This window comes from Macaca fascicularis, chromosome 1, assembly GCF_037993035.2.
Source record: "Macaca fascicularis isolate 582-1 chromosome 1, T2T-MFA8v1.1".
Taxonomy (NCBI): domain Eukaryota; kingdom Metazoa; phylum Chordata; class Mammalia; order Primates; family Cercopithecidae; genus Macaca; species Macaca fascicularis.
Genome location: NC_088375.1, coordinates 21,507,940 through 21,580,028, shown reverse-complemented (window position 1 = coordinate 21,580,028; position 72,089 = coordinate 21,507,940). Strand labels below are relative to the sequence as shown.

The window sequence follows — 72,089 nt, the reverse complement described above, 5'->3', positions numbered from 1 at the left end:
CCCCCAAGAATTTGGCAAACTTAGGCCAATTCTAGCAAAGTAGCTGTTGTGATTCTTTGCAGCTCCATGGTTGGGACCCAAGGCCCTGGTGGCATGGGCTCACAAGTAGGATATTCCAATGGGTTGCACAGTTTCGTGGAAAAGGCATGGTTTCCCAGTCTGGGTGGTATGCTCACTTACCACCTCCCTTGGCTGGGGGTGGGGCTCCCCTGCCACCTGATAGCTACATGTGGCACTGCTCTTCCTTCCTCTCCATGGGTAATGCCAGCTGTCTAGTCAGTCCTAATGACAGTACCTGGACACCTCCGTTGCCAGTGCAGAGTTCACATGCTGTTTTGGATCTTTTTGATGGGAGCTTCCAATCACCACTGCTTCTAGTTGGCCATCTTGGCGCATAGGAGACCAAATATTCTTAAACTTTGATCACCATAAACTTATCTGCCTCTACTTTGATATCCTGGTTAGATTCTTTCACCAGAAGGGAACTCCCAAAGAAAATAACCAATCCAGTTACCCCAGTACATCCATTAATGGTCATAGAGATTTTTACCTTTAAATATGTAAATATCAAAATAATGGAAGCTAAGTTTCTCACTACAAGAGAAGGGAGCTACAATTATGGAAAGGAAGAAAACTGGAATTAATTCCCATAGTACCAAATTAGAATTGGAGGTAAATTCTTGAGGAGCATGCATAGAGATAGATAGATGATAGATAGATAGATAGATAGATAGATAGATAGATAGACAGACAGATAGATAGATAGGGTATCATATATATTACAAATAAATATAGATATAATTGTGGCTATAAATATATACATACACAAACATATAGATACATATTGTGTTATTTTCCTAGGGCTGCTGTACAAATTACCCATATTTGGTGGTTTATAACAACAGAAATGTATTCTCTCACTGTTTGAAGTCCAGAAACCCAAAATTAAGACGTTGGCAGGGTTGATTCCTTCCCTGAGGGAGAAGATCCCATGCCACTCAAGCCTCTAGTGGTAGATAGCACTCCTTTACCCTCTTTGGTGATCTTTGGTTTGTAGCTGCATCGCTTCCATCTTTGCCTCTATCATCACATGGCCTTCTTCTCAATGAGTGTCTGTGGCTCTGTGTCTCCATGTCTTCTTCTGTTTTCCCTTATCAAGATGCCAGTCATTGGATGTGGGGCCCACTCTAATCAAATATGACCTCATCTTCATTGGTTATGTTTGCAAAGGCTCTCTTTCCAAGTAAAGGCACATTCTGCATTATGGGTAGATATTAAGCTTTGTGGCTACACTATTCAACCCATTACATATATATTTCCTAACATCACCCACTAACAGGGCTTGACTGTAGTGACACACCAAAAACAATGAGCATATCTAGCACCAAGTGCTTGGTTTCTAAATACTACGTTTAAAAGAACTAGAGATTTTCTTTTATGTGTGTGAGGAGTGGGAATGACTAATTTCAGGACTGGGTCCAGAAAAGAATTAGGTGAGAATTGAATATCGTGTGTGAAAAAGCAAGATAGTGATCAAAGAATGATTGGGGAAAAGTGAAAACGACCCAAAGTCAGTATGAAAGAAAGTCTAGTAGCCAAATTTGGAACAATGAGCATGAAAATAAATAATAACTCAGATTATAACCTCATAATGAAAACCATCAGTCAATACTTTATATATCTAGATTCGTACATAATATACATACTAATTGAAAATAGAGATTTTTTCATTCTTTTTCCAGCAAATATTATTCATCATATGGATATATGGTAGTTCATATAATTGTTTTATTATGAATTCAAATTGTTTCCCATTCTTAGCTATTTTAATAGTATTGTAATGAATATTTTTATAGTCTCCTGTTTTTAAAGGAGCACTAACAAGCTGGAACACAGTTTGTACACTAGGTGATCTGTGCAGCCAATCACCGTGGCACATATTTAACTATGTAACAAACCTGCACATCCTGCACATTTACCCCTGAGTTTAAAAGTTGGAAATTTAGAAAAAAAAAAGTAGCAGGAGGTGTAGAAACCACACTATATTGTTAAAGAGCTGAGGTTATTTAACCTAGGGAAAAGATGATTGGGCGGTAAGTTGCCAAATGGAAATTTTCATCTTTAAAGGGACTCTACAGGAATTATATAGCTTATTATATCTCAGACACTATTCTCAGTGCTATATACATATATGTGTGTGTGTGATTGAGCATTTGTCACTTTCTCTGTCACTAATTATTTGTGTGAATGCGCACAGAGTAGTTAGGTTTCAAGGCTCTAATCTTTACAAAGTGATGTGTGTGTGTGTGTGTGTGTGTGTGTGTGTGTGTGTTCTTAATCCTAACCATAATCCTATAAAGTAGTTACTTTTATCATCCTAATTAGATGAAGAAACTGAGGCACAAAAGGGATATATTATTGTCCAATATTAAATGGAATAAAAATAATAATAAGTGACTAGTATTACCCACTATGTTTTGTGCAAGAAGCAATATGGTTTAATGGACATAATCCCGATTAGTCAAAAGCAAGGGTACAAATATAGACTCATCCACTTATTCACTATTGACCTATTTGACTTTGTTGTGGTCACATGACTTTCTATGCCTCAGACATTTTTAAAAGGTTTAAAGGTGATCAGTTTAGTTACTTACATAAGAAACATGTATTTATTGAATGTAGTAGGTACTGTTTCAAATTCTGGTGCTTCAGTTCTCCTGCTAGTTGCAATCTGGAAGAAGAAACAAACTGACAGATAAATAAACATGTGGATAAAATAGGTTCATGTTAGATGCAATGAAAAAAAAAGAAAAATAATCACATGAACAGTAGTTATTCTAGATAGGAGGGTCAGGGAAGGCCTTTTGGAGGAGATTTCATTTGCACAGAGTCCTGAATGAGAAGAAGCCAGCCAGAGGAAGATCTAGTAATAAGAGGATTCTAGAGCAAACCAACTCTATTGACGATCACTGAGGCAGGACATGCTAGGAGGAGTTGATGAGGAGCCAGAAAGCCAGTTTGGTTGGAGTTTCAGTATTGAATATTGGGTAGATGGAATGAGGCTGAAGAAACAGGAGTTCTCTCTGATTTTGCACAGAACAATGTGAAGAACTACAAAAATAAAGGATATTTCTAAACATCATAAACCGCATGTGCTTCTCATCTTAGTATTGGCGTCATTGCTGTTGCCAAGGCAGGGCACTGCACCTGGCCACAGGAATATTTTCAAGTAGCAGTGCCAAGTTCACCACAGGCAGCTGTTATCATCTCTCATTCTCCGTTTTCCTAGCACCAGAAAAAAATGCCTTGGATAGGCTGGGGGAAAATGTCTGAATATTCATCTCCTTTATCAAATGCATCTTCGATTGACAGAATCCATGGCTATGTTGTTAATATGCCCATATAAACAATCACCCTCATTCAAGAAATTAAGTGACCACTCCATCACTTCCTGATGTGTATACATCAGTGTCATTGTACTTAAAGCAACAGGATAGCTAAGGGCCAGTCAATTAAAATGATCATATGGGTTTATTTAAAAAGTAGGCAGATAGCAATCAGCTTGTTACGATGATGATGAAGGCATGTTTATAAAATACAAATGGAACTCTGATTTGGGTCAAGTATAGTGCAATGAAAATAATATTGTTTTTATAATCATTCTTAAAGTTGACTTTTCCAAAAGGCTAGTACTATTTTGCCTTATTTAACCATAAAGTGTTCTCAAGAGATCAAATACATCTTCCACACATGTCTACAATCTAAGCCAAAATTTTGTATCTACATCTACTTGCATGGGAAACACAGTGAGAAAAGAAGAGCTTTCTCAGGACTCTTTCTTCAATGGAACATACCTTGTTTATAGCAAAGCCTTAAGTATTAGTTTCCAGAGCCTTGCCTCTGAATAAGAGGCCAGATAAACTGGAAGCTAAGTAGTCAGGTGCCACCGACCAATGAAGAGTCCAACAAGAAGGACCCAGGTGGGAGCAGGGAGTAGAGCTTCTACTACAGTGCCAAACTTGAGCATTTGTCACCTTCTTTTTCACTAATTATTTGTGTGAATGTGTACAGAATAGTTAGGTTTCAAGGCTCTAATCTTTACAGTGTGGTTAGAGTAAAATGGCTCTTTGTAAGAATATCATAATCTCTTGAGCTCCCTTTCGGCTTTGGGTCTATGGATTTATGAAGCACATTAGAAATGGAGGTAAACACCCCGCCCTCCCCCGCAAGAATACTGTGATAGAAGAAGCTCTCAGCGCAACTGAATATTGGTAACTATTGGGTGGTCTTTGAGAAAGTCACTTCACATTTTTCTTCTTCAGTTTTTTTTTTTTAATTTTTTCATAGGAAAGGAGTATATTAAATCAATGGTCTTCTAGCTAAAAATAATCTTTATTCTCCCAAACTTTTATACCAAGTTCAAACACTTAACATTTTAAAAGTAAAGCTGGCCCGGTGAAAGTAGAGACTAAAAACTTAAACCCTTTAACTCTACTGTTCTTGATGGAGCTGTTAATGCTAAGGGATGGCCGCCTATAATTTCACCAGCATCCAACTGATTTGCATGCAGTTTTGGGCAGCCGTATTTTATTATGTAAAATGAGACACACCTGTATTCGGCTCTGGTGTCCTGAAAAACGTTTTCACAAGTCAAACCTTGATGCCCTTTCCAAACCCAACTGAGAAATTTCTAAAATGCCACATGATAAACTCTAGGACACTTCTACTTTCTACCTCGGGAATGCCTAAGGGCACTCTGAGACCTCTTCGTGACCCAGCTCTGTTCTATCTCTGGAAGAGGAAGAGAGGAATCTCCCTCTCCTGGATAAACTTTCTTTCACAGGATTTATGACCACCCACTCTTGGGCCTGCAGGTCAAGGCACAAATAAAAAAGAAGTCCCCTAAGGGAATTGCTATCAATGTAATGAGACTATCAGGGTTTTGGCCCATGAGGTTAAATGTCTTTGAAGATGCAAGGAAACATTTCAGAGGAAATGTCTCTAGCTGTGGCTATGACTATCACTCTTACAACAACCTAAATACAAATCTCCTTTTTCCTAATGAATGGCATAACAGGTCTTGGCAATCTTTTTTTTTTCCCTCTTTGGAGCCGTGGCTTTCCCACATTTGAAGGGGATTGGCTCCATACAGGTTGCCCTCAAGGATTCTAGAGATTAAGAAGATAAATGTCAGCAACATGCAAGTTCCTTAATAAAGGGCTGTTACAGGAATATCAAGTCCTATCATGATTCACAGAAGAATTTGCCACCCAAAAAGGTTCTCGGGGATTAGTTAAGGCTCAGTCGTGTATACCGAAGAAAGGGCAAAGGCTGAACCTCCTTGTTGATCTGTCTGGCTTCACTGTTACCAAGCCAGCATCGTATAGAATAAAGGTGCAGGCAGCCTTCATGGAATTAATGACTCAGTTGTTCATTCAATACTGACATAGTGAGAGTGGAATGTTAAGTGCTTTTTAACAGTCATTAAGCACATTAGAGCTTTTATATCTTGGTCCCTTTGTCTATTACCAAGTTCCTAGTAAATAAAAATGCTATCAAAGTGAGGTGAAAAGCACTATGGAACTCAAACTTTTCTTCTCCACCTAGGAGTGCTAGAACTAAACTGCAAAATAATTGATTATTTGGGAAAGAAAGATGAGTTGAAAGTGAATAGAGCCCTGTTGTATCAATTGCCTATGTGCCTGGCTTTTTCAGAGCTGCTTTGCTGGAACTGCATTCCCTAAAGGACTCACAATTCCATAGCCCCTCTGACCCAATATTATCTGTAAAAATTGATTATCAAGACAGCCCCTGGTAAGGCATATCAATCAGTTAGTGCTGAAGTCTGCATCCTTGTTAAGTAAGAAAAATTTTAGCAAGAGATAGACACCTATACCCACACTCACTAAGAACTATATGTCTTAAGATAAATAATTCATATATCATGCAAAGAAGTTTGCAGAGAAGTTCAATGTGAGCCAGACTCCTAGCGAATTTTCCCTCTTTTATATTGTCTACAGTCTTCTCACATCTTCTAGTGGGATAGAATTAATAAGATCTGATAGAAACATACCTGCATTTCCTAAACAATAGAGTTGTGGAAAGACTATTAGCCTGCACTTTATTGGCTTAGGCTCCCCTTTAACCCACATTTCTACACACTGCAGTAATAACAGATGTTCACAGCCACACATCTGTAGTATAGTGATATCTTGAAGAGTCTTCTGAATTTCTGGTTTTGAATTCACTTTTGGTTCTACATGCATTTATGGTCTATAGAGGGTGAGCAGACCATGGTTCATGATTTGGCCTGCCTTCTGTCTTTGTAAATAATGTTTCATTGAAACACATCTACACCCATTCACTTACCTATTTATTTATGACTGATTTTGCACTACAATGACAGAGCTGAATAGTTGAGACAGAAATTACGTGGCATGCAAAACCTAAGGTATTGACGATCAGGACCTTCTCAGAAACAGTTTGTCAATCTGTGGTCTATATTAATTTGGAAAATAGAATTCTGAGCATAAGCTGTGTTGTAAACAATGGCATGCCAGAGTCTGTTCAGCTCATCAGTGCTGATTGTTCACATCTCATCTTACCTACACATCTAGTGATACCATGTTGGTAGCCAGAAATGAGCCCTGGGGAGAGTATTTATATCACAGCAGTTGTGAAGCACTACCAATCTGATTTCTCTCCTGCAAGGAGCCATTTGATAAATATTTACCAGCACACCACTGGTAGTAACCCTCTATTAGTTAAAACTTCTACGTCTGCAAGATAACAGACATGCTGGCACTTGTGAAGAGGGTAGGAAAAAACAGTCTCGAATTGCTGACACCACCCCTTCCCCATACCCATGGCAGCAGCCACAAGGGGAAAAAGAGAATTGTGCACTTGAGGGAGGGAGGCCATACCAACTGGAAGACTTAGCATTGGACTCAATGCTGCCCAGTCACAGTGACAGCAAAGCTATGCTAGGCTCAGTCAGTGCCCACCCAAGGAGGGAGCATTTGGACCAGTCCTAGCCAGAAGGGAATCACTCATCCCAGTGGTTGGAATTTCTGTTTCTTAGCAAGCCTCCCCACCATGGACTAAAGTGCTCTGGGGTTCTAGGGAAACTTGAAAGGCAGTCTGGAACACAAGGACTGCAATTCTTAGGAAACTCCTACTGCTGGCCTGGGCTTAGAGCCAGTGGACAAGGGTGACATGGGACCTAGTGAAACACCAACTGAGGCAGCCAAAGGAGTGCTTGCGTGACCCTTTCCTGAACCCCAGCCAGCATAGTTCACAGCAACAAAAGTGACTCCTTCCTTCTGCTTGAGGAGAGGAGAGCAAAGAGTAAAGATAACATTTTCTTTAATCTTGGAGACCAGCCCAGCCACAAGAGGATGGGGCATTGGGCAGATTCATGAGGCCCCATTCCAGGCCCTAGCTCTCAGATGACATTTCTAGACATACCCTGGTCCGGAAGGGAAACTACTGCCTTGAAGGGGAGGGTACAGTTTTGACAGGATTAGTCACATGCTGACTAAAGAGCCTATGGGCCCTAAATAACCAACAACATTACCTAGGTAATACACTGTAAGTGCATTAAAATAACAAATAACATTACTAGGTAGCAAATAAATTACTAGGTAGCATTACCTAGGTAATACTAGCCTTGGGTGAGACTTGGAGATGTGCAGGTATCAGGTGAGACCCAGCACATTTCCAGCTATAGTGGCTACAGCGAAAGATTCCTTCTGCTTGAAAAAGGCAGAGGGGGAAAAAAGGGAGGAATTTGTCTTGCACCCTAGGTACCAGCTCAGCTACAATGGGGCAGAACACCAAGCAGGTTCCTGGGGTCACTGAGTCCAGGCTTCGACTATTGGACAGCATTTACAGACTGTCCCTGGGTGACAGAGGATCCCACCGCCCTGAAGGGTGAGTCCCAGGCCTGGCAGAATTCACTGAGCTGACTGAAGAGCCCTTGGGCTTTCAGTGAACATTAATGGTGGCCTGGCAGAAATCCCTGTGGGCTTTCTGTGAACATTAATGGTGGTTGTGGCAGCCACAGGGAGAGGCTCCTCTGCCTCTAAAAAGAGAGAAAAGTGAGAAGGATTTTGGTCTGAGGTTTGAGGGCCAGCTTAGCCACAGTAGAATACAACACACAAGGTAAATGTCTATGGTTGTTGACTCCAATACCTGGCTCCCAGACAGCATCTCCATACCTGCCCAGGGTCTGAGGGAACTCAATGTCCTGAAGGAAAGGCACGAACCTTTCTGGTTTCCCCACCAGCTGATCGTAGAGTCTTAAGCTCTTGAGTGATCATAGGCAGTAGCCAGGTTGTGGTTACAGTGGGCCCTGTGTGAGACCCAGTGCTGTGCTGGCTTCAGATCTGACTCAGCACAGTCTCAAGGGTGGTGGCTACAAGGGTGCTTGCATCACCCCAAAATCAGGCAGCTCAGCACAGAAGGAGAGACTTCATTTGTTTGGGAGAAGGTGCAGGAAAAGAACAAGGGATTTTACCTGGTAAACCTGAGAATTCTCCTATATCGAATCCAAGACCACCAAGGTGGTAACTCTATGAGTCAGCATAAACCACAGAATTATTGGACTTGGGGCATGAGTTCCTTAGAATACTTGGAAAGCTTTCCCAAAAAAGATGAGCACAGACTGCAAAGCCTACAATAAATGCCTAACTCAACAATGCCCAGACACTGATGAATGTCCACAAGCATCAAGACCATCTAGGAAAACATGACCTCACTAAACAAACCAAATAAGACACCAAGGACTAATCCTGGAGAAACAGAAATATGTGACCTTTCAGGCAGAGAATTCAAAATAGTCATGTTGAGGCCACTAAAGGAAATTCAAGATAACAGAGAGGAGGAATTCAGAATTCTATCAGATACATGTAGTAAGAGATTGAAATAAATTAAAAGAATCAAGCAGAAATTCCAGAGTTGAAAAATTCAACTGACATACTAAAGAATGCATCAGAGTCTTGTAATAGCAGAATTGATAAAGCAGAAGAAAGAATTAGGGAAGCTCAAAGAGAGATTATTTGAAAATACATAGTCAGAAGAGATAAAAGAAAAAAGAATAAAAAAGAACAAAGCATGCCTACAAGATCTAGAAAATAGCCTTAAAAGGGAAGGGGCAATTCTAATATTATTGGCCCTAAAGAGTAGATAGAGACAGAGATGGGGCAGAAACTTTATGCAAAGGGATAATATTAGAAAACTTCTTAAACCTAAAGAAATGTATCCACATTCAAGTACAAGAAGGTTATAGAATGGCAAGCATATTTAACCCAACGAAGGACTACCTCAAGGCATATAATAATCAACTCTCAAAGGTCAAGAATAAAGAAATAATGCTAACAGCAGCAAGAGAAAAGAAATAAATAACATACAATGGAGCTCCAATATGTCTGGCAGCAGATTTTCCAGTGGAAACCTTACAGGTCAGGACAGAGGGACATAACATATTTAAAGTGCTGAAGGAGAAAAACTTTTACCTCAGAATCATGTATCTGGTGAAAATATCCTTCAAACAGGAAGAGGAAATAAAGATTTGCCCAAACAAAACCTGAAGGATTTTATCAACACCAGACCTGTCATGCAAGAAATGCTAAAAAGAGTTCTTCAATCTGAAAGAAAAGGACATTAGTGAGCATTAAGAAATTATCTGAAGGGACAAAACTCATTGACCATAACAAGCACACAGAAAAACACAATATTATAACACTGTAATTGTGGTGTGTAAACTACTCTTAAGTAGAAAGGCTAAATGAACCAATCAAAAATAATAACTAAAACAACTTTTCAAGACATAGACAGTATAATAAGAAATAAAGAGTAAAAACAAAAAGTTAACAAGTGGGAGTACAAAGTTAAAGAGTAGAATTTTCATTAGTTTTCTCTTTGCTTGTTTACTCAATTAACGTTAAGTTGTCATCAGTTTAAAATAATGGGTTGTACGGTAGTATTTGCAAGCCTCATGGTAACCTCAAATTGAAAAACATACAACAGATATACAAAAAATAAAAAGCAAGAAATTAAGCCATACCACCCGAAAAAACAAGTCACGTTCACTAAGTGGAAGACAGGAAGGAAGGAAAAAGGAAGAGAAAACCACAAAACAAAATAAAATGACAGGAGTTAATCTTTACTTATCAATAATAACATTGAATGTAAATGGACTAAACTCTCCAATCAAAAGATATAGAAAGGTTGAATGGAAAACAAAAACGAAAACAAGATCTAGTGATCTCTTGCCTATAAGAAACAGACTTCAACTTTAAAGATACACATAGACTGAAAATAAGGGGATAAAAAAGATATTGTATGTGAACAGAAACCAAAAAGAGAGTAGGACAAGGTTACTTATGCCAGACAAAATAGATCTCAAGACAAAAACTGTAACAAGAGACAAAGAAGGTCATTATATAATGATAAATGGGTCAATTCAACAAGAGGATATAACAAATGTAAGTATACATGCACCCCATACTGGAGCACAAATAACATACAATGATATATAAAGCAAATATTATTAATGACAAAGAGAGAGATAGACTTCAATACAATCTAGAGACCTTAACATCCACATTCCACACTGGACAAATCTAGGCAAAAACTCAACAAGGAAACATTGGACTTAATCTGCACTACAGACCAAATGTACTTAACAGATATTTACAGAATATTTTATCCAGCTGCAGAATACCCATTCTTCTCCTTAGCACATGAGTTATTCTCAAGGATAGACAATATGCTAGGTCACAAAACAAGTCTTAAAACATTCAGAAAAATGGAAAAAGTATAAGGAATCTTCTCTGGCCAAAAATGCAATAAAAGTAGAAATTAATAATGAGGAATTTTTAAAAATATATAAACACATGGAAATTAAACAATATGTACTTGAATGGCCAGTGGATCAACAAATGAAGAAATTAAGAAGAAAAACAAAAAATGTCTTGAAACAAATGATAATGGAAAGACAACATACCAAAACCTATGTTATACAGTGGAAGCAATACCAAGAGGGAAGTTTATAGCTGTAAGTGCCTACATCAAAAAGAAGAAAAACTTCAAACAAGTAACCTAAGGATGCATCCTAAAGAACTACAGAAGGAGCAAACCAAATCCAAAGTTAGTAAAAGAAAAGAAATAATAAAGATCAGAACAGACACAAATGAAATTATAATGAAGAAAACAATAAAAAGATAAAATGAAAAGATAAATAAAATTTTAAAAACCTTTAGCACAACGAAATAAAAAGAGAGAAAACTCAAATTAATAAAATCAGAGATGGAAAAGGAGACATTACAACCCACACTGCAGAAATTCAAAGGATCATTAGGTGCTACTGTGAGCAACTACATGCCAATGAATTGAAAAACCTAGAAGAAGAAATGGATAAATTCCTAGACACATACAACCTACTAAGATAGAGCCATGAAGAAATCCAAAACCTGAACAAGTAGTGAGGTTGAAGCCATAATAAATGTGTCCCAGCAAAGGAAAGCCCAGGACCTGATGATTTCACTGCTGAATTCTACCAAACATTTCAAGAAGAACTAATACCAATCCTACTCAAACTATTCTGAAAACCAGAGGAGGAGGGAATACTTCCAAGATATGTATGAGACCAGTATTTCCCTGATACCAAAACCAGACAAAGATACATTAAAAAAAAAAAAATTCAGGCCAATACCCCTGGTTATGCAAAAATGCTAAACAATATACTGGCAAACTGAATTCAACACCACATTATAAAGATCAGTCATCATGACTAAGTGAGATTTATCCCATGGATGCAAGAATGGTATAACGTATGCAAATCAATCACTGTGATACACTGTATCAACAGAATGAAGGACAAAAATCATATAATCAATTCAATTAATGCTGAAAATGCATTTGATAAAATTCAATATCCCTTCATGATAAAAACCCTCAAAAGACTAGGTATAGAAGGAACACACCTCAACATAACAAAAGACATATCTGAAAGACCCACAGCTAGTATCATACTGAATGGAAAAAAAGTGAAAGCCCTCACTCTAAGACCCAGAGTATAACAAGAATGTCCATTTTGACCATTATTATTCAACATAGTACTGGAAGTCCTAGCAAGAGCAATTACACAAGTGAAAGAAATAAAGGGTATCCAAATTGGAAAGGAAAAAATCAGATTATCCTTGTTTGCAGATGATATAATCTTATATTTGGAAAAACCTAAAGGCTCCACCAAATAAACTATTGGAACTGATAAGCAAATTCAGTAAAGTTGCAGAATATAAGATTAACATACAAAAATCAGTAGCATTTCTATATGTAAATAGTGGACAATCTGAAAAACAGTAATTCCATCTACAATAGCCACAAATAAAATTAAATATCTAGGACTTATCCAAATAAGTGAAAATCTTTACAGTGAAAACTATAAAACACTAATTTAATAAATTGAAGATGACACACACAAAAAAATGGAAAGATATTTTATGTTCATGGATTGAAAGAATCAATATTGTTAAAATGTCCATACTGCTCACTGCAACCTACAGATCCAATGCAATTCCTGTCAAAATGCTGATGACACAGAAATAGAAAAAAGTATCTTAAAATTTATATGGAACCACAAAAGACCCAGAATAGCCTAAGGTATCCTAAGCAAAAATAACAAAACTGGAGGAATCACATTACCTGACTTCAAATTATACTACAGAGCTATAGTAACCAAAGCAGCACGATATTGGCATAAAAACAGACACATAAACCAATGGAACAGAATGGGGAACCCAGAAACAAATCTATACATCTACAGTGAACTCATTTTTGATGAAGGGACCAAGAACAGACATTGGGGGAAAGGACACTCTCTTCAATAAATGATACTAGGAAAACTGATATTCATATGCAGAAGAATAAAACTAGACCCTTATCTCTTGCCTTATATAAAAATTAAATCAAAATGGACTAAAGACTTCAATCTAAGACCCAAAACTATGAAACTACTACAAGAAAACATAGGGGAAACTCTTCAGAACATTGATCTGGGAAAAAATTTCTTGAGTAACATCCCACGAGAACGAGCAACCAAAGCAAAAATTGACATCAAGTCAAAAAGTTTCTGTACAGAAAAGGAAACAATCAATAAAATGAAGATAATACACACAGAATGGGAGAAAATAGTATCAAACTATCTATCTGACAAGGAATTAATAATCAGAATATATAAGGAGCTCAAACAATTCTATAGGAAAAAAACTGATAATCTTATTTTAAAATGGGCAAAAGATCTGAATAGGCATTTTACAAAAGAAGATATACAAATGGCAAACAGGCATATATGAAAATGTGTTGAACATAATTGATGATTAGAGAAATGCAAATTAAAACTACAATGAACTATCCTTCTACCTCAGTTAAAATGGCTATATCCAAAAGACAGGCTATAACAAATGCTGGCAAGGATGTGGAGAAAAGGGAACCCTAGTACATTGTTGGTAGGAATGTAAATTAGTACAACTGCTATGGAGAACAGTTTGGATGTTCCTTGAAAAACTGAATGTAGAGCTACTGCTGCTGGTAATAAGGTTTGGCTCTGTGTCCCCACCCATATCTCATCTCCAACTGTAATCGCCACATGTTGAGGGAGGGGCCAGGTGGGAAGTGATTGAATCATAGGGGTGGGCTTCACCCTTGTTGTTCTCTTGATAGTGAGTCAGTCCTCAAGAGATCTGGTTGTTTGAAAGTGTGTGGCACTTCCCCCTTCACTATCTAACGCACTGCCATGGTAAAGATGTGCCAGCTTCCCCTTCACCTTCTGCCATGATTGTAAGTTTTCTGAGGCTTCCCAGCCATGCTTCCTGTACAGCCTACAGAACTGTGGGTCAATTAAACCTCTCTCTCTCCCTCTTTTTTTTTTTTTTTTTAAATAAATTGCCGAGACCAGCTTGGTCAGGGAGACCCTAACCCAGTGGCGCTAGAGGAATTAAAGACACACACAGAAATATAGAGGTGTGAAGTGGGGAAATCAGGGGTCTCACAGCCTTCAGAGCTGAGAGCCCCGAACAGAGATTTACCCACATATTTATTAATAGCAAACCAGTCATTAGCATTGTTTCTATAGATACTCAATTAACTAAAAGTATCCCTTATGGGAAACGAAGGGACTGGCGGAATTAATTGCAGCAGGAACACAACCTTAAGAGGCAGATCGCTCATGCTTTTGTTTGTGGCTTAAGAATGCCTTTAAGCGGTTTTCCGCTAGGGGCGGGCCTGGTGTTCCTTGCCCTCATTCCCGTAAACCCATAGCCTTCCAGCTTGGGTGTTAGGGCCATTAAGGACATGTCATAGTGCTGCAGAGATTTTATTTATGGCCAGTTTTGGGACCAGTTTATGGCCAGATTTTGGGGGGCTTGCTCCCAACAATAAATTACCCAGTCTTAGGCAGTTCTTTACAGCAGTGTGAAAATGGACTAATACAGCTGGGTACATACCCAAAAGAAAGGAAATCAATATATTGAAGGGATATCTGCACTCCCATGTTTATTGTAGCACTGCTCATAACAGCCAAGATTTGGAAGCAACTTAAGTGTCCATCGACAGGTAAACAGACAAAGAAAATGTGGTACATACACATAATTGAGTACTATTCAGCCATAAAAAAAGAATTAGATCCTGTCATTTGCAACAACAGGGATAGAACTGAAGGTCATTATGTTAAGTGAAATAAGTCAGGCACAGAAAGACAAATTTTGCATGTTCTCACTTATTTGTGGGAGACAGAAATTAAACCAATTGAACTCTTGGAGATAGACAAGAATAGTTATCAGAGGTTGAGAATGATAGTAGGGGGTGTAGAAGGAGGAGTAGGGATGCTTAAGGAGGTCAAATGTAGTTAGAAAGAATGAATTAGGGCCAGGAGCAGTGGCTTACGCCTATAATCCCAGCACTTTGGGAGACTGAGGTGGGTGGATCACCTGAAGTCAGGAGTTCAAGAGCAGCCTGGCCGACATGGTGAAACCCCATCTCTACTAAAAATACAAAAATTAGCCAGGCATGGTGGCACATACCTGTAGTCCCAGATACTCAGGAGGCTGAGGCAGGAGCATCACTTGAACCCAGGAGATCGAGGGTGCAGTGAGCCAAGATTGCACCACTGCCCTCCAGCCTGAATGACAGAGCAAGACTCCGACTCAAAAACTAAAAAAAAAAAAAAGAATTAGACCTAGTATTTGATAGCACAATAGCATGAGTATAGTCTATAATTTTATTGTATACTTTAAAAATAACTAAAAGAGTATAACTGGATTGTTTGTAACACAAAGTATAAATGCTTAAGATGACAGATTTACATTTACCATATGATTAATATATATTGCATGCCTGTATCAAAATATCTCATGTATCCCATAAATATACATACCTACTATGTACTCTTAACATTAAAAAAATCATTCTGTATTATTAAAAATCTTGGTTGTAATGAAATCCAGAGTAAACCATCTTACACTAAAAGGGAAATATATTACAAGGAGAAAAGTGTTATCTCCAAGAAAATCCAATTTTAGAAATATAGCTAAACATCAAAGAAAATAATATAACCAGGGACTTCAACTTTCTCAAAACACATTTTCTAATCCATCAAAAATGAGGGGGTAGGTTCTAAATACAGCTGTGTGCAGACCCTAATTTCACAGGGAAAACAAACCTATAAACTCTGACAAAAATAAATAAAACAGCAATTTGGCGATCCTGGGGAGAGAAAAAAAGCAAACAGATTCTGAGGATAAAACACATTTTTGAAGAGAAACCAGTGTAGAGTGATTTTCCTGTTGTTATAGGTTTTATCATGTGGGATGGCCAAAGACAGTGCTGCAACTGGCTGCCAAAACACCTATGGACAATCACAGTCTTTCTGACCTGAAGAATCAGAGGCCAGAGTTTTGGCTAAGAACTGAGAAGTGAGGGGGCAATTCAGAAAAGAGAGAGCCAGAGGAAAAAATCCTAAATTTGGTATACAATCTCTTCCTAAATCTCTGGCTGTCCTCTGAACCATACATGCAGGCAGTTGATTCAAAGCAACTCAGATAAAAGCAAATGATCTGAACTAAGATTAGGATAGCTATCCCGAACACAAAAATTTGAATTTGAATTCAACCAATTTAATTGCCTGCTAAAGCAAAAACATCAACACTTTTTAAAGTCTATAACACAAACCAGAGTTTATACAAGAAAATATGTATAATGGTGGGAATGCAATTCAAATTGAGATGCACAGAACTAGGAAAATGTGACTCAGTCTCAAGTAAAAATACAGATGACTGGGACTAACCATTTAATGATTCATAATTTGAATTAGGAAATAGAATGTTAAAGTAGCTACTGCAACTCTCTTCTGGCCATCTGCTTCATTCTCTGTCTTCTCTTTTTCTTGACTTCTCGGACTACAGGTAAAAAATATATTACCTTTTTAATATTATCCCATAGGTCACTGAGACTGTTTTCCCCTCCAATACCATAAATCTTTTTCTTCTTAGATTAAATAATTTCTGTACTCCTTTTATTTTCACCAACTTGTTTTTATTTAATCTCCATTATGCTTATAAGTCCTTCTGGTGATTTATTTTTTTACTTTAGATATTCTTTTAATTCTGGGATTTCCATTCAGTTTTTAAAAAAATGTTTCTTTTCCTTTCTTGAGATTTTCTATCACACAATTCATTGCCAAGGTATTTTTTCTTTAAAGTGAAAAAAAAAAAAAAAAAAAAAAAACCCAAAAAACCTGTTTACTTAAGCTCTATATCTAACAAAAATACAATTTAAGAATTTATTTGAAATAAAGGCATTTTCAGATAATTAAGGAGAAAATTTGTTGTAAGCATAGCTACTTTACAAGGAAAGGAAAAAAACATTCTTCAGACTCAAGGGAAATAATAGGAACAAATTTAAAACTAATATCTATGTAAATATAAAAGACTACTTTTTCTTATAATTTTATTAAATTATTAGATATATTTTTCATAATATTTTACTAAACAGCATTGCCTTCTAAGGATTATGAAGTATATAGACTTCATACCTGTAACAAATATAGAGCTAAAAATTGAGGAATGATAAATAGGCTGCTATAGTTATAAGGTTTCTACATTTTACAGAAAATTGTACAGTATGAACTTTAATTAGACCATGAAAACTGAAATATGTATGTTATAATGCCAACAGGAACAGGAACCACTAAGAGGAAATAAAGGTTGAATATCCCTTATCCAAAATGCCTGGGACTGAAAGTGTTTTAGATTTCTTTTTTTTCTTCAGATTTTGAAATATTTGCATTATACTTACTAGTTGAGCATTCCAAGTCGATGAATCTGAAATCTGAAATGCTTCAATGACCATTTCCTTTGAGGGTCCAGTCAGTGTCCAAAAATTTTGGGTTTTGGAGCTTTTGAGATTTGGGATACTCAACCTGTGGTTAAAAATGTAAAGAGAGGATTTCTGTTTTTAGTGATGAGTAAGATACTAATGAACCCATTCATCCTCATTTAATACTATAAACTTTGGACATACATTAATACAAAAAAGAGACTATCTGAAAGCACTGAAAGTGAACAGAAATAGCTTCTGGTGGGGTGTCCATACTTAGAGGAAGGCAGTTGTGACTACTTAATATGAAGGCAGGCACAGTCAAAATGGTATAGGTGTTAGAGGTAACAATAAAAAGTAATTACAGGTTTTCTCGCTTGGGTAACCAGAGGACCAAGGCTGAAAAACTGGCTACTGAAGTGAGAGTGGGGACACAGAATCCCTTGAAGGAAAGAATAGGGAGGAGATTTCCAAATTCTGCCTGACAATCTTTGGCTTACCTCTGAATGATGCATGGATGGAGTACATACTAAGAAGCTCAGATAAGGCCAGTTGTGGTGCCTCATGCCTATAATCCCAGCACTTTGGAAGGCTGAGGCAGGTGAATTGTGTGATCCAAGGAGTTCAAGACCAGCCTGGGCTACATGATGAAACTCCATTTCTACAAAATAAATAAATAAATATAAGTAAATAAAAAGAAGCCCAGATAAAGACAGAATATTTGAATTAAAATGGAAAATATCTGGGCCAGGCGCAGTGGCCCTTGCCTGTAATCCCAGCACTTTGGGAGGCCAAGGAGTGCAGATCACTGGAGGTCAGGAGTTCAAGACTAGTCTGGCCTATAAGGCGAAACCTCGTTTCTTCTAAAAATACAAAAATTAGCATGTCTGTAATCCCAGCTACTTGTGAGGGTGAGGCTCGAGAATCATTTGAACCCAGGAGGTGGATGTTGCAGTTAGCCAAGATTGCATCACTGCACTCCAGCCTGGGTGACAGAGTGAAATTCTGTCTCAAATAAAAAGAAAAAAGAAAAAGAAAATATCACCTGAAAAACAGCAGTTTATGTCCAACCAGCTTAAGTGCTTGCTAAAATTTCAAAAAACAAAAAAAAAACCACTTTTTGTAAAAAAAAAAAAATAGAATTCCAAATTGCAGCAACTTAGTGTTCACAAAGTTCAGATGTAATTCAAAATTACCTTACATTACTTAGTCTCAAGAGAAAAGATAAATTGAGATCAATTCTAAAATTACAGAATTGTTGGAATGGGCAGGAAAGCTTTCACAAGTAGTTAATAAAATTATTTTCAATGAAATTAAATAAAATAGGGTTGCAATACATGAAAAATATAGGGAATATTGGCAGATAAATAGATAGAATAAAACAGTACTAGGTGCATTGGCTCATTTGTAATTCCAGCACTTTGGGAGGCTAAGACAAGAGGATTGCTTGAGCCCACGAGTTCAAGACCAATCCTGGCAACATAGTGAGACCTCATCTATACAAAAAAAAAAAAAAAATTTAAAAACATAGCCTGGCATGGTAGCCTGTGCCTATAGTCCCAGCTACTAGGGAGGCTAAGGTAGGAGGGTCGCTTGAACCTAGGAAGTAGAGGCTGCAGTGAGCCATGGTTGTGCCATTGCACTCTAGCCTGCGTGCTAGAGCAACACTCTGTCTCAAAAAGAAAAAAAAAAGTGAAAATTCTAGAACTGAGAAATAACATATTAGAATTTCTTTTGAAAACAGGTTAATGAAGGTGACAGTGGAAATGTTTAGTTAATGTTAGCTATTAGGTTGGTGCAAAAGTAATTGTGGTTGGTGCAAAAGTAATGGCAAAAACAGCAATTACTTTTGCACCAACCTAATATATTAATAGAAATTGCACAACTCAAACAGCATTGAGAATGAGTATATATACATAAGTATAAAATGTCAAGGACCTATTAGATAATGTCAGACCGACATACATGCAATCAGAGTCCCAAGGGAAAGGAGATATAGGAAGAAACAAGAAAAATATTCGGAAAGTAATGGCTGAACATGTCCCAAATTCGACTTAAGTCTCTAATTTGCTAATTCTAGATATGCAATGACCCTTTAGCAAAATACACATGAAAACGGTCATGCCTTGGTACGTCGGGTCAAAAATTAATAAAAAAGATGAAGAGCAAATACTGACAGCATCAAAAGAAAAACTAAAAATTACACGAAGGGGAACAACAAAACAATTAATGGCTAACTTCTGATTAGAAATTATGGCGGCCAGAGATAATAAAATACAGCTTTAAAATGCTGATATCAAAAAAACTGTCAACCCAGAATTTTATATGTAGCAAAAATATTGCTTGAGAATGAAAGAAAATGAAAATATTTTGGATAAAAGAAAGCTAAAACCTATCCTACAAGAAATAACAAAGTTATTCAGGCTGAAGAGAAGTGATGATCCAAATAACAGTATTAATTACCTTTTTGATATTCATAGAACCTTAAAAAAATCTTACAACTACAGAATGTACATTCTTTTCAAGTGCACATGATGATTCAGAAAGATAGACTTTATACTGGACCATAAAACAAATCTCTTTAATTAAAAAAATTTGAAATCATTTAGAGAATGTTTTCTAACCACAACAAAATTCAGCTGGAAATCAATAAAATAAATATATGTGTAAAATCCTTGAGCATTTGGAAATTAAACAACACACTTCCAAATAATTCATGGCCAAAGAAGTAAAACAAAGCATTGTAAACATCAACTGAATGATAATACAAATGCAATACATCAAATACACAAAATACAAAATGCGATATATGGAAGCAAGCATATTGTTCACACAAAAAAATTTTGAAAAAGAACAGTTATTTACTACCTGATTTTAATATTCCTACAAAGCCAAAATAATCATTATAGTGTGATGCTGGCATACAGTTTGGAAAATAAGTGAATGTAAAAGAGTTAACACAGAAATAGAGTTATATGACATTTGATTTTTTGATAATGCACTAGAATAATGAGGAACAAAAGTCTTTTTAACAAATGATGCTAAAATAACTCGATATCTATACGGAAGAAAATGAACTTTGCTATATACACAAAAGTTAATTTGCAATAGATTATAGACTTAAATATAAATGCCAAAACCTTGGAGCTTTTATAGGTGAAACTTGGGTTTAGACAAAGGAGTATTAGACAGATCCTCGTGACCTAATTCATAAATTAGGCTTCATAATTCAAACTTTCTCTCATCCCAAGATACCATTAAGAAAAAGAGCAGGCAACAGCAAACTTGGGGAGAATGTTCACAATACATACATCTCACAAAGAATTGTATTCAGATTATATAAACACTCACACGCACCTGAACATCTAAAATAAAAAAGAATGACAACGCCAAACGTGGACAAAGATGTAGAGCAACTGCAACTCCATAGACTGTTGGTGGGAGCATAAAATAGTTCAAATACTTTGAAAAAATTTCCGACAATTTTTCTTAAAACTAAACACAAGCCAACTGTATGATCTAGCAATTCTACTCCTAGGTACTTTTCCATAAAAAATGAAAGCATATAATGACAAAAGTCTTGTAAAAGAATGATCACCACAGTTTTATTTATAACAGTTGAACAGTGAGAAACAACTTAGATGCTTAAAAATAGGAGCATTGGTCGGGTGCAGTGGCTCATGCCTGTAATCTCAGCACTTTGGGAGGCCGAGGCGTGCAGATCACCTGAGGTCGGGAGTTCGAGACCAGCCTGGCCAACGTAGAGAAATCCCATCTCTACTAAAGATACAAAATTAACCAGGCATGGTGGCGCATGCCGGTAATCCTAGCTACTTGGGAGGCTGAAGCAGGAGAATCGTTTGAACCCGGGAGGCAGAGGTTGCGGTGAGGTGGTGAGCTGAGATCTTGCCATTGCACTCCAGGCTGGGCAACAAGAGTGAAACTCCATCTCAAAAAAAAAAAAAAAGGAGCGTTAATAAATATCTGAAATATTGATACTGCGAAATACTACTGACTAATAAAGAAATATTTGCTATACAAAATTGTATTAGATTTCTATTGATGCCATAACAAATTACTACAAATTTCACAGCTGGAAACAGTTCAAATTTATTACTATACAGTTATTTAGGTCAGAAGTCCCAAACAGGTTATTTTATCTAACTATAGGCTTGTGGTGAGGCTCAAATGAAGTAAATAATTATATAATGTGGTATTTAAACAAAATTCATCATCCTATTCCTATTCTTTATAGCTTTTTGTTTTCACATGAAGTATTTGTTGAATAAAAAGTTGATTAAGTGGATTACAAGTAAAAATTTATAATTCCAATTTTGACTTCTTCAATCTCATTCTTTTTCAATTCCCCTCAATACAATCTGTGTCTTAACCATGGTAATCTTTTAGTCTTTGAAAACCCGAACTCTCTCAACTATTAGGCAGTTCTATTCACTGTGCCTAGAATACGCTTCTTTCACTTCCTTTGCTTTCCAAATCCGGCCCTTACCTCTCTACCATTTCATTCCTACAGTTCAAAAATCCATATTTATCCTTCACATTATTGAACTTTACTTTTGAGTACACTTTCTCCAAAACTCTAAGTGACTACAAGTCTCCTTACTGTAAATGTCATATTTGTTCAATGGATACATGAGTTATTGATTTTCTCTATCCACATACTTTATTCTAAACATCCTCTCTAGTTCTTTCTTTTCCATGCTACATTCTAAAGCCTATGACAGAAGTAATGTTTTCCGTCATTTACCACTGTATATACAGTACTTATTGGGGAGCCTACCAACAGTGGGTGCCTGATTAATAGTTGTAAAATGGCTGACTGAATGAATAAATCAATGAGGACAGTTAGCATTATCAGTGTTGTGGCCTCCTGCAGCTAATGTGGTTCTTAAAAATTTTCTGATATGCTGAATCAATCTTTCCTGAGAGGTACTTAGTTTACCTTTTCTGCCTTTGACACTTCTGAAAATGTTTCCTCTGGATCAGAAACCTGTTTCGTGACTGATGCATTCATTCCTGCCTCATTTTAACCTCTTACTTGATCAATGTAAGACATCTCTCAGAACCATCTTGCATAGCCAGATTTTCTTGTTCTGGACCCTTCTAATCAGCCAAGCCAATTGCTTCACACCTCACTCTCAAATCTTCCCAGAATAACTTTTTAAAATAACAACAAGCGAAAGCAAGACTTATGCATTTATGTTTTGCCATCTAGTTATAGGATATCTTTATCAGAATTCTTATTTATTGGTAACTTTTCCCTTTGGCATTTCAACTCTCTCACATTATGTACTATTATTGTCCACTGGATAAATAAGAAAATCACAGAATTTTCCCTAATATAAACACCATGAATATGTGTTGAAGTTAGATGTAAGCTCTGGCTATGCAGCTGCAGCTCACACAGAACAACATGGAGTGGAAAGATGCCAGGAAGATCCGGTTTTAGGAAGTGACTGACAAAACCAAAAATAATCATTGCAGGGTAATCATGGATCAGGGGCTGCTCTACACAATTGTTGCTGTGGCTGTCTATGAAGATGTTATTATAGGACACAAAGTCCATGCAGCTGTCTTCACAATAAAGTGGAATTTTTTGCAGAAAACTGATGAACTACTGCCAGCTTTTAGGTCCAAGGTAAACAAGAACAGAAAGAATAGATTTATTTTCCATTTAGACTCACATGTAAGCAGACTAACCGCTTTGCTATTGCTGAGGCTAAAAAAGGGAGTAGACAGTTTGGATAGCGTTTCAGACTTCTGGTTCTCATGTGCCCTGAAACTCAAATATGCCCAATGGGGAAATGCTGTGGCTTCCATCTGGAAGTTGTGAGTGAAGAATCCCTCAGTTTTAGTGCACCTGATCTTGTCACCATACCTCACCAACTTCACCTTGGACTAGGATTACTCTGGAATCTAATATCAGTCTATGAGATTACCAAGGATATATATAAAGGGAAGGGGGAACTTGACTTGGGAAGAATAGTTACCTCATAAGTAGTCTTAAAGCCATTTAGCATTTAGACAATGGTTTGTTTTTCTTTTTTTGTTTTTTGAAGGGGGCCACAAATATTGAGGATATTCTTCCTCCAAGTGTGGTACATGGCTCAATTGCATCAGAATTGATCAATTATTCCTGAAGTGGTTATGTTCAGTTTCCTATTCTACATCCAATGTACTGTTCTTTCTGGTTGTGGAGCATGTGATTCTACATTTTCATAAGCACTCTGAAGTGCTTTAATAACACACTAAAATTGGAAAAATCTGGTTGAATAAAGTCCATGGGACCCTCAAAGCCCCTAAATTGTAGATAAAATTCAACGCAGTTGCCAAAGAGAAGTTGCATAGTTTTCACATATTCTAAATGTTCTTGTTCCCCTAAAAGGTTTTAAACCATCAGATTACACCATCTTCTGAACAGTGGTTTGGCTTTTGTTGACTCATACTCATGCTAATTATAACTTTTTTTTGAAGTATTGACAAATAACTATAAACCAATTCCCAGATAATCTAGGTCTAAAACTCTTGGTAGGTATGAAAGCCACATGGAAAAATCCTTTAGTCTTTGCCTTAATCCTGTCTTTCCCTTATATCCCTAATTTAGATTTCCTGTAGTTAAATAGGTAAATGTTTTCAGACTCAACCTCATTTGTAAGCTTGAGCCATCCTGACAAGAGTATAGAATATATAAGAAGTCCTACAATGTTATCTACCCATTTGGAATAAGTTTTGTGGCCAATAGATCTATAATCTCAGGAACTAGATTTCAGCGCTACATACTTCTGTAAAATAAAGTTACAATACTTCCTACCTGCCTTTTTCCCCTTCTTCCGGATTTCTCACAGATATCATTCTATAGCACAAAACTAGCAAGCAATACATTTTCACCTGTTTATTTTTTTTTAATTCAATCTGGGCTCTAAACTCCCAGATTCCTTGGTGGACAGAAATCTAATGTCTGCCATTACTGAATTATTTAAAATATCCATGATGATACAAAAGTCCTAAAATACCTTACCCAGAAGAATATATTAGGCAAAGGACCTTCAGTCATTAGGCCAAACTGATTACCATTGAGATATCTGTTGACCCACCCTGTATGGGTCATACTGAGTTCAGCATTGGTGTTCCTTCCATGCCTTATTTTGAAGACAGAAAATTTTTCTGGAGCTAAGAACCTTAGTGTCTTAGATCCAGCATCTTCATGTGAATCATATGAAGCCTCTGGAATAATGGGCAGGCATTCTTAGGTTCCTAAACACAAAGTTTCTCTCCTGTTACAGAATTCATGGCACATGCAGGTGACACATGGACCTCTTTGCATTGCTCTTGGGAACTAAGCATCAGGGAACCTAGCACAAATGTTGATGCTCTGGCTACTGCTATTGGTGTGAGCCTCTAATCCATGACTCAGGTGTACCATGTCTTCTGCTAACATCCTTAAAACTGTAGCAGTCTAACTTGTTAGCAAGTAGGATATTGATATGGTTTGGCTGTGTCCCCACCCAAATCTCATCTTTAATTCCCACATGTTGTGGGAGGGACCTGGTAAGAGGTGATTGAATCAAAGGGGCAGGTTTCTCCTGTGCTGCTTTCATGATAGTCAATAAGTCTCATGAGATCTGATGGCTTTATAATGTGGAGTTTCCTTGCAAAAGCTCTCTTTTTTGTTTGCTGCCATCTGTGTAAGATGTGACTTTGCTCCTTGTTGCCTTCCGCCATGATTGTAAGGCTTCTCCAGTTACGTGGAATTGTAAGTCCATTAAACCCTTTTCCCTGTATGAATGACCTAGTCTTGGGTATGTCTTTATCAACAATGTGTAAAAAGACTAATACAGGTATAATCTCAGTGCCTGTGTAATTCTTGGCACTTCTTTGTCCTGCCTGCTGGGTGGGACACCTCCCAACTCCAATAGCAAGATTTACCCCAAACAAATTTGAGTTTGCCAGATTTCTTCCACACTCTGTATGGGATCTGCCAACAGTTTCTTTAGGGGTCAAGGCCATGCTCCCATAGGTCCTTATCCCAAAGCTTTGCGGTGTCTACTCCCAAGTCCTTCCTGTCCTCTCCAGACCTTGATGCTGAGGTTCCACCATGCAATATACCTGAGCCAATCTACATTTTACAAAAACTCTCAACCGGGATGAAGTGTATAAATAGTGCTTACTTATTTCTATATTTTTCAGAGTACCTACTAAGTGCCATAGAGGTATAGGCTTTGTTATAAAATAAATATCTATTTATTAATCTTTAGGGAGCAGGTAATTGTACATTATGATGAAAAGATTAAAGAAGCATTTTTTACAAACTTTATAAAATCCAAGTTTCACTTTTTCTTTTTTTTTTTTTCCTGTTTACCTCTAGGTTCTCTTCCTCTTCTCTCATATTTTATGATATAATCGGATCATTGACCATAACAGCACTCTTCCTGCCCAGGCACAAAACACTAACTACCCTATGAAAGGGGCCATAACTATATTCTGTGACTCAAGGCATTTCCCAGCCTGCAGTTCCTATACCCCTTCTCAGTTCAAACACTTTAAGTAAGTATGGTTCACAGGAATTTTTCTCTTGGTCTCTTGGGTACACACACACAGATATACATGTACAAATATGCATATACAAACATGCACATATATACATTACATACAGAAAACATTAATGTTCATGTATAGTTAAAATATTAATAAAATCCACATATCCAAAAACCCAGCTTAAAAATAAAATATCACCAAAGTATTCAAAGTTACCTGTATGACTTTCTAATTCCATTCCTGCCCTACAGTAAACTGCTATTTGAAATCATTGCCTTGTTTTTTTGTTTAATTTACAGTTTTACTTCATCTCTGCATATATTCCTAACAATATATGGTTTGGCGTGCATGGTTTTGGACTTTTTTGTGAATAGGACCACATGTATTAATTTGTGACTTATTTCCTGCAGTGTTTATGGTAATAATTATCCCTGTCACTGCAAATATGGATAGACTCATTCATTTTTACTTGATAGATTCTTATTCTCCCTCCAGCAGCTTTGGTTCATTGACTTTTGTCTTTTCTACCTGGCTTTGGTCCCAGATAGTGCTTCACATATCAGCCTCTGTAATTTGCATGATGTTCTGTGAATCTGGGGCTAGTCCTGTCGTCTTCTCCTATCTAGCCCAAATCTCCAGGATATCCTAACCAAATTTGGGTCCTACACCCAAAATCTCTCTTTTTTTTTTTTTTCTGAAAAAGATCATATCTCATACTTTCCTAGGAGAGAAATGAAGGATCTTAGGCATCTACCTTCTTTTCTATGCAGTGAGATCATGGCTACTTTTAAATATTTATTTATTTATTTATTTATTTATTTATTTATTTATTTATTGAGATGGAGTCTCACTCTGTTGCCAGGCTGGAGTGCAGTGGCGTGATCTCAGCTCACTGCAACCTCTGCCTCCAGAATTCAAGCAATTCTCCTGCCTCAGCCTCCCATGTAGCTGGGACTACAGGCACGTGCCACCATACCCAGCTAATTTTTGTATTTTTAGTAAAGACAGGGTTTCACCAGGTTGGCCAGGATTGTCTTGATCTCTGGACCTCGTGGTCCGCCCACCTCAGCCTCCCAAAGTGCTGGGATTACAGGCGTGAGTCACCGCGCCCAGCCTGACTGCTTTTTTTTCTTAGCAATCACATGCTGGTAGAGGGTTAAAAAAAATCTGTTTATGATTGCTCTCTTTATCCACCTCCCTTATAGCAGAATGTGTAAGTAACAGATAGTGTAGTCCCACATAGCCCAGAAAATCTACCCATCAAGGTTTAGCTCATCTCAGCCCAGCACCCTGGTCCAAGTGAGACAAATAAACAGGCAATGTGGTCAACAAACAAAATGAAAAATGGATTCAATGAAAGTTAAGAAAAATAACCAAAAAACTAGTAGGTAAGATGCATTTTAAGGATCTAAAACACATCCTCGTATTAAATGGAGATGGAGGAAAGGGAATTGTATTGAATATGAAGAGACCACCTTTTACTCTCATATGCAAAAGATTGTTTTCCTTTTCAGTTCCTCTGTGACCCCTCCCTATCCCCTCTCACTCTTTTCTACTGCTCTCCACATCACCTACCATGTGCACACAGCAGGCAGGTTACTTAGTAGGAGCACGCTAAATTTCACAGACCTAAATTAAATTAACTATTCTCAGCCCTTCCTTTCTCAACTTTTTTGGTTGGAGTTACAAGATTTGATCTGATTTTGATCTGAGACACAATGCAATGTGTTTTTATGCAGGCAAAAGTTGGTTCATTTAGGCTAGAAAACTGATGGAACAGAGACACGGGAATGTTAAGAGAGTGAGGGACTGGCAGTAGTGAATTGGGGAAAGGCAATGCCAACAGAATTTTGGCAGTTTTGCTGATTTTTGAAAACATATGCAAGATTAGATTAAAACACTCTTCAAACTAGCAAAAGCTGGGGCCAGATTGTCTCTGCTATAATGTTCAGGCTGGCTGGCACTTTTGACTCTGAATTTCTGTTTAAGTGTCAAGCCTGACCTTTACTCAGTTTAATTCAATTCAATTCAATTCTACAAAAATTATTGAAGCCAACTTTTGCCAGACTACTGCACTAAAAGACCCTAAAAAACATATCATTTAGTGTAAAGATTATTTTTAAACATTAAGAAAAAAATTCCAAGTGAAAGCGATGGTTCTCAGGGCATTTTCCTAGCAAATGGTTTTTCCATCTGACTTTTGTAAGCATGAACATCAGTTATGACAACAAGCCAGGGTCAGAAAGAAAAGATAAAGGAAGAAAGGCATAAGTGGAAAGAATAAGAAAAGAACAAAAAAAGGGAGAAAAAGAAGTGTAAGGGTTGGAAGCTGGTTCCGAAATCACATTGGTGAGTATCATGAAATTCATCTTTCTTTATTTTCTAATGGGAGGCAGCATGATGTAATACAATGTCCACTGAGTAAGAGTTGAAAGATCTTTCGTGATCTGAATGAGCAACTTCACCTCTCTGAAAGTTATTTTTCTTAAGAGTAAAATGACATAATATGACCTTACATTTTAAAATTGTTCTGAGAGTCCAATTAAGAAGAATTTTTAAAGTCCTTTAGCTACCAAAAATTTAGATTTGAAACTATTTTAGGGACGTGTCTATGTGCTCTTTCATTTTAGTGATCCTTGTCCTAAAGGCTTTTCTCAAGGGGCATCCTGAGACCTGGAGAGATAAAAGAGTATCTCGCAATAGACCAAGGGAAGAGTGACAATTACAGATCACAACCTGAGAGTCCCTGTGGTCTGAGCTCATGGTTGTACTGACTTGTTTTGGTGAACTGTGGCAAAGTGAAAAAGAATGGGATCAGGAAAAGGACAAAGTAAAGATAACAATCACAGAAAATGTCTTTAGACTCCCTTTCTCTGAACCTGATGTACCTTCACATCTACTGACAGTATTGTTCCATTATCAGTTTAGTGCCGATAGATAAGGGAATTATCTTTATTTTAGCCAAGTTATTTGCATATTATTTGCCAGCAGGGCTGCCATATAAGTGTCCCCGTTTTGTCTGCTGTGCAAAGGTACCAGACCCACCAGTGTTAGCCCTGTCTGAAGACTCAGTCTATCCTTAATCAACAAGAAATCTTGACTCACAAAGCTATTTTGGAGACCAAATCTTGTGCAGCATTGCTACATGATGTCCTCCATCTAGGATAGAGATGGTCCTAGGCAGTGCTCGGCAGGAGTAAAGGAGTTTGGCTGGTGGCCTCTCATTATCTGAGTGTCTCCACAGGCTGTACACTGCATATTTTCCCTATCCTAGCAGGGCTTCCCCAGCTGGCTGTTATAATTTGGCCCAATATGGTCATTGATAAAGGTCTAGGGGATTTGATATCCAAGGAATACTGCTCTCTTAATAGCGTGTTCCCAAGAATGACAAACTTTCAAACTCCCCAAAGAAGACACTCTGCATGGAATTTTAGCCATTCTGATGAGTTTCATTTCTCTTCACCCTTTATTTTTTTTAGGAATGAGAGGAGAGCTGGCTAGGAAAGGTGTTTGTGTGAAATCTCTAAATTAAAAAGTTGCTTCTATCAGGTCTTCTTTAAATTTCCCCAAACTAGAGCTATATTCTTATTCCAATTCATTCTTAGGCAATATATTCCTTACCTAAGATAAAACGAGTACTAGATTTCAACTTCTAGTGCCTTCCTATAACATGAATGAATGAGTGTGTCTTTAGAATCAGAGCTTCCTGTCGCTTACCAGCTATATGACTCCAGCCAAGTTCTTCAGATATCCACATCTTTGAGACGCAACGCTGCACAGTGATTAAGAGGGGGGGCTGTGAAATCAGAGATTTTAAAGTCAACCACACTTATACTCAAGTCCTACCTCCAGTTTTTTGTAGCCCTAGGCAAAATATTTAACCCCTCATAAACTCAGTTCTGTTATCTGTAACACAAGAAAAGGAGCATTGATTACAACATTGGGTTGCTGTGTGAATTGAATGAATGTGAAGTGGTTAGTCCACATAATATTGCTTCAATTAATAGTAGTTAGCTATTACTACATTCTTTGTCTAAAAAGATCAGAGATTAAAAAGCTCACTCTTAAGATATTGTAAAAACATATAAATAACTATGTAAACATGAAGCTTTTTGTTTTGTTCTGTTTTTGGTGTATCTGGCACATAATTTCTCAATAGCTGATTGGTTTTTTGTTTTGTTGTTGGTTTCTTTTTTTGGTCTTTTTTTTTTTTTTTAGACAGAGTTTTGCTCTTGTTACCCGGGCTGAAGTGCAACGGCACCATCTCGGCTCACTGCAACCTCCACTTCCTGGGTTCAAGCAGTTCTCCTGCCTCAGCCTCCCAAGTATCTGGGATTACAAGTGTGTGCCACCACACCCGGCTAATTTTGTAATTTCAGTAGAGACAGGGTTTCACCATGTTGGTCAGGCTGATCTCGAACTCCTGACCTCAAGTGATCTACCTGCTGTGACCTCCCAAAATGTTGGGATTACAGGTATGAGCCACCATGCCTAGCCTTCAATAGCTGATTGTTGAATGAATAAATGCTTGTGGATGCCATATGTTGAACTTTATCAAACACTGCTTCTCTCTTTGTCTGTTTTCCCTTTAATTTATATTTCGTCTTTTTCTTGTTCTTTTCTCCTGGCTTCTGTTTTTGTTCAATACAAACCATACTTTCTTGTCAAACCATGGTCTTAATTGTTCTCATTCTTACTTTTCAAACACATCAGTAACCATTTTCATCTACAGGATTGGTTCCCTAAATCCAGTCAAATGATCTCCTCTCTTCCTCTTTACTCTTTCCTTGGGCAGAATTTTTCAGTCCTAGGATTCCCTACAGGGCCTGATAATTGCATTTACTAATCAGATTTAGTAAGATTTACTTATTTGTTAAACTGAGTTGAGACTGAGACAGTGGTGGTGAGGTTGTTCCAAGACCTTGAACAATCACGTCCCTCAATTAGGTGGCTAATTTTTATATACAGGCAATTGAATCAAAAGTCAGAATAACAGTTGTTTCAATTAAAATCATTTAAATAGACAAGCCTCAACTATCCATTAAAAGTAAAATATTTTCTAAAATAGTCAGGATATGTTATTTTATAATATAACCTTGACCCACTGACTTGTAGACACACAAATGAGGTGTTTTAAGTTGAAATAATTTTTGTTAATTTTTAAAATAAAGGTAGATGTAAAGATTACTTCAAAGACCTGTGTTTACAACTCCCCAATATTCAGGCTTTTAGCCTGTGTACAAAAGTCTTCCTCACAGTGTCTCAAGTTTCTAGCAAAGCACTTTATGAATTTTCTAGGTGCCTCTGCATACTGTGTTTTGTTCAGAGATGTAGTTAAGATTTGACTTAATTGCTCCAGTAACCTGATTCCCTTTTACCTGCCAACAGAACATACAGATTGCCGTAGAAATGTCACCAGTGAATTCAAATGCGTAAAAATGGAATTTCCAAGCCAATGCTGAATAAGTAAAACTGCCCACATCATGATTAGGTAGAAACATAGGTGAGATCCAGACTCCTACTGAAAATGTAAAGAAAATGAAAAGACATGCTTCAATTTTTAACTAGATTGGAAAAGATCAAGTTCTAATATCAGATATCAGAGGTCAAGCAAAAAATCTTAGGTGAAAAGGTAGTAACTTCATTCCCTATCTAATGACACATAACTCATCCCTACGAAGCAAAAAACAAAAGAATGAGGAACAAGGCATATTATCACTTCCAGTTGCCCTCCAATAACCTAGTAGACATTTGAGCACTTTATTCATTGAAAGAATTTTTTGGTTGTTCCAGCAATTACTGGCTTTGGAATTTCTATATATGAGAGACTTAAAAGTAAAAAGTGGAGGAGAGAAGGAATTGGAAGTGTCCAAAAACATATTTATAGCATGCTATATAAGACTGAGTAAACATTACGATTTCATGTTTTTAAAAAAATGAAATGGGGGCCAGGCACAGTGGCTCACGTCTGTAATCCCAGCACTTTGGGAGGCCAAGGCAGGTGGATCACGAGGTCAGGAGATCGAGACCATCCTGGCTAACATGGTGAAACCCCGTCTCTACTAAAAATACAAAAAAAATTAGCCGGGCGTGGTGGCGGGTGCCTGCAGTCCCAGCTAATCTGGAGGCTGAGGCAGGAGAATGGCGTGAACCCGGGAGGCGGAGCTTGCAGTGAGCAGAGATGGCGCCACTGCACTCCAGCCTGGGCAGCAGAGCCAGATTCAGTCTCAAAAAAAAAAAGGGATGAGGAAGATGGAGGTACTCCTTGGTGGCACCTCTGGTCAACCCAGTTACCCCCACCTCAAAGCTACCATTTGTGTGATACTTCACTGTGAAGTCCAGCAAGGAAGATTGCTCTGGACAGACTTTAGATCCCCTTCACAGTGGAAACACTTTAATTTACTATCCTTACAATGTACTTAACACATTTGAATTACAGTTTACTTCAACTACATTTATTGAGTGTCTACTTTGTGTGCAGGTGCATGGTAGAAAATGGAACCACAAGGATAAATTAGATATAGCTTCTCTTCTTAGGTAGCATTTAGTTTAGTGAGACAACCATATAAGAAAATAGTCCTCTAAAATTTAATAAAGGTCATAACAGAGTTAGACACACTGCCACTGAAAAACATGATAATTTGAGTGCCAGTTGAAAGAAAAAGTAAAGGAAAATCTAATTGAAAAAAGAATACATATTAGTGAAAGTAGCATCTTTTTTTCCAAATTACAAAGACACTTCATAGCAACTACTAATTATATAGTTATATTTCCATTAATAAATATACCAGATGTGTTAAACTTATAAAGAATTTTTTTCCTTCAGATTTGTGAGGCAAAAAGAGAGTTCCCATTTAACCCTTGCCATTCATTCATCTCTTGTCATTTATTATTTAACAGCTATTATGTATCAGGCCCCAAACTAGGCTTCTTACTTGTTTTATAATTAATTTCCACAAAGTCATCAAAAGCAATTTAAACTCCATATATGTAAGTTGAGCATTGCAATTTTTTACAGGGTTATTATGAAGCTTATAGGTCATACAGCAATATAAATATCTGTATCTTTTTACTACTATAACATATAAAATTGTATATACAAGAACAAAATGCCCAAGATTTCCTAATTTTCCTAAATTCATGAGCCTCTTATCTTCTACTCATTGCTACCTAAAGCTCCCTGACACCTACTCTTTCTCAATTATTTACTCCAGGCTCAACATAATATCATGTTAAGAACTTCCGGCTTCCATTTGGAATGTATAACAATGTAATGAGCATTGTTCTCATCCTAAAAACAAGAAAAAGCCAGATAATCTATAAATCATAACTTTTCTTGAACCCATTAGAGAGCCGAGGTCAAAGGACAATTAACTTGCTTGACATCTAAAGAAGGACAGGTGTCTCCAACAAAGGTAGGAGCCAAGCACATGCCTTCCAGTGGCAGAGCACATGCCATATAAGCTGGCAGGAAAATAATTCCACTTAATTTTTTAAATTGCTAACAGTCAAGTGTGGGCTGGAGGGAGAGTAAAAGACCAGTTGCTGTGATACAAGAGTAACTTGCAGCACTTGCAGGCACTTATCCATGGATCTCACAGCTCACAGGAAAGATTGGGGCAGGGAAAGTTTCTGAGATAAGTGGTTTTTTTTTTTTTTTTTTATGGTGCAGACCTGGGAGATGGGGAACAATAAGTGCCACAGAAGATTCCTACCCAGATCCTCACTGAACACATACTAAGCTACAGAAATTTGAAACTAGTGGTACTCTAGATCAACAACAAAACTCAACCCAGACTAGCTCCAGATAGACTGACTAAATCCCTCACAGTAAATGTCTAGCAGACTTGTGCTTATTTCCAGAAATAAATACTATTTAACTGAGTCTCTCTTGACCTACATAAGAGGTTTCATTTTCAAACAAAAATTATGAGCAAGAAAAATAATGTAAGTAAAACAATACATGGTTAACAGACAAAATAATCAACAAAACAATGTGCAGATATGATAGATATTGAAACTCTCAGATAGGGGGTTTACAGTAACTATGACTAGTATATTAAAGACTACTGGAAAGGTGGACAGCATACAGAAACAGATGAGGAGTTTCAGTAAAGAATGAATATTATGAGAAAAAATGGCAATGCAATAACTAAAAAAACCTTGGTAACGTGTATAAAGAAAACTGAGTGAAAAGTGGACTTGAATTTCAGTACGTAAAAAACAAAAATAAAATTATACAAACATTATTTCAATAGATACAATACTGAAATACAAACTGAAAACTGAGATGAAAAGATAATAGAGCATTCAAGATTTGTGACATAATATCAAATGATCTAATATATGTACAACATGAATCATAAAAGAAGAAAAATGAAGCAAGAGAAATATTTGAAATAATAAAGGCCAAGATTTTCTAAAATTAATGAAAGACATTTAAACACATATCCAAAATCCCCAGAGATCACCAAGCAAGATAAACACATATGCATACACAAACATCTATAAATATATTATATTCAAAATGTGAAAAATCAAACATTAAAAGAACATCTTTAGGGCAGCTAGATATCCCTCCTTCTACCCAAAATAAAATACATTGCATACAGAGGAACAAAGAAAATAATTACATGAAATATTTCATGAGAAACTATCCATCTAGAAAACAATGTAATGACAGCTTTAAAGCACCAACAGACTGTCAACTAAGAATTGTATACCCAGTTGAAACAACTTCCAAAAATAAAGAGAAACGCAGAGTTTTTATGAGTCAAAGAGGAATTCACAAGATAAGTATTATGGATGATTCGTGAAAAATAGATGATTTAATTAGATAGAATTTCATAAAAAGGGTAAGAGTTTATTGGGAATATAGGCTTTCAACAAACTATGAAATGGGAAAGGATTTAGGAGGGCACTAGGAGAAAAGAAATAGGAAATAAGACTTCCGTAAAGATGATGCTGCTTGGGGAAACCTCTTCCCAAGAGGACTCTGTTAAATTGGTCTGACATTAGCAAATTAAGAAGTAAGAAGGAAGGGAAGGGAAGGGGAAGAGGAAAGAGAAGGGGAACGGGAAGGGGAAGAGGAAAGGGAAGGGGAAGGGAAAGAAAAGGAAGGGGAAAGGAAGAGAGAAGGGAAGGGGAAAAGAAGAAGAAAAGAAAGGAAGGAAGGAAGAGAGGAAGGGGGAAGGGAGGAAAGGAGGGAGGGAAGGAGGAAGGGAGGGAGGGAGGGAGGGAATGAAGGAAGGACGGAAGGAAGGAAGGAAGAAAGAGAGAGAGAGAAAGAAAGAAAGAAAGAAAGAAAGAGAAAGAAAGAAAGAAAGAAAGAAAGAAAGAAAGAAAGAAAGAAAGAAAGAAAGAAAGAAAGAAAAGAAAAGAAAGAAAGAAGAGAGAAAGAAAGAATCCTAGTGTAACAGGTAGTTAGGAGATATGTTTCCCTTTTCTGCATGGCTCTGTGTTGTGAAATCAGCCCAGCAGCTGAGTGGTGGCTCCTATCTCCTTCATTATCATAGAGTAGAAGACTTATTCTGGTTAGATTTGGCAGATGATGAGCATTGGCAAATTCCATCTTCTCTGGCTTTGGGCGGTAGATGCAGCATGGTAGCAACATGAGATGTCCTCAATACAAACACACACACACAGACACACACCACACACTTGTGTCGTTCCTGCTATAGGGAGGATCCATTTAGAGCAACTGGTAAGAGTTTCCCACCAAGTTTATAATTCTCTTCTCCACAGTGCAAATTTTCTGCCCTCAGGAGCATCAAAGAAAGCCTCAAAGAGGGCCCTGCCAGGGTCAGACTTCAACTTCAATTGGATCTGACTGGTTGGGGTGAGAGGTATGTTGAAAACATTGTGGTTATTACTTAGCAATTAGTGGAGGCTAATAGCTGAGATTGATACCAAAAGTAGCAGAACAGCCAGATTTTGTTAATAACAGGGATATCAGAAAGAAAACGTTAAAGAGAGCATAGCTAAAACCACAGATATTGCTGGTGGTCAGAAACATTTTGTGCATACCCAAGTTTGGAAACTGTAAGGACCAACGTCAGAGGCTGCGAACTGCAGAGGATATAGACTTCGCTAAATTAGTCCAACTGAGTCACTAAAAAACAAACAAGTAAATACATAGACAACAAAAACAATGGCTTCAGAGGGAAAAGGGCCAATATTTAGAGTTCCTACAACACATTATCTAAAATCTCCAGTTTTCCACAGTAACAAAATGAGACATCAAGAAAAAACATAAAACCAAGAAGGTGTGACTCATCTATAGAAATAAAAAGCAGACAATAGAAACTGCCCGGCAGGGGGTGAGAAGTTGTATACAACAAGAAAAGATTACAAAATGACTTTTGTAAATATTTTCAAAGATCTAAAGGGAACTATGTTTAAATCATTAGTAGAAAAGATGATGGCAATAACTCAACACACAGGAAATATCAATAAAGAAATGAAAATTATTTAAAAGAACCAAATGGGCATTCTGAAACTGAAAGTACAATAATTACAATAAAAAATACACAAAGAACCCAACAGTAGACATGAGATGGCCAGAAAAAGTCAGTGAACTTGAAGATAGATCATAGAGATGATAAAGTCTGCAGAACAGAGACGAAACAGAATTAAGAATAATGAAGAGAGTCTCAGAGAAATGCAGGACACCATCAAGTATACCCACATAAGGGGAGTATCAGAAAAAAAAAGAAATAAAATTTAAAAATTTGAGAAAACAATTATAAAACCTTCCCAAATTTGATGAAAAACACTAATCTATACATTCAAGAAGCTCAACAAACTCCAAGAATGATAAACATGAAAGGATCTATATTAAGATGCATTAATTGTAGGCAAAATGTTAAAAGACAAAGACATGGAGAAAACCTTAAAAGCAGTAAGAGAAAACCAATTCATCAGATATAAGGATTTCCAATAAGATTAAGAGCTCATTTTCATCAGAAGCAGTGGGGGTCAGTAGGCAGTAAACAGACATATTTAAAGTGCCGAATAAAAGAGTATGAATACCAAAAAACCTATATCCAGTAAAAGTATTTTTGAAAAACAAAGCCAAAACAACAAAAACAACAACAACCCAGATGAAAACAGAGAGATTTCGTTCCTAGCAAACTTGTAAGAAATAGGAAAGGAAGTTGTTTTGTTTAAACACAAGTGACATCAGAAAGTAATTCCTATGTACACATAAAAATCAAGAACACTGAAAAAGGTAATTATGTAGGTAATTATGAATGACAGTATAACTGAATCGTTCTTTTCATTTCTTCTCTTATTTAAGGAGTAATTGTATAAAACAATATACATATAATTGCATTGTTAGGCTTGTGGCATATAGAAATGTAATATATTGGTTAAAAAAATAGCACAAAGGAGACAGGTGGAAACAAAGCTGTGTGGAAGTGAGAAATGGAAGTGAGAAAATGCAGTGAATGGTGACTCAAATACAGACTATGAAATGAAGAGAACAAAAAAGTGGTAAAGATGAAAGTTAATATAACACCATAAATACAGACTTGTTTGATTTCTGTATTGTATTAGTCTATTCTCACACTGCTATAAATAACTACCTGAGACTGAGTAATTCATGAAGAAAAGAAGTTTAATTGACTCACAGTTCTACAGGCTTAATAGGAAGCATGGCTGAGAGGCCTCAGGAAACTTAACAATCATGGCAGAAGGCAAAGGGGAAGTAAGCACATCTTACCATGGCTGAGCAGGGGAGAGAGAGAGGGAGGAGGTGTCACACACTTTAAGCCATCAGATCTCATGAGAACTCAATATCATCAGAACAGCATGGGGAAAATTCATCCCTACAATCCAGTCACCTTCTACCAGGTCCCTCCTCTGACATTGGGAATTAAAATTTCATGAGATTTGGGTGGGGACACAGAGCAAAACCATATCACCTTCCTTCTCTCACCTTCTTTAAAAGAGAAAAATGCATATATTAAGCATAAAAATGTATGACTGGGTTTCTAACATATATAGACACACCAAGTATAAAAATGAAAGAATACAGCTATACAAGTAAAGTTTTCCTATCATATTAGAATTAAGATAGTATAAATCTGAAGTAGATATGCAAGGGAGAGGGTGGGAGGAAGGAGAGGAGCAGAAAATATAAGTATTGGGTACTGGGCTTAATACCTGGGTGATGAAATAATCTGTACAACAAACCCCCACAACATGAGTTCACCAATGCAACAAACCTTCACATGTATTCCCAAATCAAAACAAAAGTTAAAAATAAAATAAATAAGGTAAAATATACTACAATGCTATAGTAACCTAATTAGCATGGTAGTGACATAAAAACAGACATACAGACCAATGCAACAGAATGAAGGACCCAGATATAAATCCACACATTTATAGACTACTCGCTTTTGACAAAGGCTCCAAGAACATATAGTGGAGGAAAGGACATTCTCTTTAATAAATAAGCAGAGGCAGAAGAATGAAACTAGATCCTGCTCGTTGACCCTACACAAAATCAGATCAATGTGGATTGAAGACAAATCTTATATCTGAAACAATGAAGTTACTAGAATAAAACATTTGTGAAATGCTGCAGGACATTGGTCCGGGCAAAGATTTTTTGCGTTTGACCTCAAAAAGCACAGGGAACAAAAACAAAAACAGACAAATGGGATTATATCCAGCTAAAAACTTCAGCATAGCAAAAGGAAACAATCAACAAATTGGGAGAAAAAACAATCCACAGAATGGGAGAAGTAAGTACTTGTAAACTACCCATCTGACAAGGGATTAATAATCAGAATATATGAAGAGTTCAAATAACTAAATAGCAAAAATCAACTAATTTAATTTTTAAAATGTGCAAAAAATCTGAACATTTTTCAAAAGAATATATACAAATGGCCAATATGTACATAAAAAATGCTCAACATCATTATTCATCAGAGAAATGCAAATAAAACTACAATGAGATATCATCTCACCCCAATTAGAATGGCTTTTATAAAAATACAGGAAATAACACATGCTGGCGAGGATGTGGAGAAAGGGGAAGTCTCATACAACGTTGGTGGGAAAGTAAATTAGTACAGCCACTATGAATAACAGTATGGCATTTCCTCAGAAAACTAAAAATAGAACTATATATGATCTAGCAATTTCACTACCGAGTTTATATCCAGAAGAAAGGAAGTCAATATATTGAAAAGGTATCTGCATTCCCATGTTTATTGCAGCACTTTTTCCAATAGCCAAAATATGGAATCAACCTAAGTGTCCATTAGCAGATGAATGGATAAAGAAAATGTGGTACATATACACAATGGAATATTATTCAGCCATAAAAAATCCTGTTATTTTCAGCAACATGGGTGGACCTGGAGGTAATTACATTAAATGAAATAAGACACGCATAGAAAGACAAATAGCACATGTTCTCACTCATATGGGGAGCTAAAAATGTGGATCTCATGAAGATAGAGAGAAGATTAATAGTTATCAGAGGTTCAGAAGATTGAGGGAAGCAGGGATAAAGACAGGTTTGTTAATGGGTACAAGAACACACTTAGAATAACTGGTGTTTGATAAATCAGTAGGGTGACTATAGTTAACATTAATCAGTTGTACATTTCAAAATAGCTAGAATAATTCAAATATTTCTATCATAAATAAAAGAATATTTAAGGTGATAGATATCCCAATTATGTTGATTTGATTATATGATTGCATCAAATTATCACGAGTAACCCTAAAATATGTACAATATGTATTTAAAAATTAAATAAAAATTTTTAAATGGATCACAGAACCAAATGCAAGCATTAAAACTGTAAATATCTGGCTGGGCACAGTAAGTAGTTCATGCCTGTAATTCCAATATTTTGGGAGGTCAAGGCAGGGGGATCACTTAAACCCATGGGTTTGAGACCAACCTGGGCAACATAATGAGCCTGCTTCATCTCTACAAATGATAAAAATATGAATTAGGCAGGGTTGCACACACTTGTGGTCCCAGCTACTCATGAGGCTGAGATAGAAGGATCTGGTCACCTGACCCCGAGCGATCACAGCTGCAGTGACCCGTGATTGCGCTGCACTCCAGCCTGGACAACAGACTGAGACACCATCTCAGAAAAGAAAAGCAAAAATTAAAAAACACAAAAATCGAGGAAATCTCCATAACTCTGGTTGGACAGTCCTCTTAGATAGGACAACAAAAGTGAAGGAAACAAAACTAAAAATTAAGTGGAATTGATCAAAATAAAGATTCATGCTTCAGATGATACCATCAGAAAATGAAAATACAATCTATAAAATAGAAGGTTATCTCAAATCACATATCTGATAAGGGTGCTGCATGCAGAATATATTAATATAAAGTATCCTTGCAGCTCAACAAAAAGATAAGCATCACAATTTAAAAATAGTAAAGGATATGAATAGATATTCCTTCAAAGAAGACATACAAATGGCCAATAAGCACATTCAAGCCAAAATGCAAATCAAAATCACAGTAAAATATCCCTTAACACTCAATAGAAATGTTAAAACCAAAGACAGACAATGACAAGTGTTGTCAAAGATATGAAGAAATTGGAGTCCTCGTACATTGCTGGTGGGAACATGAAATGGTGCAGATGCTTTGGAAAACAATTTGGCAGTTTTACAGAAAGTTTGAACAGAATTAACATGTGACTTAGCAATTCTCCTCCAGGGATGAAATGAAGAGAAATCAAAACATACATCCATGCAAAAATCTTGCAGGTGAATGTTCATAGCAAACTTATTTAAAATAGGCAAAAGGTGGGAACAATTTAAATGTGAATCAATTGAGGAAATAAATAAACCATCAATTGAGGAAATAAATAAACCATCTCTCTACAATGGAATATTATTTGATATTAAAAAGGAATGCAAAACTGATAGATCCACAACATTAGATGAACTATAAAAATATTACGCTAAATGAAAGAAGCTAGTCTCTAGAGACCATATATTGTGTAATTCTATTCATATAAAATGTCAAGAATAGAAAAATCTGTAGAGATAGAAAGTAGATTAATGGTTGCCCAGGGCTGGGAGCTGGAAGTGGGATGAGAAGTGGAAGGGATTGGAGAATGACTGCTAATGGGTATGTAGTTTCTTTTGGATGCAGCAAAAAATGTTGTAAAATTATACCGTAGTAAATAATTATACAACTCTATAAGAACACTAAAAACCACTGAATTGTACACTTCAAATGATTTGTGAACTGTCTCCCTCTCTACACGGCTATTTTTAAAAAGAAAGGGAGAGGGAAAGGGAGAAAGAGAGAATATTAAAGGAAAAAAGATGTGAAAGTTCCAAATATACTTTAGTTTGGCTGAATTTGGCTGAAACATATGTTGCATAGGGTTGATGTTAAAGGTTTACAAACACAGTTGAGACCAGCTGTAGAAAAATGTGGAAAGCTGTCTTAAACGCTAAGGAAGGAGTCTGCATTTATCAAATAGGTGATGGATCCTTATTTTATAAAGACAATATGTAAAATCAGGAGAAAGTAGCACTATCCTTGTTTTACAAAAATCATATGTGTAGCAGATGAGCATAGAATGGAGGGGGAAAATAGTGTAGCCTGAGAGGCCAGGAAGAAGGATATGAAAATAATCCAATTGAGAAGTGATACATGTCATTCTAATGGTTCACCTAGAATCCAACACAATGTTTCCCTTTGGTTTTGGAGTCAAAGTACATCTACATTACTCTCCATGCACCTGTTTGGTATTTAGAATAAAGATAATCAAAATATGTTTTCTGATAATATTTCCAACATACAATATTTCCAACATACAATCCACCCCAACACTAAGTGAAGTTATCTAGGGCTATTTCATCATTGTTTCCTCTGTCCATGCTATTCTACTATAGCTGTGTGGGAATGGACTACAACACGGTGCTTAAAAGACTTCAGCAGACCTTGTCAACTATTCAGCTGTAACTCTTGCCTTTGTCCTCCTACAACAAGACAATGCAAGATACACAACACAATGTCAAACACCATAGTTATGCATTTAATAGTTATTACTGTCATATATAAGCTATGCCAAATGTCAAATTTATGCTTCTGATTCTAGAACCATTCAGATGGTTTCTGAGAACTTGGGTATGACCACACTTCACTGTTATTCTGATTGACCGACCTATGCTATCTAAACCAAATTTAAGACACCATTGCTCATTTCTGACACAGGTATAAAGGAATGAGGTGTTACTCCCTTTGAGTAAAGAGTACATGCTATGACTTTTCAGTTTTCACTGTTTCAGCATTAACCAGTGCTTTCATGAGTTCCCTCGCTGTTAGTTAAAAGAAATATAATTTTCCTTCAGATTTATTTTTCTAATATGAATTCCCATCTTATATTGCTAAATATTTCAGACAATGGAAATGTGTCTCAACTTCCTAATAGGTGTTTCTTTTTAGACCATGTTATTTAGCACCTAAACATAGCAATTCTTAGGATTTCAGAGATGTGAATGACAAATTTAAAACTTAGAAATAAAAAGAACTCAGAGCTCATAGACAGTATTTCTCAGATGTTAGGTGGAACCAAACAGACGAATAAACTGACACATACTCCAGGGCATAGCATGTTCTTCAAATAGAAACAGAGGATTAGCAGTATTTCTTCATCTGCAAAATGGGATTAATAGTGTTTGCACCTGTCATCTCACCAGGGTGTTGAGAGGAAAAAGAAGTTCACTCAAGGCAAGTTCTATGAGCCATTTAGAAGGCAGCTCATAATGCAGACATCACTTTGTTTCATGGCAAAACAACTAAGATTCTGACTTCCCTGGAGGAGTAAAATCTTATTTCCAAAATGCATGCCTTTGAGAGATAAAGTTTTAAGAAATAACATTCTATGAGCAATAATTCCATATCTGCCTAATCTAATGAGAGACAGAGAATGATAATTTAGCCAGTAGGGAAATGTGCAACTGGAATAGTTCTGGCAAGTGTCTGGGTACATACATTCTTGTGCGTTCTTTCCTACCTCCAGCCTCACCTCTTCCAGACTCCCCCTCCTTATAAAGAGATAAGGTTGAATTTATTTTGTTATTATAATTTTAAATATCAGAAATGAATATAAACTAATTCTTCTTGGTTTTAGACAAGAATCTACACTGTCTTATCATCTGTGAGTTAGAAGCATGCTCTGTGTTAGGAAAGAGTTAGATGATATGGTTATATAAACATGCTCTAGATTCAAATGTTCTGAGTTCAAATGTTGACTTTCAAGCACAGTTACTTTATCTGACCTTGATTTCCTTGTATGCAAAATTATTACTTTCCTGTAACTTGTAATGTGTCTGCCACATGTAATGATCACTCATTAAGTGTCCTGTTACCTTTGCTGCCTTCTGAAAGGGCTCAGTAATAATGGCTGGCTCAATGGAGCACCTACTTTCATTCTCTGGAGCTGAAGTGGTTATAGGTCAATGGAAGAAGAAGTCTTACCTAATTTTTCATTAAAATAGGTAACAGTAGGGGTTACCAAAAGATTATGAAATGGAACGTTTGAGTTCCTAGGGTCTTTCTTTCACCAAACACTGAAGAGAAGTTTAAGACTGCCTCCTCTTGACAAATAATAGGCAAAATCCCCACCCTTCTCCATGAGCTAAGTAACATTGGTAAAGAGAAACAACATCACGGAAAGTACATTGATTAGAGGAAGAGCATACAACCCCCTAATATAAGCATGAAACACTTTTAAATATTAAAGCTCCAGCTCTTATTCCCCTAATTTCCAAAGACAGGCAGTTAGTGTCAGTAGGATTATTTTTACTAACAGAAAGAAAACAAAGAGGGAAGAGCCTTTGATTAATATGTGAGTCCTCTGGGAAGTTTTTAGCATAGAAGAATTTCTTTTCTCCAAATGCACATGGGAAGTTCTACAAAATCTTTCTCATTACAACAGCATTTTCCCATCCTAAAGAAAGCTGTGCAGAGCTGTACAACAGAAATGTAAAACAGAAGGGAAGAATGCATGATCCATGAAAATGTTGTTGATGAAGTCTATGTAGTCAGGGCAGATGGCCTATAAGAACAGAACTTGGAGCAATTGCAGAGATTGAATATTTATCATACTTAGCATCTCTGAAATAGAAAGTGGTTTGTCTAATATTGACAACTAGGTGACACTAACAACCAAGGTAATAAAAGAAGAAAATTAAGATTACAACCTGTGCAGAGACATGCCACCAATACACACTTGGCTGAATACTTGACTAAAGTGTAGTGTGAAGATCTTGGATATTTAACACTAGAACGTCACGACATTTGTACCTGTTAGTGTACCTGTTAATATTTTTGAATGGTTATGTATTTCATAATGTTTTGTTTCATAGAGCACACACATGTACACACATGTGTGGGTATATGAATGTATGTGTTAGTAGTTGTCATTAAAAAGTTTTAATTTAGACATTTTTAAAGAGAGGAAACCAAGTTGGTTGGACTGATTATGAGCACTATTGAAGAGCTAACTGAAAACAACAGGTAAAGTTACCCATTGTAGGATGGTATCTGAATAGGAACTAATTCCTACGGAAGCATTAACTAATTGCAACCAGTTGTTCTTGGTATATGTAAAAGTGGATTAATAAGTTAACAACGGTAAGATTTTGCTACATATAAAGAACTTTCTGTTTAATTTGTATCACAGTGGGGGAAGCTGTCTTAAGAAATAATGTATTCTTTCTCATGTAGAGGTGTTTAAGTAGACATAGAATGGTCATTCGTCAGAGAAGATGCTGAAGGGTTCATGTACAGAGAAAAATATTATTTCAATCATTAAGAAATATGTGTTTGGTGCTAACTATGAGAATGATGTGTAGGTTTCATGTTGCATACAAACTCTAATCGACTTGCAGAAGCTTCCTGAGGCAACATTGAGAGGCCAGCACGAACACTATAGAAAAGATTGCTATAGTAGATTAGAAATAAATATCATAGAATCAGGAGTAGGGAGAAATAGATCACATTCTAAATTGTTGTATTTCTGACCTACCTGTTTCCAATCACTGTTAGATACTGGAAGTACAACAGTAAATAGTGGAGGAATAGGCTCTGAAATATATAGGAAAATAAACATACCTGTGTGAATTTCTAATAATCAGATATTTCTAGGATTGCATTTGAAAGCTTTTATGTCAATAACCTCCAGCGAAGCTTGTAGTATAGGGCTAATTTGAAATAAATTTTCAAATGTGAAATAAATGAGCAAGAATGTTTACTACAAATACAGAAAATTTCTGTGGGGTCATCAGGTGCTTTGCAATGCCATTTACTTCCTGAATGTCTATGAAGACGTTGTTAACTAAGTCCCAACAGACAAGGAGAACCCAGTGCAGGGGCCCTTAGGCCCTGGAATAGCTTTTTCTTTCCCATGATCAGTGGGTCAGCAACAGCCATCTCAGAGAATTTTTTTCTGAAAAATTTTTGACAAGTCAAATGCATGAGATAAGAAGTAATGGTAACAAGTATCTGGGAGAAACGATCTTTCATTAACTTAAACACAGGGTTGCTGATAAAATGTCAGTTGAATACACAAATCTTGATTAGAGAGCTGGAGCTGCCTGGCATGAAAATAACCAAGGAGAGAGATCTACAAAGAAGCAACTGCCCTGGGAAGAGATACACAGCCGGGTTTGCCCATGGAATGGAGTCCCCAAAGGAAAATTATTAAGGCAACAGATGTCAGAAAGGTAGCAGATCAAGTAAACCCTTGAGAGAGTTGGGAAAGAAGTTGTCTGAAGCATTGATCGATGCCCTGGATTGTTAGTTAGAGGCTGGAAAAACTTTCTGGCTATCTCATTACCTGATTTTCCAGCAAATGGAAAAAGTGGCAGAGAAGTTATTTCATATAAAGTGAGGCTTCCCCACATGTAGTTCTCCCGTAAAAATTAAGAGGCCTCTCAAACCACCTGGGAAAGTGATACTCTAAAGGCCTGGGAAGTCCTACAGGGAATCACAATAATGTGGGCAATTACTCAACACTTATTGATTGGATCCACTATAAACAACACTAGGTCAGGCATTAAAGTCAATTCCAAAAATACTTAAAAATATAATCCCTGTCTTCTATGAAATTCTAGATGAAAATATGAAATCTAGTTGAAAAGATAAAACCATCACTCAGTAACAGTTTAATGAGAGTGTAAGACATATTTCGGTAAGGGTCAAATTTGTAAGGAAAAAATTTAAATGGGCCCTAAAGGTGGGGATGAATTATTTAAGTACAGGAAGGAAAAAAAACAGCCTTCTTTGAGTATTATCAAAAGACAGAAATCAAGAGTCAAAATAAAGCACCCACCATCCTAATAACAACCCTATCTAATAATTGTGGTTCTCCTTGTATAAATTTCATATATGCCATGGCATCCCTTTAAATGTTAGATCTTCACAGTTGTCAGTATATCTCTAAGTCTCTTACATTCTAGTCATAGCAATTTACTCTCAGTATACAACATAACGTAATTCAATTCTGATTCCTCACTTCTTCTCAGCCTGGAATGTCCTCCTCTCTCTCCACATACACACCCTTCTTTAGGAATCTTCCCTGACCTATCCTGTAGGAATTAACTGCTGTTTTATCTTCAGTTCAACAACACCTTCCTTGTATTTTGTTTACTCTTTGCTACATTCTACCTTATTTTATATTATATTACAAATAATCTATTGAATGCCTAGTTCCTCCACTGGAGGACATTCTTTCAGGAGAGTTGCATCACTTCTTACTAATTCTTGAAATTTTGTAGCCCCTGATATAGTCCTTTGCCGATAGAAGGTGCTTATTTGTGCTTGTTAAATAGAGGACAGATTAACAATGCAACTAGGCACCAAACCAATTTCATTAATTGTCGTACAAGCACTATTTGTATTTGTAAAGTACAGCTTTGTTATCTGTTCGTGTGGAATAGAATATGATTTAGGGTGTAGTTCTGGAGCAGCCTGGCATGCTAGGGCTCAAATCTTTGCTCAGTTACTTAAGAGCTGTATGATATTAGATAAGCTAATTAACATCACCATTTCAGTTTCTTCATTTGTGAAGTGGGATTAATATAACAGCACTTGCATCATCATATGTTGTAGGCTTAATTATTTTAATTCACATAAAGCCCTTAGAACGCAGTGTCATTCACATAATAAACACTGAATAAATATTAGCTATTTCCTATCAACCATCATTATCTAATTCTAATTTTACTTTGACTGGTAACATTGTTGTATTAATTGTACTTAGTTGTAGGAGACATCATGGTTTGCCCATTCAATCCTTATTACTCCATCTTATTATTTGGATGTCCATCCATCTCTGTGAAGATACACACCTAGAAAAATGATGAACTAACACAAGATCAATGGCAAATCCTGCATAGTTTAGGCCAAACATGGTTATTCCCTTCCCTGTGGTTTAAAGGTGGGCACATCCTGCAGTTCTGCAATGAGACAAATGGAGAGATAAGCTGAGGGCCTTCTTATCTAGGGTCTTTCCTTCCTTCCCTCGTCCTTCCTTTCTTTTTTCCTCCCTCTTTATCACTTTCTTTCTTTCTCTCAGCAACATACCAGAAGAAACTGTTCCTCTTCTGCTGTGAATGCAATATATCAGCATCATTTTGTGGCCCCGAGTGTCACAGTCACACTGACGGTAAACACAATAATGATAGCAGAGCACATAGAAAGAGCTTGGACCCAAACTGATATTGTTGAATTGATTTCCTTGCCAAACTTCTATAAATATAAGAAACATATATGGTACCATTTTTTAAAGTATAAATTTCTAGGTCCTACCCCAGTCCCAAATCAGAATGTCATAGGGAAGGGGCTGGAAAGCTGTGATTTTTTAAGCAGTGAGTCTCAACATCAGTGAAGTCTGGAAACACTGGTTTAACATACTTTTCTTTTGGTTTTCTATTACTGCAATTAAAGGATCATCCATTATATTACAATTCCCTCAGTTCTATGCTTTAGAGTCCTATTGTAGGACTACTGTAAAATTTCAGAGGGAATTATTCTTTGGAGTAAGGAATGAGTTAAATAATTTACCACATGCCAATTGCAGGGACTGTGGTTAAGATGTCCTCTCTTGTCCCCTTCCCAAGTTCTTAAATTCCTAGAACACAGAGTGGTCTTCAGTGGGCCAGAGGAATCAAGGAATGTTTAAAGCAACCTCAAAGTGTAAGGTGAAGCGAATTTCTTTCTTTTTAGGATTTGGGATTTCTGACTCTGTTAGACCCAGTCTTGGTACCTGTTACGGGCTGAATTGGGCTCCTCCAAAAACGCAGTGTCTCAGACTGTATTTAGACATAGGTTCTCTGAAGAGCTAATTAAGTTAGGATGAGTTCATATGGGTAAGCCCTAATTAATTATGACTGACATCCTTATAAAACAAAGAGATTAGGATATAGCAACACACAGAAGGAAGTCTATGTGGAGACACAGGGCTCGGATGACCGTCTTTAAGCCAAGGAAGGAGGCCTCAGATAAATCCAACCCTCCTGGCACCTTGATCTCAGACTGCTAGTCTTCAGCACTCTGACAAAATCAGTTTCTGCTATTTAAGCCACCTAGTCCATGGTGCTTTGTTATGGCAGCCCTAGAAAGCTAGCACAGTGTCTTTCAGGCAAGAATGCTTGCAACATATCTTGTTGCCTGCTCTGATATCTCCTGAATTATAGACAAAGTCTGGCATCTTCCTTTTCGGTCTTGCTAAGAACTGAGTCCCTTTAAGAACTCTGCTTCTGCCCAAATCAGATCATTTCTGGGCATACTATTGCAGTCAGAATGAAAGAGTATATTTTGTTTTGTAATAGCACCTCTGCTACTCAACTTGAAACTCTTCGAGGGTAGAAATAAGCCTTCTTGCTTGTGCATAGCTCATTAAAATTCACTTCCAGGACAGGCATGGTTATCCAGGCCAGGCATGATTATCACACCTGTAATCCTGGCACTTTGGGATGCCGAGGCAGGTGGGTCACTTGAGACCAGGAGTTCGAGGTCAGCCTGGCCAACAAGGGGAAACCCCATCTCTGCTAAAAATACAAAAAAATTAGCCAGGTGTGGTGGAGTGTGCCTGTAATCCCAGCTATATGGGAGACTGAGGCACAAGAATCAATTGAACCCAGGAGGTGGAGGTTGCAGTGAGCCCAGATTGCACCACTGCACTCCAGCATGAGGGACAGAAAGAGAGTCTAGCTTAAAAAAAATTTAAAAAAATCACCTCCACGTTCTTTGATTTTTTAATTGTCTGTTTTTGTGACTTTCCCCTCCACTGAGTCTATCTTCAGAATAAAACTGCCTTGCTCACCTTTGTTATTCTAGGACTTGTAACAGTAACGTGCATATAATGGACACACCAAAAATGGGAAGCAAAGAACGAATAGTGAAAAGTGAGTGAATTAATTAATGAAGCTCAAGGAGCATGCAGCCCAGAGAAACAGTACACTCTTATGCACCAACTGGGCATTTGATAAATATGCCAACTAGCTGACTAGCGCACAGAGCAACTCTGTAAAGATAACAAATTACATCACTTTTCCCCGGCTAGATTGATTACATGTATTACCGCGGCCATTTCATTCCTGCAACATTTTTCATTATAGGGAATATTAATGAGTTAACAAGGGCCCTATCTTTGTTTATCTCCTTTCCCATTTTAACAAGTAATTCTGATGCTAAATGACAAATCTCTGGATTTATAATAGCCTGACCACTGTAAAAACAGTAGTATGGTGCAACTTTTTAAAAATTCTCTGTATGGAAATAATTATTGGAATTACTTGGTAAAATCTGAAGGCCCATCAATAACAAATACTATCTATTTGTAGGTAGAAAGTGTTTACAGGTTTCTGGCCAAAACTTTTTAATCTATCTGTATTTAGCCTTTAAAATGTGCAATGTACTATACTAAGCATCAGTGGGGACAGAAAAAAATACATAAAATCTTGCTACCTTACCTCACGATACTTACTACTTGTCTGTGATAGAAAGATATGTCCAGGTGAAAAGTTTAGATGTCAGAATAATAATATAGATATTGTTAATGTCAAATTTGTTTAAGTTAATATGTAATAAGCTTGACTTAATTTGTAATACATACAATTTCCTTCAATATATTTTATTTTAGAGAATACGAATGAAACACATTTATGTATGTGTATATGTGTGTGCATGTATGTGCATATACAAAAAATATTGTATCAGTATCAGTATAGGAAGATAAATGCCAAAATGTGACAGTGATTATCTTTCAATGGTAAGATTCTGAATAATTTGAAAGTCTTCTTTTATGTTTTACTGTATTATCTAAAATTTTACGATTGTCCATACAATACCTTTGTTTAGATAAAAATATTGGGCCATGAATTGCAACTACCACATGAAGAATAGAAAAGGTAAATGCTAAGACTTCAAAGGAAGAGAAGATAACTGGGGCTGGAATATTTAGGAAAGGATTGTGGAGGAGCTAGGCTATGAACAATGGTAGAATTTGGGTAGTTGAAGATAATGGAGAAAACTCGCAGCCACACGTAAGTATCACCTTTCGATCAACACAAAGCAATCCCACAGGTCACTTTGGACCATGACAAACGTGAGTCATAGACCCCTCAAGAGCTCTGACACTGTTTTCCCAGTACACATGTTGTTAATCCCCTGCCTTTTTCTATTGCCATCTGGCCTCAAAATCTTGCTCTTGTCCCATGTTTGTAATTCTATAAATGGTTTTTGAACTTGACTTTTTTTTTTTTTTTTTTTTTTTTTTTTTGAGACGGAGTCTCGCTCTGTCGCCCGGGCTGGAGTGCAGTGGCCGGATCTCAGCTCACTGCAAGCTCCGCCTCCCGGGTTTACGCCATTCTCCTGCCTCAGCCTCCCGAGTAGCTGGGACTACAGGCGCCCGCCACCTTGCCCGGCTAGTTTTTTGTATTTTTTTTTGTAGAGACGAGGTTTCACCGTGTTAACCAGGATGGTCTCGATCTTCTGACCTCGTGATCCGCCCGTCTCGGCCTCCCAAAGTGCTGGGATTACAGGCTTGAGCCACCGCGCCGGGCCTGAACTTGACTTTTGCAATTAGTTTTTCCTCTTTGGCTTCTGCTCTTTTTCAAGGGTATGGACTCACATGCTTCCCTCAACCCACATTAAGTAGCAAATCTAACCACAATCAGCCCCTAGGACATATAGCTCTCCTCTAGTGCTAACTAACCCCACAGTGGGGTCCAGACACAGGAAATGGAATGACCAAGTTTGTAATATATAAAGTGTGTTTAGAAATCAGTGTCAGAATTCAGAGGTAGGGTACATCTAGGAAAATTGAGGACAAAAGCAGATTCACACTGTGAAAGACCTGAAAAGCCAGTGTATTAGTTTCCTGTTGCTACTATAACTAATGACCACAAATGTAATAGCTGAAACAACACAGGCTTGTTCTATAGGTCGCAAGTCTGATATGGATGGGCTAAAATAAAGGTATTAGCAAGTTGTGTTTCTTTTGGGATCTCTAAACAAGATCTATTTCCTTGTTTTTCCAACTTCTAAAGACTGCCCACATTCCTTGGCTCATGGCCCCCTTAAATCTTTAAAGCCAGCGATGACCAGTAGAGTCCCACACCACATAAGTCTGATTGACTTTTCTTCTGCCATTCTCTTTCACTTTTAATGACCCTTGTATTATATTGGGCCCACTGAGGTAATCTGGGATAATCTTCCTATTGTAAAGTTAGCTGACTAAAAACTTTAATTCTATCTGCTCCCTTAATTCTCCCTTGCCATGTAATATAACATACCCACAGATTCCAGGGATTAGGATGTGGACATCTTTGGACATTATTCTTCCTACCACAGACAGATTAAAGATGTGATATTGTCCTCTAAACAACAAGGAAAATATCTAAGAGTATAAAAAAGTGACAATGTAAAAGGAAAATTAGGGTACATAAAACGCAGTTTGGCTTATTTTATTACCAGAAAGTTAAATATTGCCTCTTTAAATGATTAAGTTCTAACTCATATCATCAGAAGATCCATGCCCACTTTTTGCAACTCTGTTTTAACAAAGGAAATTGGGGTCATAGAGATCTAAAAGTGGCAAGTTGCACACTAGGTTGACTAAAACTTAAAGCTACAGAATTATCTGATGAGGACAATGCTCTTCTGTTTTTAACCTCCCAGGCTCAAATATTCTGTGTCTATACACAGAATGATGCTTTCATTTGTAGCAGATGGTGGTAGATTTGACTCAACTTATCTCAATTCTCCATCATACGATTTCTCTCCATCTTCCCATGACTTTCTGCCACCCCCCAAAAATTAATTTCAGACAGGCCTTTGTGCTTTGGCTGACATTCAAAACTGTCACCTCCACGTACACATTAACTCCAAGGCCTCTGTCATTCCTCACATTAAAATTCTATCACCAGGAGTCAGCACAGCTTGACTCAGCAAGCTAAGGGGCTGGTTCTGAGCAAGATGCAGTGACAGCAGGCTTCATGCGTGACAACCCCGGTCAATTTGACAGCGATAAGACACCCTCCTTAGAACCAGTTGCAGCTCTTGTTGACCCAAGTGGGAAGGTTATCCTTCTGAGCGATTCTCTTTCCTTCCCATGAGAAAGAAAGGCCAGGGGTTACAAGACAAAGGTTGTGAATACTTTATAGTTAAACAATCACGACAGTGAAGAACAATTAATACATTCCAGAATCCAGGTTTACATACTAATTGTGAAGGATAACCATTTGTTGACATAAGAGCAACTCTTTAAAATGACAGCCCAAGAAATTATAGCCACAGTGTAGGAGATAGGCTATTGGCAATTCCGTGTAGAATCCTTGTATGAAAACTGATTTTGAAGTCCACCCAGGGAGGCTTCCTCAATTTATAAACGACATTGAAAAGTAACGTGTTTTCCCAGTGATTACACTATTAATCACCACCAAAGGAACTTGTTTTCCCAATCCTCTGCATGCCTGCTCTTTCTCAAGCAGTCCCCCATTTCAAAGAGTTGTACAGAAAGTGTCATTATCTGTGATTGGGGAAAACAGTTAATGGTAATAGTTTAAGCATTATTCACTCACTCACCTTTTCAGACTAACCTAAGACACCCACAATTTTAAACACGACACAAAACAAAAGCATTCATTTCAAAATTTACTTCCTCTATGAACTCTTTCATGATCTCTTCCCATGCCCCAGAAGACGCAAGTGTAACACTCCCATGTGCCATCACTGTAGTCTTTTTTCTTGATTCAAGTCAATTTTGTCACATGTAAAACACTTACATAATTTAAAAGTCAAAACCACACAAACATATACTCAGACAACTTTTCTGTCTATCTTTGTCTCCTTACCCCCAGTCCTCCTGCCCCTCTTATGGGGAATTATTTCTATCCATCTCTGGTTTATTCTTGCCCACCATAGTTTTTGGATACCTCAATCATAAAAGCTGCACTCTTTAGGTACTGATACAGAAGGGCTGGGCTCCCAGCTAAATCCCACCCTTAAGCCTGGAACTGCAGCCTTAAGTGAAAACAGCTTACCTCGCTTTTCCACCCAAATGTTGCCTTTTTGGCCTGCTCCATCCATACCCTGTGCCCATAAAAGACTCCAGCTGGCGGAGCAACACAAGCAGCTGAGCATCAAGGATACAAGTGGCTGAATGGCAAGCAGAGAAGCAACTGAGCGTCAGAAACTACAGACAGAAGCGGCTAACTGCAGATGGTGTGGCTTCTGAGAGGGGCCCAGCCGGAGACGACCGGGCTTCATGGAAAGAACACCTTCCCATCCCCTTTCCAGCCTCCCTTTCCCTGAGAGCCGCCCACCTCTCAATAAAGTCTTCTGCATCCATCACCTTTCATGTGTGACCTGATTCTTCTTGGATGCTGAACAAGAACCCAGGTGCCGAGAGGGCAGGGGCTTGCCACCCTGACCCTCCTCTAAACTGGTTGGCACTTAGCCATCCCCAGACAGCAGGGCTGAAAGTGCGTGGCTGTAACACACCTGGATGCTGCTGTGGGGTCCGCACAGAGCCTGCTCCCCTGAGACAGGAGTGACTGGCTGGTTCCAGTGTTCATTCCCTCTGGTTCCCACACTCGCTGCCTGCTGCGAGGAGTGACCAGTGGCAGGCTGAGTGAAATGAACCACTCCATTTCCTGCCCGCGAGGGGATTCAAGGGAACTATCCCATCTCAGTACCTTATGAGAGATATGTTTTTCTCTCCCATGAGATTGAAAATCTCCTGATAGTGGGAAAAACATTTTCTTCGTCATTAAAATGATAGTGCCTACAACAAGTTTCGAACACACAAGCTCTCATTAAATGTTTATAGTCTGTTGAATGAAACCACCTGAGGACTATTGCCTTCATAGGCACAAACACATCCTGTTCAGTTGGCTGAGTTTTCATTCTTAAGTGACTGTCACACTAAAACATCACAATGTCTGTCATTGAGGAGGACAGTGGGAGAGAAAGACACAAGAGGAAAAGAAATTGGGCTTAGACTCAGCAGAAGTGGAGTTGGGTTCTGCCTTTTTGAGGAATGAGTGTGAACTTAGGCCAAAGCACTGAAAATCTCTGAACCTGTTTCACCATTGGTAAAATGTGGTTGGTAATAAAGCATATCACCAAAGGTCTGTGAAAATTAAATTAGATAATCTATAAAAAGAAGCTCTAAACTTTATTCCCACGTTTAGAATGGTTAAGCATTACTCTGTTTTTTACATAATAGGCATGCTACATTTGTTGCGATCAAGTATGGGTTGCTTTGAACTCTTTCTCCTAATGGAATACCCGTCAATCATAAGAACAGGTTGCCTATGATAAACTGTCCACAGAGCTGTCTCTAGCTGCCTTTTCATTTGATTTTCTTTTTCATAGAAATTTTGAGCAGAAGACATCACAAAATCACCATTGAAGGGGAGATGGGGGTAGAGAGTAATGTAAGGGAGAAGGAATTGGGAGGTAAGGAAAAAAGTCACTGAGTTCAAGCACTGTTATCCCAGACCTGATTTTCTCCAGAGCCTGTTCATAGCCATCCCAGATTTCTGGCACTTAATACCACTAAAGTTGCTTTTGGAATACCTGATACCATTCCAAACTTGGTGTATCAGCAGAAGACTAGCCAAATATACAAATAAGTCATAAAGACAATGTTTAGGAGAGACTTCAGTATAAGATAGAGAAAGCAGGTGTAGACTTGAATAATTCCATTTCAACAAGCAAATCTGCTCTGGCACATGGTAGCTAGTTGCCAAAAGAGGGTCACCATAAAAGCAATGAAAGCAGTGAGAAGGTTTCTCTTTTTATGATAACACCAACTATTTCTTTAACACTTCAAAATTCACAAAGATAGTTCCCATGCATTATCTCATTTGTGCCTTTATGCAATCTTGCATATGTTATTTTCACCCAGTGTTGCAGGTCGGAAAGCTTAAGGGATTTAAAGAAGCTCATATAACCCTTAAGTGGTAGAACCAGGATTCGAATGCAGCCTTTTTGACACTAACTTGAAGTTTTAAATCCAGAACTGCAGTGACAAGGACTAGCAGACCCAGTTGTCTGGTGCTGATTACTTCTCTCTGCCTCATTGTGGACATAGCCTCCTCCCTTTAGGTTTTGTGCTCTGCTGCATCCATTGCCTGGAACCCCCACCTCACCTTTTTGGCCTATATGAATCCTGACTAGTCCAAGATCACTTTTTAAAAAATATTATGAGTTTTAAAAATTTTATGGCCCAGCGCAGTGGCTCACATCTATAATCCCAGCACTTTGGGAGGCCGAGGCAGCTGAATCACGAGGTCAGGAGATTGAGACCATCCTGGCTAACACGGTGAAACCTCGTCTCTACTAAAAATACAAAAAAATTAACCTGGCGTGGTGGCGAGCGCCTGTAGTCCCAGCTACTCGGAAGGATGAGGCAGGAGAATGGTGTGAACCCAGGAGGCACAGCTTGCAGTGACCCAAGATCGCACCACAGCACTCCAGCCTGGGCAACAGAGCGAGAGTCCATCTCAAAAAAAAGAAAAAAAAAATTAGAAGTTTTCAGAGCAGTTTATCTTTACAGAAAAAATTCATCAGAACACACAGAGAGTTTGTACATGTTCCCTCCCCACCCTTTTCCTATTATTTATAACTTGTATTAATGTGGTACATTTGTTAAAATCGATGATTCAACATTGATGCATTATTAGAAACTAAAATACATGGTTTACAATAGTGTTCAATCAATACAACATACCGTAGCATTGTACATTCCATAGGTTTTGACAAATGTATAATGACATGCATCCATTATTACTGCGTCACTTAGAATAGTTTCATTGTCCTAAAATTACCCCAAGCTTCACCTGTTTGTCCCTCTCCTGTCTCCTTAAACCCTGGAAACCACTGATCCTTTTAGTCTCAATAGTTTTGCCTTTTCCTTTGTCATATAGTTGAACTTATACAGTATGTAATCTTGACAGATTGGTTTCTTTCACTTAGAAATATGTTTTTACGTTTTCTTCTTATCTTTTCATGGCTTAACAGCTCACTTCTTTTTCTCATTGAACGATGTTTCATTGTACCACAGTTTGTTCAGCCAGTCACCTATTGAAGGACTAATTAATTGTTTATTGATTTGGGCAATTATGAAGAAAGGTGTTATAAAAATTCACGTACAGGGTTTTATGTGAACATAAACTTTCAGCTCCTTTAGGTATATGCCAAGAAGCATGATTGCCACATTGTATGATAAGAATAAGTTTAGTTGTATAAGAAACTGCCAAACTGTCTTCCAAAGTGGCTATACCATTTTGCATTCCCACCATCAATGAATGAGAGTCCTGCTGTTCCAAATCCTCACCAGCATTTGGCATTGGTAACGTTATAAATTTGATCATTCTAATCAATCTGTGTGTAGTGGTATCTTGTTGTTTCAATCTACATTTCTCTAATGATAAATGACCTTGAACATTTTTCCATTTGCTCATTTTTTATCTGTACATCTTTGATGAAGTGTTTATTCAGATCATGTACTCTTTTTTAAAAAATTGGGTTGTTTGTTTTCTTATTAGGGCCAAGGCCACCTTTTCTTTGGAAAATGCCATCCCAGCACTCCTTGTGGCTCATGTGGCCTGTATACCAGTTAGAGCTCACATGTTACTGAGCTCACTGTTACCTTACTTGTCATGCCTCATCTGATTTCCCTAACTTGCTGATAAGTTTCTGCAAGGGATCACTTTTGTACATCCTTGAAGTAACCATAATATCTAACAGCATGTTTTGTACAGAGTAGGCTCTCAGAATTTATTTTTAACTAACCAAAAGTTAATGGCCAGGAAAGCAATTCGTTTAAAACCAAGACTGTCTCTTTAATCAGAAAGGATGGAGTTAAGCAGAATAAATGAGGTATCAGGATATTTGTGGTTTAGTTAGTACTCTGAGAGGAACTTATTTTCTGACCTTCAGTTTTTTTGGGTTTTTTTTTTTTTGTAAAATATCTAGTATCAAGGGCCAATATTATATGGTATTATATGGCTATCAAATCACTTTGGAAGTTTGTGAAAAGAGAACTAACTTTTATCCTCTAAAAATGTTACATCTTTATCATTTCATCCCCAACTCAAAGAAGGTAGAAGCAAGATTAAAGTTTGCTTTATTCAAGGACCATAAATTTGCTGGAGTTAGGACTCCAAACAATTCAATCACCTCTTAATTAACAAAATGTCTTAATTAAGCAGAATATCTTGTGTTTAATAGAGACCGGTAGAAAATATAGGGTTGGAGGCAACATTATAGACATAAAACAAAAGACTTAAATAGAGTCCACTCTGGTAGTACAGTACACTAGGTCCAAGCAACCAATAATCCTATTCATTCATTCAACTGACTTATTTATTTATTCATTTACTTATTCATTTACTCTGTAAATAAAAAAGTAAAACCCAGTGTTCTTTGTATTTAAGTGTGTATGCTCATGTGAAAAATGAAAATTACCAGAGTCTGCAAATTGGGCTTTGTGAGGTCATGAGGTGAGCCTCAGCCAATGAATTCCAGATGTCTGTCTTCGCAATTTCTTTGGGTGAGGAAGGATTCTGGTAGTCAAGACAAGACCCAAGAGAATAGTACAGCTAAGATAAAGGCTGTGCCAAGGACCTTTTCTGGTATTGGTTACTTAAGTTGTCCAGGGAGTTCATTTTATAAGAATATTTAATGTACCAAAGCCTTTAGATAGTTGTGAATTATGAAATACAGGAGTAGGGAGAGATTGAAGGAGTAGAGAAAAACTAAAAACAAATCTACAAATTCCAAGTGGTACAAAATCTCTTCAATCTTACTAGTCTGTTTCAACACATGAAGCAAATTGGTAGGTAGCTTTGGCAATCTCTTACGCATGGAGAGGCCAGAATGAACTCAGAAACCGTGGTTCTGCCTACCCTCTCCATTAGTGTGTGGCCATGGTTATGCCATTTTATAGTATGGAGTCTGAGCTCACCTCTGGATAAGAAGGCTGTTAAGTCCCCTATTTCTATCTCAAGATTGCTGAGAGAAATCAAATATTATTTATGTTCAAGTGTGTTAATTCAATAAAAGTATATAAAATATGGGCCATTATCACTATTAGCACTGATAATTGATCTTAGAATCTGGAATCCTATTAATAATTAATTTGTTTATAAGGTTAACCTTAGAAATTCCAACTAATATAAAAGCAGACACTATTCATTTTTATAGTTGTTCAAGGAATAACAAATAGCTTATTCAGCTTTTTAAAACTCTATTCTTTTCTGTCAATATTTTGATTATGTTTTTGTACCAAGTTAATAGAAAGTTTTAACTTTATTTCAGTGTAACTCTGACCTATTTAATTGAAAATAGATATGTTAAATATAAAACCAAAATAATTTTGGAAGGCAAAAATGCACTAAAATGACTGATGCATTTAATAATGTGAAAAATATTTCAGATAACTAAAATGCATTCCAGGCAAGAAAATATGTGCATTAAAATTTTAAATGAGTTGCCTTGATGTCCAGGGTTAGGTGGGTACCTCTTTTCATCCTTCAGTAGGTTCTTTGGGCCCTCAAAATGAGATTACTTATACTTTGTTTATCTCATAATTTATCTACATGGTAAGTGTTAATAGTGCAGAGAATGTTTTATATTTAACATCATTTTTCTGAATTAAATATATTGGGATTACCCTTGATTGCACGAAACACAGATTGTCATGTGTATTCGTCAGCTTTCTCTAGGCTAAAATGCAGTAACAAACAATTCTAAAATTTCAGTGAATTTCAACAACAAAGGCTTGTTTCTAATGCACATTACATATTGGTGGCAGCTTTGTTCCTTTTTCATGTGTCTTGTTTATTCCAGTGTCTAGAGTGGAGAGGAGCCTCTCTAAACTCAAGGCAGAGGGAAAGGGCAAAAAGATAAGCTAGAACTTTCTAATGACTCTAAAACTTACATTTCCTTGGCCAAAACAAGTCCTTAGGCCAAGCCTGGTGTCAATAGGGGAAAAACAACTTCTCCAGGAAGGCACTTTGTCCCATGGCAAAAGATAGTATAAACCCCCTATAGGGAAGGAGAAGAAATAATTGAGAGCAATAATACAATTTGCCATACCACCTCTCATAGTTTTTTAGAAAGATATGTATCCTTTGATATAGGAGAGATCATAGTTGGCATCGCTCCCTTCTTCCCTCTACCTCTTTCCTTCTCTTGTTCTCTTCCTCTCTTGCTCTCTTGTTTTCTGTGTCCAAGTACCCAGCTATGGCCCTAAATGATTCATTCTTTGTTCTGAAATACAGATGAGGATGTACCTATGCAAGGGTAGCCAAAGTTGGATACAATTGTGTGGTATTGAGTGGAAGACAGAGACAAACTTTGGTTTGAATATATATTCATCACAGAATTACAGTTCTCTGTGTCTGTAAACACAGAACAAATCCAAAGAGACTAGATGAAGACTTTTCACATTTAATGTTTACAAGAATCACTTGAAGACCTTATTACAGATTCTGATTCCGTAGAACTGAAGGGAAGCCAAGGATTTTACATTTCACAGAAGATTCCTGGTGATGTTGATGCTTCTGGCCCAGGGACTACACTTTGAGTAGCAATGGCCAAGATGATCTCAGAACTTCTTTCAAACCCTGCTACACTCTGAAGTCATTTCTATTCGTTTCCCCCATTACATGGCTTAAATAAACGTACATAAACATTGTACATAATATAAGACGGTTAAACTTTCATTAAATTGTCTCTTAAGGAAAGAGGGAGAGCTGTACCATCTTTGTGCCCCTAACCCACAGTGTTCTGCTGTATGAATAACTGATACTGCATGGCATTGGATAAATGAATTACTGAGGTTAGAAGGAGACTGAGGAAAAGACTGCAGAATGATACAATGAAAACTTCATGAATATCATAGTAAACATTCTTCCTGAAGAGTTGGCCTTGCTCCCTTAGCAGACTCTGTGCCCATTGGAATAGCATGTTTTTTGCTAAACCTTTGCTTACACTTCAACGCACATCCTTGCCTCAGGGACGTCACCTGATTAAGATTTAGTATCTTAATCTTGGGAATGGGCTTCATTTACGAGGAAGGCAAGGCCATTCAATTCCAATTAACTGCACAGTTCTTGTGTAAAAAACAACCTTAAACTTTTAGACTATTTAAAGAATAGCAGAAGCCCCCACCCTTACTTTTTCATAAAACAGAATTGTCCTGACATGGCTTTCCTGTTCTTTTGAGTCAATAGGCTCAAATAACTTAAAAATAGATGATGGTTTTACATTTATCATTTGAACAAACATGGGAAACACAGAAATAATTGCTATGGAATTCCGGGTATAGTTTTTCCATCTCTACAATTGGCGAGGTGGTTCTTAGAGAACAGTAGACTACGTAAATGCACATGCTGGGGATGTGCTAACATCTAGCCTCGTAAGACATAATGTCATCTGAGGCTAATCTCACTCGGAGGGCACACTAGTGATTTCAAAAATGCTGCATAGGAACACAATGATGTTTACTAGCTCAGTGAAACGCTCTCTCCTGGGAACACCAAATGATTCTAAGATGCTCCCAGGACTTCATTTATACTTACTTATACAATCTTTTTCCTATTCCTATTGTGTGCTGGCGAGAGGTAGGAAGCTGAAGATTAAGGGGTAAACCAGTAGGGAGAAGGAAAGGGTCCTGAAAAGACCACTGAACTAGAAAATTTGGAGATGTAGGTTGTAATTTCACATATACCACTAATTAGCTGTGACTTGGGCAATATATACATGACAAGCCTCAGTTTCCTTATTTGTAAAACAAGATGATTACAGGGGTTTTCTAAAGACCTTTCCAATATTATCCTTCTAAGAGGAAAAACAGTAACGATATCAGGTGCTTTCATGACATGGAAAGCTGTAATGTGTAAGCGTTTAGGCTGCATAACATATGCAGGGTGGTCCGTGTGCATACAGAGATGAACTGAACAGGGAGAAAAAAAAAAAAAGAGAGCCTTGTCACAGAGAGAGATTGGAACTGGAAGTCAGGAGACCCATTTTATTCATTTATTCATCATTCATTCATACAACATACATGTATTCAGAAATAGCCTCTGAGAGCCAACTGTTTGCAGTCACTACACTTGGGCCTGTAATATGACAGTAAAGAGACAGACTTTTCTGCCCTTTTGGAATTCATATTCTCTGGGGAAAGACAGGTAACAAGTAAATAAAGAAAGAAACAGGATAATTGAAGATTGCTATAAATGTCACAGAGGAAATAAATGTGGTACAGAATCCCCAAGTAGCAAAGTGGCTTGATGTGTTCAAGGAAGAGAAAAGGAGCCAGTGTGTTTAAGAAGGCACTGAGCGCGAGAGAGAATATAGGAGATAAAGTTGCAGTTAAGTAAGGCTCAGGTCATTCAAGGCCTTAGAGGTCATAGCAAAGATTTTAGATTTTAAAAGCCAAGGGAAACCATTGAAGGGTTCTAGGAGAAAAGTGACATCTTAATTTAAATCAATCTTTCTGGCTTTTGTGTGGCAAAAGAAGAAGATATTGGACATAGGAAAAAAGAATCACTATGGACTCCTGGTTTTTTATTTATTCTTTCACAATCAGTTAGAGCCAATTAGAGTCACTTTCTTTTTAATGTTCAAATTTTCTTAAATATGGCCTAGGGTGAGTAGTAGTGAGGGGACGTGCCAAAACGAGTGTTGTGACTTTGGATATGGGCCATTTTCAGCGCCATTTCTCTTTCCCTACACCCTAAAACAAAATGTTCCCTTTATACATTCCCTGATCCGGACCCAGAATCAGCTATTTCTTCAGGATCCCAGCTTCCATTGAGTAGGAGTGATATCAAAAATCTAAAATTTGGGCCCTGAGTGCACTCACTGCTATCAGGTGTCATTGTTTCCAGGTCATTTTACTAAAATTTCAGTATATTCAGAAAGGCTTCTCCTATTCCCAAACTATAAATAAATTTACTCATGTTTTCTGATACTTTTTATAATTTTTTTCCATTTTAGATATCTGATTCATGTGGAATTTTTTCTGACTAATATTGTGATATTTGTCAATTTTATCTTTTACTAAATGGCAATCTAGTTTTCTCAACATTGTTTATTAATAGGTCGTGTTTCCCCAAAGATTAAATATGCTGCCTTTATCATTTGCCAAATTTGAACAATCTATTTATGGACCTTACTGTTTCATTGTTCAGTCTGTCTATCCATGTGCCATGCTATCCATGTGCCTTGCTAGAATATGTTGTCATATTTGTTAGGGTTAGGCCCCCGTCATTGAGCATTTTTTGCATGGTATTCTAACTTCTCCATATCCCTGCTAACACTTGTTATTTTCTGTTTTGTTTTGTTTTTATAGTAGCCATCCAAATGGGTGTGAACTGATAGCTCATTGTGGTTTTGGTTTGCATTTATCTGTTGATTAGGGATGTCTAGCATTTTCACATATGCTTATTGGACATTTGCATATCATCTTTGAAGAAATGTATATTCAAGTTCTTCACTCATTTTTAGAGTAATTTGATATTTTGTTGTTGTTGAGTTATAGTAGTTCTTTATATATTTTAGATATTAACCCCTTATCTGATACATCATTTGCAAATATTTTCTCCCATGCTGTAGGCTACCTTTCACTCAGTTGATTGTGTCCTTTGATGAATAAAAGTTTTAAATTTGACATAGTCCCTTTTGTCTATTTTTTCTTTTGTTACCTGTGTTTTTGGTGTTATGTGTGAAAATCATGGGCAAATATAATATCATAAACATTTTTTTTCTTATGTCTTCTGGGAGTTTTACATTTTTGGATCTTACATTTAGGCCTTTAATACATTCGAGTTAATATTTGTATATGGTATAAGATAAGGCTTCAAATTCATTATTGTGCATGTGCATATTCAGTTTTCCCAATACCATTTGTTGAAGAGACTGTTTCCCATTGATTGATCTTGGCACTCTCATTTAGGTTTGTTTCTGGACTCTATTCTATTTCATTAATCTATATGTCCGCCTTCACATGAGTGTCATACTATTTTGACTTTAATAGCTTTATAATGTTTTCAAATCAGGAAGCATAAATCCTCCCACTTTGTTTTACTTTTTCAAGATTATTTTAGCTATTCAAGGTTTCTTGAGATTCCATGTGCATTATAGGATGATTTGTTGCTATTTCTGCAAAAAAATAGACACTTGAGATTTTGATGTGGATTGTGTTGAATCTATAAATTGTTTTAGTTAGTATTGACATCTTAGCAATATTAAGTCTTCCAATCCATAAATGTAGGATGTCTTTCCATTTGTGTCTTCTTTAATTTCTTTCAGCAATGCTTTGTGATCTTCAATGTATAAGTTTTTCACTTCCTTGGGTAAGTTTATTCCCAAGTATTTTTTGAGGCTGTTGTAAATTATTTCTTAATTTCTTTTTTAGATGATTGTTCATTGTTATTGTATGAAAAGACACCTACTTTATGTGTTGATTATATCCTACAACTATGCCAAATTCATCTATTAGTTCTAGCAGTTTTTTTTCTGAGTGTGGGATCGTTAGGGTTTTCTACATATAAGATCATGTTATGTGTGAGAAAAGATAATTTTACGTCTTCCTTTCCAATTTGGTTGCTTTTATTTTTCTTCTCTAATTGTTGTGCCTTGAACTTTCAGTATTACATTGACTAGAAATGGTGAAAGTGGGCATCCTTGTCTTGTTCCTGATCTTAGGTATAAAGTTTTCAGTCTTTCACCATTGAGTATAATATTAGTTGTGGACTTTTTATATATCATTGCAGCTTTTTTCATCCCTGTAGTACATCAGGCAGGAGCATTACAGCTCTTTTGCTCCCAGAGTTTGCTGAGTTCTGGGTATTGTCTCATGACCAAGAAGAATAAGGTACACAGATGCCAGAGAATGGGGTAAGGCAGAGTAGAATTTATTGAGTGAAAGAAAAGCACTTGACAGGAAGAGGGACCCAAAAATGGGTAGCCATCTGTGAGGCTGAGTTTGGGGTTTTTATGGGCTTAGAATGGAGAAACACATGTGGATTGGTTTATGGGTAGGCTTGGAAAAGGCACCATTTGATTGGTTAAAAGGTAGCATTTAGAATGAGCCAGTAGAGAGAGAGTGGGCAAAATGGGGATGGAAGTTCTCACTCCAGCCATGGATTCTATCAGAACTGGTAGGTTGGTTTTCAGGCTTTAGAGTTTCCTTGGCTTGAATGTTGAGTTTCACTAGGGACCCGTCCCTGTCTGTCTAGGAATTTGTCTGTCTCCTGTCACTATCAACATGGCTTTTATTACATTGAAATAGTTTCCTTTAATTCCTACTTTGTTGACTGTTTTTATCTTAAAATGTGTCAAATTTTGTTAAATGTTTTCTCTGCATCAATTCAGATGATCATATATTGTTATCCTTAATTCTGTTAATTTGATATAATGAAGACTATTGATTTTTAAACATTAATTTAATATTCTGCAACTGTACTAAAATTTTATTAGCTGTGTTGTATTTCTATGGATGTTCATGGGTTTTCAAGACACACAACCATATCATATTATCTTCAAATAGGAGTATTTTTAACATAACTTTTCTAATTCTTATGTCTCTAATTTTGTACTCTTGTCAGAATCTGTGTCCTGAAATCTCCAGTTCTATATTGAAGGATAGTGAAGTGGCATTCTTGCCTGGGGCTAGACTTCAGAAAGAATGCGCTCAGTATTTTTCCATTAAATATATACCAACTTTTGGGTAAGATACACACCTTTTATCATATTGAAAAATATCTACTGGTTACTTTTATGACGTGAACTAAGTTTTAAAAATGCTTTTTCAGTATGCATGAACATATAGCTTTTCTCCACAGGTCTATTAACATAGTGCAGTATATTTGCAGATTTTTAATTCTTGATCTATCTTGCATTTCTTATATAAACTCTCTTTTGTCCTAATGAATTATTATTTTGCTAATGTGCTGTTGGGCACTGTTAGTTAATATTTATTTTAGACTACTGCATCAACATTTGTAAGTGAAAATAGTCTGTAGGTTTAAGGAAAAAAATATTTTTTACATCCAGGTTTGTTGTTAATGTTCATTCTTTTTGTCAGAAATGTTTGGAAGATCATTTTTCTATGTTCTTGTACAAATAGAATGACCTGGATTTGGAAATTTCTGTAGAATTCCTCTGTGAAATCATCTTGACCTTCTGATTTTTTTGAGAGTGAGAAGTAACAGTTGACTTTCTCTATTTCTTCTATAACACTTGGTCTGTTTTCTTTACTGGAATCAGTTTTGACAAATTATGTTTTTCCATAAAATTCTTCACTTTTTCATTATTTAGATCTTCTCTGTTTCAATGGTTATTTTTCTTTGTCACTTTTTATCTTGTATATTTGTGCTTTCTCCTCTTATCCCCTTCTCATGTACAATCTTACCTTTTTTGATCAGATTAGCTAGTGATTGTCCATTATGTTTATTTTTTAAACCAATATTTATTTATGGTATGACTATTTTTCTTTTTCTACTTCATTGCTCTGTTTGTATTCTGATTTCTCTCCTTTGTTCTCTTTATTCTGTTTTCCAAATTTATTGTCATTGTCCATTTTTATTGACATATATATTTAATACTAAGATAGGATAGTTCCCTTGACTCCCTTTGCAGGTAACAACTGGAGTAACTTATTTCACTCAGTCCGCCACTGGCCACTCATTGCAGGTTTACCTGGGAGCCCAGCCCTTCCATATCAATACCATACATTTTTTCTGATCACTGCTTTAATTGTATGATTAAAGACATGTGATTCGGAATCACAGCTCTTTATCATTGTTTTTTACAATGCCTGTTATATTGGTTTGCATTTCCTCATTTGAGTCCAGTTTTTTCATAATAATCACAAAATTTTATAGTTTATTAGCACTTTTTATAATAAATTTTTATACTTTATTTATAATTCACCACTAACGTGGTGAATTGGTAAATTTTTATAAGTGTCCAATATGCATGAGAGAAGATTTACTCTCTATTATTAAGAGGATGAAAATAAATCCATCTTATTTACTATGTTGTTTGTGTCCTCTCTATCCTTATTTATTTTTTATCCACATTACCTTTCTCAGGCTGAGCATGGCATGTCAAGTCACCTGATGTTTGTGTGCTTCTTTCTCTGCATTTCTTCTAGTTTCGGCTTTAGGAAGGTGACTGATAGGGGAACGTTTCTATCTTGTCTTTGCTTTGAATTGTGGCCTTTGCCTTTATAAAGCTTTCTTCTTTGTGCTGTTTATCCCTTTTCTGTTCTGAGTTCTAACTTGTTAGACATCAAGATCATAACCCCCAATTTCATTTTGTTTGCATTTGCTGGTACATGTTGCTCCATTCTTTATTTTCAGGCCTTCTTCAATTCTTTGTTTTAGGTGCATCTAGTGTACACTGTGCAGAGTTGATTTTGTTTTGTGAGCCAATTTAAAAAATTTTCCTTTTAATATGTGAGTTATGTCATTTACATTCATGAACATGACTTATATGTTCCATTTCGGCTCTATTGGTTATTTTACTGTGTACATGGCACAGCTTCATTATACAGTTACTTCCACTATATGATCTCTTTTTTTGTTTTATTTTTTAATCCTTTAAATAGTTTTTGGTTTTTTGCTTTGTTTTGGCTACCTTTGTTATATATAACAGTTTGTTTTCATGACCAAGCTGCTCCCTTTACTAAAGCCTGTATATAACGACTAGATTCTCTCTTTTTCTTGCTCAATTTTGAATATTCTACCTATCAGCTTTAAGTGATATTTTCTGATTCTATCCTTCCTCATTCTCCTTTCTTCTCTGCTTTCCCCACCTAACCCTCTGCTCTGGAGTAAGCTTTGGAGCCAACTCAATAAACATAAGTAGCTTATTTTCCCAATTAGTTACAAATTAAGATCTGTGAAGTTCTTTGCTTTTACTTGTATTGCCAGTCATGATAAGCATGCTTTTATTTGCTCTCCTTGTTCATCTGTAATTTTTTTTGAGGATATGTGCAGAGATTATAATTTAGGCTGCTATCATTATCTTATGGACCTGGAAACTTCTCATAGATTTCATGAAAATTAAATGAGCTAATCTTCGTGAAAGTAAAGACCACTATTATTCTTTGCTGAAAAGACTCTAGGGATGTCTTTTCTTGCATTTAGGGGCAACACATTTTTCTAATTACCGTATATTAACTCTTTTCTGTAATGTATTGTGACCCCTTTAACTTCCTATCATGACTTTTGTTCTGATATATAGAAACCTTTTGTCTTGATAGGTAGAAAGGTAGAGGAGCTTGAGAGGACAGAGACATGTCAGTAGGCTTCCCTAAAGAAAGCAAGAAAGGAAGGAGCTAGAATAGCAAACACCTAAGGGAAAGAAAGATTGATGCAAAGAAAAATAAGAAGGAAATTGTTCGTTCTCTTGTAATTCTATTTAGGCTTGTCCCAGACTGGACAAAGAGTCCACTTTACTTAACATTTTCTATGAAATAGATGTTGCACTTGGCCCCTGAAGAATGTTATAATATAAAGCTAATGACTTTAGTAAAGTTTCAAATATATATAAGACAACAAGCATTAATCTAACATTATGTTTACACAGTCCAACAATCTTTCATTTTTATCCTATTTTAAACATGAGGAAAAAAAGTAAGACTCAGATTCAGAGAGGTTGAATGTATGGTTGGAAGTTGCATAACTAAAAACAATAGAGAAATGACTTAATTCAAAAACTTATTTGCTCAAATCTCACCTACTATAATAAAATGTAAGAGGGTGAAGAAAGGCAAGAGGAGTGGCCATGGCAGGTTTGTTCTAGATGCTTAGTTGTAGGGGAAGTAAGTTACTCATGGTCAGAATGGTCTGAGAAGACTTTTCAGAAAATATTAGATTTAACAGTTTCCCCTCCAGTTCAGGACAGTACCTGTGTTCTTAATGCCTATGTATCTCATGTTGCCTGGCTGGACCTGCTATAGAAAAGGATGACTAGCATTCCCTTTGCTTTGTGACTTAACCAGGAGTGGCTTTTCCTTCTTAAAAAAAAGAAACCTTGACTGGGCCTTGTGGCTCACGCCTGTAAGCCGAGGCGGGCAGATCACGAGGTCAAGAGATCAAGACCATCCTGGCCAACATGGTGAAACCCTGTCTTTACTAAAAATACAAAAAGTAACTGGACGTGGTGGTGTGTGCCTGTAATCCCAGCTACTCGGGAGGCTGAGGCAGGAGAATCGCTTGAACCCGGGAGGCGGAGGTTGCAGTGAGCAGAGATAACGCCACTGCACTCCAGCCTGGAGACGGAGTGAGATTTTGCCTCAAAAACAGAGAAACTTTCTCTTTCCACAGAGACCTTCAGGCAGGAACTCCTTTTAAATAAGAGATTGTAATTAATATTATCACTGGGTCCTGAGAGAGTACCTTGATTGCACATACAGCAATGGAGAGGGACAAAACACAGATTGCCTGTTATCTCATCAGGATGAAGGTTTGCATTTGAGTTCAGCTAGAGGAACAAAGAAGATCTGTGCACCCATCTTCTGAGTCAGCCAAACCCCAGCAGGGTGTGTAGTGGTCTTGGAATCCTAAGATTGAATCTGTTATGAGAACAGAGAGGTTTATAAGTATCAGAGCAGCAGGGATGGCAAGCGGTTCTAATGGAATTAGGAGATGTTATTGACAGGCCCTGGCTCTGGAAGTGTCTCCTCAATTTCCCATAGGTGATATTTCAGAGTTAAACCCCTTATTTAAGTTAAGACTTAAGTTAAGACTAAGAGAAGAGAACCAAAGAACTACAAAGTGGTCAGCTCAAAATCCAAGCAAGTCTCAAGTAAGTTGCCACTTTGTATTCAGGTGTATGACAATATGACAAACTATTAGAGCAGAAAGATTTCAAAGGAAAGTAACTCTCATTTTCATTTCGTAGATGAGGAAGAAAAATTTTTCCTGCTCGACTCCCACCCACCCTCTCCAGATAAATTCTAAACATTTGGCCCAGTAACAGAATTAAACCACACTCCAAAGCTATTAAAATCCATACCTACTTTCAAGACAGTTCTTTGTGGATTGCCCAAATAGGAGGTAGGTGATAGAGAGAAAAGCGCACAGATTGCCACTGATACCTGCATTTGAATCCTGCCTTCATTACTTATTTTGAGCTGTGTGCTTGTGGGAAAAATCACTTAGTTATCTTGAGCCTTGATTTTTTTTAATCAATAAAGTCTAAAAAATAATCGTTACCTTAGAGAGAAAGCTAAGAGGAAGGAGCTCTACTTAGAGAAGATCACAGAAAATAAATATTTTAAGCTATTAATCAAAGACTGTTTGAGGCATTGGGAAAGGAGGCAGTAGAAAATGGACATTTTAGGAAAAGAGAAATTCGGAAGCAAAGTCCTGACAGACAGGAAATACAAGGCTTAGGGAGGCAGTAGTCTCTGTGGTTGAAATTTTGGTGTCATAATAAGAAATTTAGACTGGCCGGGCACGGTGGCTCATGCCTGTAATCCCAGCACTTTGGGAGGCCGAGGCGGGTGGATCACGAGGTTAAGAGATCAAGACCATCCTAGCTAACACGGTGAAACCCCGTCTCTGCTAAAAATACAAAAAATTAGCCAGGCATGGTGGCGGGCACCTGTAGTCCCAGCTACTCGGGAGGCTGAGGCAGGAGAATGGCGTGAACCCGGAAGGCAGAGCTTGCAGTGAGCCGAGATCGTGCCACTGCATTCCAAGCTGGGAGACAGAGAGAGACTCCACCTCAAAAAAAACAAAACAAAACAAAAACAAAAACAAAGAAGTTTAGACTTTGGTGGTTGTAGTAGTTGTAGTAATAGGTAGTATTCATTGAGTGTATTCCACAGACAAGGTGATATTCTAAGATTTGACATTTATTGTCACATTTAACTCTTACACTAACACCATCAGGCAGGTACTATGGTTCTAATTTTACAGATGAGAAAACTGAGACACAGAAAAGTTACATTGCTTACCCAAAGTCATATGGATAGCAGATTTAGCAGCTGAGCTGTGACAGGCAATGGGAAGCAAACAAGACATTCTTAAATAGGGTAGCAGAAGAGCCACGTGTGTATGTGTGTGTGTGTTCATGATATAGATAGAGTGATGGAAACATACATGCATATGCAAGAAGAAGGTATACACTTGAGAAAATAAATCCTGGACCAAGGTAGAGGAGGAAGACCAGTTAGAAGTCTACTATAATATTTCAGTTGAGAGATGACAGTAGTTAGAATGAATTCAGCCAAGGAGAAAACGATGAGGTGAATGACAGAAGATATAGTTAGGAGATAAATTGGACAGACTTAGTAATGCAAAGTGAGAAGAAGAAAACCATTGAGGATCATTGCGAGATGAGGAAATTAGTTGGATGATGATGTAAACCTTATAGGTTGGGGTTCTTTTAAAGTAGTTGTTCCCAAACCTTTAATATGAAAGTGAACCAGCCTTTCTATGACTGAATGACCTCAAGTCCCAGGGGTAAACAATTCTACAAAAACAAACGAGTGACTTTTTTCTACAGAATTAGGACAATGCAAATCTTACAGGTAAGAATCTATGAGGTATCTTCCACTTAAACTCTAATAATCTACCTTTGCAACTCTGGCCCTCTATAACCTTGGTCTCAGGAAGGAATGGCATGCAGTAGTGACAGACAGGCATTAAGTTCTGGGTTAAAGATAATATATCTCAAGATTATTTCTTTTTGGGAGTATATGTATGCCCAGATTTACATACTGCACTGAGACAGAAGTCAAACAAGAATGTAAAAATTATCACCTCCAGGATATATTTATTATATATGTATATTTTCCCCAGTGAATGCTATCCCTTACACATTTATCTGCACACAATGTTAAAAAACATGCAGTAAAAAAGTCATTTTGTTTTCTTTATAAAAACATCTAAATTTGAGTTATCAGTGGAATATTGTGCAGTCATTAAAATAATGCTTCTGAAAAAGTAGGTGATGACTTAAAGAAATATTTATTACATTAAATGAAGTTAACATAGATCAAATGCTATATAGATTCTACAAAATACCTAACCAATACTCCTCAAAACTCTCAAGGCCATCGAAACAAGGAAAGCCTGAGAAAATGTCAGAGTCAAGAGGAGCTTAAAGAAACATGATGACAAAATGTAAAATGGAATCCTAGATAAAATCCTGAACAGAAAAAGGTACCAAGTAAAAGAGCACACTAATATTTAGGTTTATGCAAACTACCTAAATATCAAAAAGTTCAACAAAGGCCTTAATACATACAATGACTACTTAAAATGATATATTTTTACTGTATTACTTGTCAAAGTCTTTAAAAAAATTGGAGGTCTGTTAAAAAACTGTGCTAAGTGGCTTCTATTTTATCTTTTATTTTAATGCAGAAGTGGACCCAGCAGTGCCGAGTTACCCCATAGGCAGACAAAGCACAGCCTTGAGATACGAACAGAGCAGAACAGAGCAGGACATCGAAACCACTTATTTGAAAGAAGAAGATACTTGATATTTCTCTAACTTATGGTTTTGTACTATTTTTTATTTTGAATTAGTTTGAACCATAAGAAATTACTAAAACTTGACTATTTTTACTTGCAGAAGGTAGCTTCATATA

General features: G+C 37.0%; 1 long non-coding RNA gene across 1 annotated transcript; it reads right to left on the bottom strand.

Annotated features, from left to right (window-relative positions):
• Window positions 1-19,935: 19,935 nt before the first annotated feature.
• On the bottom strand, window positions 19,936-29,740 carry LOC141409211 (uncharacterized). The gene is made up of 2 exons (XR_012428446.1): window positions 29,647-29,740; window positions 19,936-21,325 (listed from the first exon to the last, which is right to left on the bottom strand). It is a non-coding gene; the product is annotated as an uncharacterized lncRNA (long non-coding RNA).
• Between the last annotated feature and the right edge of the window lie 42,349 nt (window positions 29,741-72,089).